Source organism: Bos taurus, chromosome 14 (assembly GCF_002263795.3).
Source record: "Bos taurus isolate L1 Dominette 01449 registration number 42190680 breed Hereford chromosome 14, ARS-UCD2.0, whole genome shotgun sequence".
Lineage (NCBI taxonomy): Eukaryota > Metazoa > Chordata > Mammalia > Artiodactyla > Bovidae > Bos > Bos taurus.
This window is the reverse complement of record NC_037341.1, coordinates 3,863,769-3,935,857: the sequence shown is the minus strand read 5'-3', so window position 1 is coordinate 3,935,857 and position 72,089 is coordinate 3,863,769. Positions and strand designations below refer to the sequence as shown.

At 46.4% G+C, this 72,089-nt stretch overlaps 2 long non-coding RNA genes across 2 annotated transcripts; both read right to left on the bottom strand.

Annotated features, from left to right (window-relative positions):
* Positions 1 to 21,251: 21,251 nt before the first annotated feature.
* LOC132342174 (uncharacterized) lies at positions 21,252 to 22,298 on the bottom strand. Its single transcript, XR_009490434.1, has 2 exons — positions 21,993 to 22,298; positions 21,252 to 21,746 (listed from the first exon to the last, which is right to left on the bottom strand). It is a non-coding gene; the product is annotated as an uncharacterized lncRNA (long non-coding RNA).
* Positions 22,299 to 28,055: 5,757 nt separating this feature from the next.
* On the bottom strand, positions 28,056 to 37,987 carry LOC112449598 (uncharacterized). Its single transcript, XR_003038193.2, has 3 exons — positions 30,289 to 37,987; positions 30,013 to 30,143; positions 28,056 to 29,218 (listed from the first exon to the last, which is right to left on the bottom strand). It is a non-coding gene; the product is annotated as an uncharacterized lncRNA (long non-coding RNA).
* Positions 37,988 to 72,089: the final 34,102 nt, after the last annotated feature.

Below are 72,089 nucleotides of genomic sequence, written 5' to 3'. Positions count from 1 at the left end.
ACATTTCACGTAACTTTAAAACCCTGACAGAATGTTGCCAATATCTTTTCCTGGCCTTCATGCTCTAGTTCTTATTATATATTGCTATATTTGGTTTAAATTTCACAATTGAAATTACATTTGCTTTAAACATTCAATGATCTTTGCAAGGTACTGAAAATAAGACGTATCTTCACTGAAATATTTACCATTTATGGTCCTTTCATAGGGACCTTTGGGTCAAGTATGTAATATGTCTTTTTTTCTTTGGGAGCCTTAGGATTTTTATCACTGATTTTCAACAATATAAGATGTCTTGATACTTTAAAATTTTTCTTGCTTGCTGTATGTGAACTTCCTTCTTTGGATTTATGGTTTTTACCACTTGGAAAACTTCCATTGTTTCACGCACTTATTTTTGGCCCATCTCTTTAAGGACTCCAATTGTATGTACGTTAAATAAATTGATATTATGAAAATGGCCCTTGATTCTCTATTCTCATCACTTTCCTCCCTTTTTCTTCCCTGTGCTTCATTTTGAACAGTTCCTATGTGTTCGGCTTACTGATAATTTCTTCAAGTTTATTCTGTTGTTAATTCCATCCAATATAGTCTTTTCTGATACAATATTTTTATCTCTACAAGTATTTTTAAGATATCTCAATATTTTCTATTTGTCTCTTTATTGTATTTGTTATTATCTATCTTCTAAATATATGGCACATATTTATGGGGTTGGCCAAAAGGATCATTTGGGCTTTTCTGTAACATCTTTTGAAACTTTTGGCCAAGCCAGTATAATATATCTGATGGCCTTATCTGATCCTTCCATCTCTATTATCCCCATTAAGTTTCTGTTGATTCTTTTTTCTTCTGAATCTCGGTTGTATTTTCCTTCTTCTGTGCCTGATTGGTTGAATTCTAGAAATTGCACCGGTGCTGGATTTCATAGTATTCCTTCAAATGGTATTGGCTTTGTCCTGGGATACAGTTACGTTTTTGAGATGAGTGATCCATTTGAGGCTTGCTTTTCAGCTTTATAAGGGAAGGTCCAAAGCAGCCCTTAGCCTAGAGCTAAGTTAGCTGCCCTACTAAAGAGGTGCCATCCTGAATCCTCTACCAAATGCCTGAGCTTTACAAAGTCAGATCAGTCACCAGACGAAGAACAATGAGGCGCCCTCTGTGGGTCTCAAGTGTTCTCTCTCTGAAGCTGTCTTTGATATTTTGCTCCACAAATTCTGTCCCCTTGACCCACCTCCCAGGTCTTATTCCTGTCTTCTCAACTCAGTGTGACTGCTGGGCTCCGCTTGGCTCACGCCTCCCTTTACTACAGCCTGGAAGTTGCCGTTGAGTTGAAAACTCAGAATCTCAGGGCTCACTCTGCTTTCCTTTATTCACATTCTCAGGGAACTCAGTTCATGTTTCCAAAGTCTTAAATTCGTTACATGTATATATAGCGTGTGTATATTACTGGGGCTTCTCAAGTGTCACAATGGTAGAGAATCCATCTGCTGATACAGGAGACACAGGTCCAATTCCTGGGTCAAGAAGATCTCCTGGAGTCTTGCCTGGAGAGTCCCATGGACAGAGGAGCCTGGTGGGCTACAGTCCATGGGGTTGCAAAGAGTTGGACATGACTGAGAGACTGAGATGCAACATTTTTCTTTGGGGGTACATTACATTGTATACAATATATGCTTATATCTTAATGAAATATATACCCAGTTTTCTGCTTATTTAAAGTGGAAAATAAATTTGGCCCCTTTTATTTTCTCCTGGTCATAAATGGAAATTCCCTGGTAGCTCAGATGGTAAAGAATCCTCCTGCAATTCAGGAGATGTGGGTTTGATCCCTGGGTCAGGAAGATCCCCTGGAGAAGAAAATGGCAACCCACTCCATCATTCTTGCCTGGAGAATTCTATGGACAGAGGAGCCTGGTGGGTTACAGTCCATGGAGTCTGCACAGAGTCAAGCACGACTGAACCACTAACATTTTTTACTTTCACCCGCATTTCTTCCAAATCCATGTCAAAATCTGTATGCTGTTGAGCTGAATGAAATCCCTGCCTTGGCAGAGCTGGTCCCTAATAGAATAAAAGTATTTTGAGTGTGTTTGCCCAACTGTTAGACTGAGAGATCTTTCTTGGGAGCTTTTCTTCTTGACACCGAGGCCTGTCCTTTTGTCCTGGGGGCAAGAGCATCTCCAGGCTTTCAGGATAATTGTGGCCCAGGGCCAGGCCAGACTCTGTCTCCGGGGGCTTTAATCCTACAGCAAATCTGTTTTAGGGCTGTGGAAAGTTTTTTGAGTTCAGGAGGCCTCACCTAAGAGCCCTTTATAGCTTTTAGAAATTATCTACTAAAGGCCCAGGAGTGGGCTAAATTGTGCGTATGTGAGAATGAAGCGTGATGTGGCAGGAACGTTTCTAAAAGAAGCCGTCCGGTGTCCTGGCTTCTGGCCCCTGTGACTTTGGACAGCTTGTCACCTCCCTCTGGGACTCCACTTCCTCCCTTATGTGAAAAGAAGTTCGATTAAGACCATTTCGATAGTCCTTAAAACTGTGTAAGGGTGCACTTGTGCTTCCAAATGTGAAGGTTGGGTTCTCTCAGTTTGCTTGTAAAACTAGGTGCAGAACTTCGTCTTACACACGTGTTCAAGGAGTTATTACAGATGGAATTATGCTCCCCCCAGACTCATATGTTGAAAGCCTAATTCCCAGCTCAGAATACAACCTTGATTGAAAATGGAGTTATTGCAAATATAGTTAGTAAAGTTGAGGTCATACCACAGGGGGCCCTTAACCCTATGTCATTTAGAAGGGGAAATTTAGGCACAGACATGCATGCTCCTACAGCCCTGTGTGAAGGGAAAAGCAGAGATGGGGATGACATTTCTACAAGTTGGGGAACTCCAAAGCTTGCCACCAAACCAGGAGAAAGTGAGGGAGAGGCCTGGAACTGATTCTCAGTTACAGCAGCCCTCAGGTGTGAAGTGTTGAAATCACTAAGTGTTTTAATCAGAATTCCCTTAATAAATAATGATGCTTGGTATCTTTTCATGAGTCAGTAGATTCTTGCTACATTAAAGAACTGCCTCAAACTTTAGGAAATTAAGACAACTACCATTCATTTGTCCCCAGATTTGGGTTCCACTAGGTGTCCCTTCTGGCTTCAGTGCTGCTGAGACTTGACTCTATGCCCAGGTGTAGCTAACCTGGGGATGGCCAGGCTACCATGGACTCAGCTTGGGTAGCTGGTGTCCGCTCTGTGGTCCCTCTCTCTCCAGCACCATCGAGGGCTTGTTTGTAAGAGAATGAACAGAAGTGTACAAGTTCTCTCCCGGCCTGGGCTCAGGGGCACAGTGTCTCTATGTGCAAATCTAGCAGGCACTTGGTAAGTCATGGAGCCTCTCCCTGTCTTGGCCCCTGCACCTGTAAACCAGGGATAATAACAGATACCTCATAGGGTTGTCAGGGTGTCACGCGACAAGAACACAGCACCCCTAAGTGTTCAGTCTGTGCTATTTTTCTTATTTGTCAGTCCTCAGTCTCTTCACCAGTTAAGTGCGATCGGTGACCCCTACCTCGCAGGCTTGCAAGGATCACGTGGAAGACTGGAAGTGAGGATGTTTTATAAGGGGAAATCCAGTATATGATGCTTGCCGTTGTTGTATTTATAACAGAACATTGCGGAGGCAGACATCAGTCTGAGCTACCCCGTGGACGTGGGTGGAGGTACTAGGGATTTTGTTATCTTTTTCTTCACTCATTCGTTCATGTGCTAACTAAGGGCTGGGCATGGATTTGGGAGTTATCTACATAAAGGATGACAGTGGATGCCTAGAAGCAGTGAGGAAGAACAGAAGCCAGAAGAAACCTCTGGGTTATTGTTCCTGTACGGCAACCCAGGGGAAGCTCCTTTCTTCTCCGTCATTCATTTTCTTTCCCTGATTTTTCCACTGACATTTATGCCGGAAGGTACAGTACAGTGCACTTTGACCCACATAAAACACTGAGTAGATCAGACTGTGTGCAGATGCAGAATTACCTTCATAACTCTTGATCCTGGTCCTCATCACCCCAGGAGGTTTACACAGGCAACTTCATTTAAAATAGCCTTAGGAGGCATCCAGTAAGATGGTCAGCATCACCCCTTGCTTGTAGCTCAGGAGACTAATGCTCAGAGATGGCAAGTAATTTGTTCAAGGTCACAGAGCTATCCAGCAATGAAAAGGAGGTTTGAAACCCCCAAGAAGGGACTGAGGGAAGGGCTGCTGCTGCTGCTAAGTCGCTTCAGTCGTGTCCGACTCTGTGCAACCCCATAGACGGCGGCCCACCAGGCTCCTCTGTCCCCGGGATTCTCCAGGCAAGAACACTGGAGTGGGTTGCCATTTCCTTCTCTGGGGGGAAGGGCAGGGAGATGGAATCGGTGAACTCTACCCATCACTCTGTAATGAACTATGTGGAAAAGAATCTTAAAAGATTCACAAAGCCCCATGAGAGAGGCAGCATCTGAACATCTGAGCAAAATAAGGCCTCCAGGAGCGGACCACGACGTGGTTTCTGAAGAAGGAGGAAACTGTTGTTCTTCCTCCTCCACGCCTCCCTCCCTCCCTCTAGCCCTCTGAGAGGTCGGTGCCAACGAGGCGGGTGGGGGGCAGGGGAGGAGGTAGGAGGGAGTCAGACCAATGTTCGTCTCACCCCAGGCTCCTCGGGGCGGGTGATCAGGTCTAGGGCAGGATGCTGGAACACTGCAAAAGAAACTACAGGATCCTTACACGAGGAGCCGGTGGCAGTACTGGGCTGTCATAGATAAGGTGGGGACACTGACCAGAAAAACTAGCAGGTCAGAGTGGCAGCCAGCTCTGTGAACCCCAGAGAGATGCGGAGGTGGTTAATAGCACGTGGTAAAGACAGACGGGCACCAACAAAGTTATTGTTCAATCTATTAAATCAAGAGATATCAAGAACTGACAGCCAACTGTGATACCTGACCCTAGACTGGATCCTGGTGAGGAAAATTGCTATAAATGACACTTTGGGGTCAACTTACAGAACTGGAATGGAGGTGACGGAATAGATTAAAATATTGTACCCGCGTTAACTTGATTGAACTTGACAAAGCAGAGCTTCACAGGCGTGGCGAAGGCTGGTCCGTCTTCCTCAGGATTCCCAGGTAATTGCTGGTCCTTCCTCCTGTTTCGTGCCTCCTGTCCTGGCTTCTAGCTCCTCACTGATGCTATGTCCTAAAATGCTGGAGACCATTACACTGTCTACGCTTTTTAACCCAGTAACTCCCACCCCTCATCCAGAATTTACCCGAGGGAAAGAGTCCCCAGTGGGGAAGGCTGTATGCGTGTGATGTTCGTTGGATTCATTAAGTATGGATTATCCAACTGTTGGGATGGTACAAAGCAAATGGTGTTTATTCACCCTAAAAGCATAATTAATATTGTTTAAAAATAAAGTGGTGTAGAAGAACTGCATCGATGTTGTGAAGACAATTCTGTTAGAGCCACAGATGCCCGTGCCTAGGAATTGGAAAATAAAATTCGGACAACTACTGTGTGCACAGTGCTTTAAACAGTAGCTGCTCTGCTGTAATCACTGGGCCATCCGCAGAAATGAGAGTCACCAGAGTTTCTAAACAGGGCGAGCTGAGACGAGAGAGGCAAGCTGACTTTTCCAAGGCCCTTCGGTGACCTTATGATGCCACGTCATTTGAACCCAGGGCCGTCTGAGTTTTTAAAATAAAAAACCCTTATTTTACCTCCCACTCTATGCTTACTCCTTGGAAGGAAAGTTATGACCAACCTAGATGGCATATAAAAAAGCAGAGTCATTACTTTGCCAACAAAGGTCTGTCTAGTCAAAGCTATGGTTTTTCCAGTGGTCATGTATGGATGTGAGAGTTGGACTGTGAAGAAAGCTGAGCACCGAAGAACTGATGCTTTTGAACTGTGGTGTTGGAAAAGACTCTTGAGAGTCCCTTGGACTGCAAGGAGATCCAACCAGTCCATTCTGAAGGAGATCAGCCCTGGGTGTTCTTTGGAAGGAATGATACTAAAGCTGAAACTCCAGTGCTTTGGCCACCTCATGTGAAGAGTTGACTCATTGGAAAAGACTCTGATGCTAGGAGGTATTGGCAGCAGGAGGAGAAGAGGACAACAGAGGATGAGATGGCTGGATGGCATCACCGACTCGATGGATGTGAGTTTGAGTGAACTCCGGGAGTTGGTGATGGACAGGGAGGCCTGGTGTGCTGCAGTTCATGGGGTCACAAAGAGTCAGACACGACTGAGCCACTGATCTGAACTACTACCTAAAGCTCCCCAGATGGCTCGGTGGTAAAGAATCCACCTGCCAAGAGGAGACATGAGTTTGACCCCTGACCCTGAAAGAGCCCCTAGAGAAGGAATTGGCAACCCACTCCAGTATTCTTGCCTGGGAAACCCCATGGACAGAGGAGCCTGGCAGGCTACAGTCCATGGGGTCGCAAAGAGTCAGACACAGCTTAGCAACTAAACTGCCACCACCTCATCCACCACACTACCTAAAACATACCAAGAGGTATCTTAGGGTGGTGGGAGTATAGATAATTTTGTTTTAATATTATGAACTTATTTTCTGATATCGTTATCAGAAAGACAACCATAGTCAGACATAAACAGTATTCGTAATGAAGCCATTCATTTTCCCACTTCTGGTCGAGGTCTGTTTCATCCAGCTCTCTTCAGCTAATTTTCCACCCTCGTCACTATCGACTTTGGGGACTAGATCCTCTTTGCTGTGTGGGCTGCCCCATGAACCACAGAATGGTGAGCAGCCTCCTTGGCTCCACCCACTAGATAGCGATAAAACCTACTCTCCAACTGGGACCCCAGGAGTGTCTCCAGGCACTGCCAGGGGTCCCTGGGGCACACAGTCACCTTGGCTGTAAACCACTGAGATAATCCTGTTGCATCCAAGTTCCCTTCTCTTGCATTGGCCGGACTCAGCGTAAGACGTCAGCCCCCTCTCCTTCCTGGTTATCACTGAACGAGCCTCCTCAGCTTCCACTCACAGTGTAGGAATGAGCAAAAGGCCATAAAATCAGAAAACCCTAAACAATAATAATCATTAAACCAGTGTCTTTGGGGTTGGGGAAAGCAGCCTCAGATAAAACGTTTCTTCCGATTTAGCATCATTCCATCAGGAAGGATTGTGGAAGCCATTTGTGTTAGAGATTATGACTTCTGAGAGAGGAGTCACTTTGAAATCTAGATATCATGGCATGAACACTGCTCCAGAAATAGGTCCTGAGATGGGTGGTGGACCAGCTGCCAGCTGGAGCTCAGTCCTTCCCGGCTATGTGTTCACTTACTCGTCCATCCATTTACACACTGGTTCATCCTCTATTCTTTTGGGTCCTGGGCAAACCACGATGGAAGAGATGTCAGTTTGTCCTCCAGTTCCGGGGATTCATCACAAGCTAGGACACTGGAGGCACAGCCCACCTTCGCCTGATGTCTCAGGAGACCGGCTCCATGGTCATGGCTCTGCTGGTGATACATGATTCACAAGAGTAAACCCTCCCTGGGCTTCAGTGTGCTCTTCTGTGAGATGGGAGGACTGGACTTCGCAACAATGTGTTCCTGAAAAGTATAGCCAATTTCATCAGACCATCAATCCTGAGACATGGGGTGGTTTCTGCAAGAGGGAAATGAACCCCGCACCCCAACAGCTGTGCTTGCCAAAGGGGGATCAAAATCAATCTTGTTTCCACAGAAGTCCTTCCTGACCGGTGGACATGGGGCTCATATCCACCTGTCCTGCTCAGACCTATGGACCCGTTCTTCCCTGTCTGGAATCCAGACCCCACACCTGATTAGCATAACCACCTTGAGCCCCCCAAGCCCGACTCCCCAAAGCCCTTGGAACTCCCTGCCTGACCCCCCTCCTGGACGCACACTGTGATTTCCTTCCCTGACAAGAGGCTGATCTCAGCTTCTCAGTGTTTGGTTTTGGTTCCTTGGCTTTGTTTCAGTCTGCTCATTTTCATTTAATTCCTTTTATTCTTCTACCTCTAACAATCACCATGTTCCATCCTTTCCATCATGTTATGTCCTTATTCTCTTTGGTGAACTTTGAACTGGTCTTTTATTTGCACGCTTGGAATTTCTGTGGTTTTTGTTTTGTTTAAATACTAGCTTTTTCTGGGCAACAAGTCAGGCATCCCTCAAACCTGGCTCTGCCTCTGGCCACTCTACATGTTCATGGTGGGCACCTGGGAAAGACCGTCAATCTCTCAGAACCTTAATGAGTTCATCTGAGAAGCATGGGTCCCGATCTCTTCACCACGGGGCTGAATGGGGTGGAGCTGCAAGCCTGGCACGTGGTAATTGCACCATCAGTCTCGGCTGCTCACACCCTCCTTGCTTCAATCACAGCCAGAGGAAGAGGTGAGTGAGAAGCAGTTCTTTGGGAGTCAAAGTGCCTCTGCTGTGGGAGGAACTTGAAGGATGCCTGGCACAGCCTCCGAGGCTAGGGTTACTTGCTGTCTGAGAGCTGTCCAGGTTCTGTGCAGCCTCTGTTTGAACACGATTTAGGGGGGCCTCCCCACTTATGGGACTGTCCTTCAATCACTCACAGCTCCCCTCTTTAATTTCTTATCTTCTGAGCAAAAATGTGTTGCCAATAAAGCCCAGACATCGGCCTTGGTTCTCCTTGGTGCTCAGACCCCCACTGCAGAGCTGGCGCCCTCCTCCCTGGTTTCTGAGAGTGCCATCCCCTTCTTAGAGGATGTTCCTGGTTGATAGGAGCTACCAAGACAGGTAAGGAGAGGTGGAGAGAGAGAAGAATAAGACATCAGATCAGCATGTGTGTTCAGTCATTCAGTCATGTCTGACTCTATGCGATCCCATAGACCGTAGCCCACCAGGGCTGTCCATGGGATTTCCTAAGCAAGAATACACTTCCTCCTCCAGGGGATCTTCCTGACCCAGCTATTGACCTTGCACCTCCTGCACTGCAGGCAGATTCTTTACCCACTGAGCCATCAGGGAAGGCCAGGAGGGGTGGGCACTGTGGCTAATTAGAGAGCGCCCTCGAGGTCTCAACGAAAGCAGACCTGCTCTTCAGCTCCATCTGGCTACTTGCTGCCTCTGAGAAATTAAAGCAACACGATGCAAACTTGGTATTTCCCAAAAAGCCAGAAATTCTGTTTTCTATTTTTTTTAATGAGAAATCTTCTGAACTTCACATATTGGCAACTTACTCAAAAAATTCTCAAATGCTATGTAAAGTCACCAGACATTCTTGATTGTAGTCCAGTAGTTCTTATTTTGGGGTAGAAGAGCTTATCTTCTCTTTGATGACAGCTTCGAGCAATTGCCAGAGGGAAAATTGCTCTCAAAATTATGCCAAATCTTGAATACAGTTGAGAAGGGTCTAGGAAATTCAGAATAAGAGCAAACCCTGATAGACTGTAATCTTTCAATGAATAGGGTGGGTATAGGAGGGTTACTGATGACATTGATCGCTCTTGGTTTTTTTTTTTTTTAATGTTATTGAGGTGTATTTTTGTGGGCAGTTTGAAGAGTCTTGATATATAAATACAACAATGTAAATAAACATCAAGATATAGTTACAGGAGACTTCAATGATGCTCCAGTAGCTAAGGCTCCATGCTCCCAATGCAAGAGTCCCTGGTTCAATTCCTGGTCAGGGAACTAGATACCACATGCAGCTAAGACCTGACACAGCCAAATAAACAAATAAAATATTTTTTAAAGATATTAAAAAAAAGATATAGCTACAAAAACTTGTATAGTTTCCCCTCTACTTCTTCCAGCCCAGGCAACTACTGATGGCTTTTTGTCATTTCAGTACGATTTGGTTTTCCTAGAGTTTTCTATAATTGGAATCATATAGTATTCTTTGGTGTCTGGCTTCTTTCATGCCACGTAATGGTTTTGAAATTCATTCAGAGTATGTATGTCAGTAGCTGCATCTATTCTTATTGGCAGGTTGTATTCCATTCTATGAATTGTCACATTTTCTCCATCCACCAGATGATTATTCTTTAGCCACAAATTCTGGCCATAATACTTTCATAAATGGGTTGCTGAATGTGCAGCCATAGCTTTTATAAAAAACTGAAGAGTATGCATACAATTAGAACACTGACTGATTTTTTCAGTTTGATTTTGAGCTTATGATATTCACTATCAACATTAAATAATGGCATTTGCATCATAGATTCAGTTCCAAAATTTAAGAAACAATACTACCTCATAAAAAGGCCATTAGCTCAACTTTATGAGGGACTTTTTTCATTTGATACTTGAACAGAGTATACTTTCAAAGTTCAGATTGGCTATCTAGTGCCCTAAGCCCTAAATGATTCATAACTTTCTTTACTGTAGGCCTTATAGAATTTGCAGCCTCTTTGGAAGACTGTCTGAAAACTAAAACCACTTACCATTTAAATAATTTTTAGTTGTTAAGCTGATACTTTTAAAATGCTTGTTTGTTTTTTTTTTTTTTTCCTTTTTTCTCTCATTCTTTGCAAAAAGTAAACTTCCTAGTATTGAATGTATATCAGGTGACTTAAACAAGCAGGGTTAGTTTTTTTTTATATTAATTTTATTTATTATTTATTTGGCTTCCCGGGGTGGGTCTTAGTTTCAGCATGCAGGGTCTTATTTGCAGTGTGTGAACTCTTACTGGCAGCATGTGGGATCTAGCTCCCTGACCAGGGGTTGAACCCCAGCCCCTACATTGAGAGCTTGGAGTCTCAGCCACTGGACCACCAGGAAAGTCCCAGAGAAAGTTTTTCCTCTTTCTTAAATTAACAGACTTTTTCTTCGTAAGAGTTTTAGGTTCGAAGAGAAATAGAGAGACCCCACATCCCTCCTTCCCACAATACTGCCATCAACACTCCCCACTGGAGTGGTGCATGGGTCACAATTGATGACCCTACATGGACACATTATTATAACCTGAATCCACAGTTTATATGAGGGGTCACTCCCTGTACACTCTGCAGGTTTGGACAAATGTATAAAGATGTGTCCACAACTACACTGTTATCCAGAGCCGCTGCACTGCTCAAAAACCCTCTGTGGTCACCTGTCCATCCATTCACTCTCCACTCCCCAGACAGTCACTGATGTTCTTATTTTTTCCCTAGTTTTAATTCTCCAAAATCTCACATAGTTGGAATCAGAATGTGTAGATTTTCTGCTTGGTTTCTTTCACTTAGTAATATACCTTCAAGGTTCTTCCATGTCTTGATAGCTCACTTCATTTCACTACTGAATAATATTCCAGCATATGGATGGACCACAACTTTTATCCATTCACCTACCAAAGGATATATTAGTTTCTTCCAGGCTCTGACAATTATGAATGAAGCTTGAGTAACATCTGTGTGCAGATTTGTGTGTGGACATAAGTTTTCAACTCATTTGGGTAAATACCATAAAGCATAATTACTGGATTATATGGGAAGAGTATAATGAGTTTGTAAGAAACTGCCAAACTGTCTTTCATCGTGACTGTACCTTTTTTGCATTTCCACCAGCAGTGAATGAGCGTTCCTGCTGCTGCACATTCTTGCCAGCATTTGGTGTTCTCTGTGGTTTGGAATTTAGCCTTTCTAATAGGTGTATAGTAGTTTTAATTTTTTAAATTTGCAATTCCCTGATGATATATGATGTGGAACATCTTTTCACATAATTGTAGCTATATACATTCTTTGTTGAGGCAACCATCAGGTTTTTAAATCATAACTAAAATAATATCTGCTGTATGGCTTCTATGTGCCCTCTGTTGTAAACTTGTAAAACTCCCCTGCTCACTAGGTTATTACCTCCATTTCACAGATGGAGAAAGTGAGGTTCGCAGAGGCAGGGGTCCCAAGCTGGCAAATGACTGTGTTCCAGGGGGAAGCCAGCTTCACGCTCACTTGACCACGCCCCACTGCGCCGGATGCACCACTGAGAAACCTGTCAACCAAACGAAAGCCCTAAAGTTTAAAACTTTATCAAAATCACTCTTTCATGTAAACTAGAATGGACCAACTTTCCAAAGCAGGGGTACAGAAAGAAACAGCTTTGAAAGTTAATAATAACTAAGATCAGTTTAAATGAAAGAGTAAAGACAGATGAATACATTGTAAACAGTAGGTTGAGTAGCAAAAAACAAACCTCACCCTCTGTCCCATCACCTAAAGTAAATGAATATTTTGATTTTTAGTCTATTCTAGATCTGTTCTATAGATGAAACAAAAATTAAAATGACATAGATTTATCTCTCATGTTGAACACAGTCTTTCTCACAGGCTGTCATGAGATTTTTTCCATTAAAATTGCTTGAAAAGAGGCAGTCCTTTCTCTTTGGCGGGAGGAGAAGGGGACGACAGAGGATGAGATGGGTGGATGGCATCACCGACTCAATGGACATGAGTTGGAGTAAACTCCGGGAGTTGGTGATAGACAGGGAGGCCTGGCGTGCTGTGATTCATGGGGTCGCAAAGAGTCGGACACGACTGAGCGACTGAACTGAACCTTTTAAGCTATTCACAACTTGATTGGAAAGATACTCTATTATAAGATGAACCTAAGACACTTGATGGGTTTCAAAGGGAAGAAGACACAGGAAGGTAAAATCTTGAGGCTCAAGGAGTGGTTCCATGTATGGGCCCCGGCAGGGGCTCTGATTGAATCAGTAGTGTATTTATTTAATAGCCTATTACACCCTGCAGTGTGTGTGTGTGCGTGTGTGCACCAGTATCTTTAGAAACCACATAGAAGAGTGATTTACATCTCCCGACACATTTAACATCCTTGTTACAAACACAAGTGTTTCATAAGGCTTGGAACTGATTGCCTTTTGTTAACTTATAGAATATCTGGATGCACAAGCTTCTTAAATAGCAAACAAGATCATCCTCCCACCTGTTTAGCAGGTAGGTAAACCAAGGAATAATTTGCACAAGTCTCCCTGAAATAGTGAGAAAACTGAAAACCAGAATTTGCGAATGAACTGTAACCCTTACTGTCAAGACAAAGGGACTATATCCATGTGTGAATTTCACAACACAAAGCATCAGAGCATAGATTGCTATCGTGGCCACTCTTCCCATCCCTATGATTCACCGTAAGATGACACGAATAACTGTTCTGCTTGGTCTCATAATTCCAAAGATAAGACTACCGATCAGCAACTTATCTCATGTATGAATCCTTGTCAATCTGTGCCCCAAACACTCTAAGACTCACTCTTGCATCAATTCAACAGTCCAGAGGGAATGCTTATACTAAGCCAAAATTTGACTGGCCATCCGTTCCCCTGGTCATCTTTGTAAGGGGTCTTCCACAAAGGTAATTTCACTTTTAAACAATGGACAACATGTGGAGGATTTTTTAAGCCTTCAAAGACCCATTATTTCCGTACTTTGCTGGATAATGCTTTGTTATTTACAAAGCTTCGTTTTTGTTCCATTTTCTTTTCATTTCAAGAGTAGAGAAAATTGCACATAAAGATGAAATTTGGGGTTAGAAATCCATTTATTCCTTTCCATAAAATTACAGGCTTCTCTTTTAAAAAATGACATCTGTGTCTAGCAGAACATGGAGCAGGGTTTGTGCTCTCTGCTCCGGAAGCCCAGACTCTTTCAGGTGGACGTGGATGATCAGTTGCCTGGAGTCCTTGGTCTTGTGCGATGCCAGCCTTCACCTGTCCTGCACTTGCTGGTAACTGGGCCCTGGGTGGCACCACCCAGGGGGCAGCCATGGTGACACTGTCGCAGCCTGGCCCTGGAGGAAGTGAAGTGAAAGTCGCTCAGTCATGTCCGACTCTTTGTGACCCCATGGACTATACAGGCCACAGAAATCTCCAGGCCAGAATACTGACGTGGGTAGCCATTCTCCACTCTGGAGGAACCTCACTGGTACTTCACGGGATGGCACCCATAAGGGTGGATGCATCGGTCTTCGGTGATGTCTGAGCAAAAGTAGTTGTGACCGCAAATTGAAAAAATGATTTCCTCTGTGGAGCCGAGACCACAATCTTTTCTGCGTTCACCTTAATGGGATAAAAAGTGCCCAAATGCCTCAGTCTCCTCTGGAGGTGGAGAGGGTGTTTGGAATGCGTGAGGGTGTTTGGAATGCGTGATGTATTCAAGGAGAGTCTGGTCAGCCCCTCCCCAACTCGCCCATCACAGGCTCTGCTCCCAGCAGCCGCCTCCAGAGGGATCATTTAAAAATATAATTCAAATTGCATCACCCTTCCTGGAAACCCTTCAAAGGCCTCTCTTCACACAGAAAATCAAACCTCAAGTCCTTCCTCTGTACTTTGAGTTCCTCTTGATTTGTCCAGTGGCCCTTTTTGACCATTTTTCACTCAATGTTCTCCAGCCAGCTGTTCTTTCAAATCACCCCAAGCTCTCCCACTTTGGGGTGTCACAGGCTGAAACTTCTTCAGAAATCCTGCATCTTCACTTCCCTCAGGTCTCTGCTCAAAAGTCACCTCCTCCCACAGTCCTTCCCTCACCATCCTTTCTATATCAACAGCTGCATCACAAAACTTACCTCCTCTCCCTGGATGTCTTTTCTCACTAGCAATCATCACTGTTTATAATATGCTCTTGATTATCAAAATCTCCCACTTGAATTTGAAATCCCAAAAAGCTGGTGCCGTAAACCCACTGCCTAGCACGAAGTATGACACTTGGAGGGCACTCAACACACACTTGTTGAATGAATGAAATCTGCACAGTCTACATCTGACTCCTGCTGAGAGTCTCAAGGTGTAGTCTCAAGGTTTCCTGGAAACTGGTGAGAGTCATCACACCTACGTGTGAGGTGCTGGGTGTCTTGCCCAAACTGTGTCTGATGCTCACACATTCCTGGTCAGTGGAGACAGAAGGAGACACTGCAGCTGAGTTCTTCAGCAGTTTTGAATTTCAATTCAACCAAGTCAAAAGAGATGACACGACCTCCCTCCATGCCTCGGCCAGCCACTTGGGCAAACTCAGGGTTGGAAGACAGAAGCAGATTCTTCAAAGATGGACTTTCAAATCCCCTGAGCCCCCTGTCCACTTCTGTCCTTGAACAAGCTCCTGCTTCTAGAATTTCTGGGCATCCTAAGAAGGCGAGAAGTGATCATGTCCATGGATTGACCTGGTTCCTCTTGCCATCACGGCTGGTAGCCTCAGGCCACCACAGGCCCCCAGACCCAGTGTTCCTGGACGTGACCATGAGACCACTGTGGCCTCCAAATAAGGGCTGGTCTGGTTGTGCTGAGTCTTCTGCTGGCCAGGCTGCCCTGGCTTTGTCCCTAACTGAGTGGGAGAGTCAGTCTTTGCTGCCAGTGATGGAATTCCTGTGACCTCACAGGCCTGCATCTTTAGAATCAAGAAGGAGATTCTCTTTCTCTTGGAAAAGGTTCTCTGGAGAAGACAGGAGGAGCAACTTACCTGTGCTTGCTGACCTTGACCCCTTCCACGTCTCCCGCCCAGGACCTGACTGCAGTGTTTGACCTCTCACTCATCTGGCTTTGGACTCACCACTCTCTCAAGCATGACTTGCTCTATCACCTGGTTCTTCTGGTCCCATTGGCTTCAAGTAATAATCACAGCCTCTACTTATTGATCATGTAGTGTGAGCCGACAGTGAGCCCTTTAAGCTGTTCAATTTCCATTCACTAATCATGTCTTATTCTTGCAACAACCCCTCAGGATTGGAAACTCCAATCTTAAAATGATGAAACTGAGATTTACTGAGATACAGAGGTTTTTTGGTTCATGGTCTTGAAGCAGGTGAGTGGCTGAGCTATCTCATGGTTCCAAAATTAATCAAGAAATGGAATATTCAAGGTAAACATGAAAACAATTTTTTCCCCTGACACCTAGGAATATAGTCTCTATGGACAAAGATGTATGCACAAGAGTGATCAACTTGGCACTACTAATAATTGTGAAAAACTGGCAATAACCTAAATAGCAACACAAACAAATGATGAGAACTCCGTGTAATGAGATATTAGGCCGTTGTGAAGAATGGTAATGTAGGGCTGTGCTGATTTTCATGTAAATTTGCCTAATGGATATCGTTGAATAAAAACGCGTTACAGAACCAGTCTCCCATCTCATTCTCTAGAAGTTAATGCCAAAGTGTTTCTTCTACAGCTTTGCATATATTTTCTGGGCATTGAAAGGTATTTAGATGCAGAGAGAGAGAGAGAGAGAATGACTCTGTTTTATGAAATAGAAAGAAAATATTCTGTTCTTCAACTTGCTTTTTTCACTTAAAAATCTTGTTGCTGTTCAGTTGCTCAGTCGTGCCCGACTCTTTGTGACCCCATGGACTGCAGCATGCCAGCCTTGGGCATCAATTTCAGCTGACTGAGATCTAGCTTCTTTGTTGAAATGGTAGCAATGCATTTTATTTATTTATTCGGCATTTATTGAGAGCCTATCACATGCCAGGTGCCATGCTAAGCACTAGAAAGCTCTTCTCAGATGGTAGAACATACTGTTCTTTATTATTCCTCCATCAATGGGTGTCTTTCTCTTACTTTTCCTATTACAGAGCACACTGCAACAAATCTGCGTGTGTGTATACTCTATATTGCTCTGTTGCGTGTCTCTATGCTACATTTCTAGAAGTGACATCACTTTGGTCAGAGAGTAGGCACAGCCTCAATTCTGAGAGATTATTTTTCCTGAGCATCTTAACTGTGAGAGTCTAATCAGCCAAGGGATGTGGGCCTTTTCCAGTATAGAGGAAGGATTCCTCTGATGGGGATTTTGGAACAGAGAAGTTGGTTTGTGAAATAGATCTCAGCAAAGAAGAAAAGGAAGAAAGCCACAGTGTACGGAGCACATTGAAAAAGGAAATGGCAACCCACTCCAGTGTTCTTGCCTGGAGAATCCCAGGGATGGGGGAGCCTGGTGGGCTGCCATCTATGGGGTCGCACAGAGTCAGACACGACTGAAGCGAATCAGCAGCAGCAGCAGCAGCAGCATGGAGCACGTACTCTGTACTTGGCATGCCCCATAGATAACAAGCATTTTCCTCACGACACTTCACTAATCATGAGGTTAGTTCCCAAGAAGCAACACAATAGGTGCCAAGAAATGTTTACATGAATACATGTGGGGTGGACATTATGATCTCCATTCTGTGGGTGAAGCCAAGGAGATTCAAACCTTGTTCAATCCCACCCAGTCTGCCAGGGGTAGGACTGCCGCCCAGAGGTCCCTGTGTCCCCCTGCAGGATGGGTCAGAGGTCAGGAGCCTGAGGCCAGGGGATGAGCAAGGACTGACTTGCAGAGCTGCCCTCCTGTGATGAAAATCTTACAGCAAAAGCAAGAAAAGCAGGGGCAGAGCACTAATGTCCTGGCTATGGAGTGGCAATCCCCATCCCTCTTGTTTAAGAAAAAGTAAGCCCACTTTTGTAAAGAGCCTGCCCTCTCTGTATCACAGATATCACTCATCTTTCTCTGTCTGCTGTGCAAGCAGCCACTGCCCGGGCCCTCTGGCTGGGCAGTATCAATCATCTTGACAGATTGCAAAAGCTCACATCTCCTGCCTGGCTTCTCACTTGCCCACCTTTGCCAGGAGAGGGAAAGGCTCCCGACAAACATTTAGAGCATGAAGAGTAATAGGGCTGCGGCTGCAAAAACCAGTGGAAAGCAGGAGCCAGCTACAGTGATGTGTAAGCGCTGAATGTGAGCGCCTCCGTCCCTTTCTTCAGTGACAGCATCCCACTGGGAGCTTGACTGTTGCCGCGGTGGATGTGTTTCCTTCAGGAAAATCGGCAGATCAAGAGAGCGGCTTTCCCCACCCGCCCTTAAAGAGTCATTAAACATTTACTGCTGTACAAACCCTAGAGGAGACTTAGCTTGCAACTACTCAGTTCTGCCCAAGACCAGAAGTGGGCTGACGTATGATGTTACGTCTATGTGAAATCTACAATACGACACAAATGAACCCATCTATGAAACGGAATGGGTCTTCCCTAGTGGCTTGGTCAGTGAAGAGTCTGCCTGCAATGCAGGTGACCCAGGCTCAATCCCTGAGTCGGGAAGATCCCCTGGAGAAGGATATGGCTACCCACTCCAGTATTCTTGCCTGGAAAATCCCATGGACAGAGCCTGGTGGGCTACAGTCCATGGGGTCGCAAAGAGTCAGACACAACTGAGTGATGAACACACGAAACAGAGCCAGACTCATGGATGCAGAGGACAGATGGGTCGTTGCCAGGAGGGAGGGAGTTGGGGGAGGGATGGAGTGGGTGGTTGGGGTTAGGAGATATAAGATAAATAACAGGGTCCTTCTGTATAGCAGTACATCAAGGCTGTATATAGTCACCCTGCTTATTTAACTTATATGCAGAGTACATCATGAGAAATGCTGGGCTGGAAGAAGCACAAGCTGGAATCAAGATTGCCAGGAGAATATCAATAATCTCAGATATGCAGATGACACCACCCTTATGGCAGAAAGTGAAGAGGAACTAAAAAGCCTCTTGATGAAAGTGAAAGTGGAGAGTGAAAAAGTTGGCTTAAAGCTCAACATTCAGAAAACGAAGATCATGGCATCTGGTCCCATCACTTCATGGGACATAGATGGGGAAACAGTGTCAGACTTTATTTTGGGGGGCTCCAAAATCACTGCAGATGGTGACTGCAGCCATGAAATTAAAAGACGCTTACTCCTTGGAAGAAAAGTTATGACCAACCTAGATAGCATATTCAAAAGCAGAGACATTACTTTGCCAACAAAGGTCTATCTAGTCAAGGCTATGGTTTTTCCAGTGGTCATGTACGGATGTGAGAGTTGGACTGTGAAGAAAGCTGAGCACCGAAGAATTGATGCTTTTGAACTGTGGTGTTGGAGAAGACTCTTGAGAGTCCCTTGGACTTCAAGGAGATCCAACTAGTCCATTCTGAAGGAGATCCTGCTAAGTCGCTTCAGTCGTGTCCGACTGTGTGACCCCATAGACGCCAGCCCACCAGGCTCCCGTGTCCCTGGGATTCTCCAGGCAAGAACACTAGAGTGGGTTGCCATTTCCTTCTCCAATGCATGAAAGTGAAAAGTGAAAGTGAAGTCGCTCAGTCGAGTCCGACTCCTAGCGACCCTATGGACTGCAGCCTACCAGGCTCCTCCATCCATGGGATTTTCCAGAAGAGTACTGGAGTGAGGTGCTATAGCCCTGGGATTTCTTTGGAAGGAATGATGCTAAAGCTGAAACTCCAGTACTTTGGCCACCTCATGTGAAGAGTTGACTCATTGGAAAAGACTCTGATGCTGGGAGGGATTGGGGGCAGGAGGAGAAGGGGACATCTGGCTGGATGGCATCATTGACTCGATGGACGTGAGTCTGAGTGAACTCCGGAAGTTGGTGATGGACAGGGAGGCCTGGTGTGCTGCGATTCATGGGGTCACAAAGAGTCGGACACAACTGAGCGACTAAACTGACTGTATAGCACAGAGAACTATACTCAATATCCTATGATAAACCAGCAGTATAAATGCTATTAAAATATATATATTTTTTTTGATCTGTGGTTGAATGAATCTACAAATTTGGAACCAGTATATTTTCATTCCAGAAAGTTCCATAAAGCAAAACTTGAATTTGCTCTAACTCAGCAACTACTCATATAGCATTTACATTGTATTTACAGCTATTTACATAGTATTTATATCGTATTAGGTATTATAAGTAATTAGAGATTATTTAAAGTATACAGAGGATGTGCATAGATGGTAAATACTACTCGATTAAAAACTTTTTCATTTTACTGTATTATTCTTCTCTTCTCTTTCGTTTTTAATTTTTTTTTAGTTTTTATTTATATTTTCTTAGCCAAGCTGCCACAGCATATGGGATCTTAGTTCTCTGTCCAGCTATTAAACCTGAGCCCCCCACACCGTAAGTGTAGCATCTCGACCACTAGACCACCAGGGAAGTCCCAGTTCCATGCCATTTTATATAAGGGGCTGGAGCATTCATGAATTTTGGTTATCCGTAGAGATCCTGGAACTAGGAGATGACTGTATGGCCTTTCACACTGTTCTCCTGAAGTAAGAATTTCTTGCCCTGGAGGCTCCAGAGCTACAAGTCCTTGACAACGAGAGAGATGGGGCTGTATCACTGATCTGGTCATCGCCTCTCCCCATCCCTGCAAGAACTTAAACCCTCATACCAACCTTTCTGGGTCCCTTCCTACCCTCTTCCTGTTTCTCCAAGGACAACCTCTCCATCCTTCCCCACAAGTCTCCTTCTGGCCAATGTCAACAGTCCAGGCCCTGGGACTCAGGGGAAGGCATACCCTCCTCCACCCCATTTCTGCTGCTGGATGGCCAGAGTGACACCTGGTCTCAGGAATGGGGCGAAAGAGCTGGTGAGGATCTCACTTGAGGCCACTTCGGGCCTCACTTGATTTTTTTTTTCTTAATATTTTTTAAAAAATATGCCTTGCACCATGAGGATTAGTTTCTTGCCAAAATATCTCATAAAACTTACATAAGAGATCCCTACTGTTTGCAAATATAGCCTTGACTTTAGAATGATAAAAGAGTATTTGCCCTTTTCCAACCTCATGTTATGATAGGAATTTATATAACCACGAAGGATACTGCTCCCCACCCCTCATCTCTAATTAGAGGGCCTGTGTACTGGCTGGGGAGGGGAAGGGGGCTCATGGGTATCAAGAAAGAATGAATAAATGAATGAATGAAATCTCCTGTCCTTGAGAAGTCTATAGTCTAGTAAAGCACTTCAGAGAGATTCACTGAATTACAATTCCATGCAGTGAACATTATGACTAAATCCTGCCCTAGATGTGGGAGGTTTGTGTAGGAAGTAGTCTCCTCCTGGAACAAGGTTCAGGAGGTGTCCACAAGGAAGGAGGGGCCTCGAGCCCCTCAAGCTGGGCCCTCGAGGACGAATAGGAATTTTCACATTGCCAAGACAGTGATGGATATTCGCAAGAGAGCAGGCAGCCTGTCTTGGTGAGTAACTAACTTAGAATTTGAATCCAGTCTTTCAGGCCCTCACTTTTAAGAGTTGTGTATCTACCTTCTAGACTCTTCTCTGCCCTCATATAGTCATATTATCTATAATCAATATCTTGAGATGTACATCTTTTCTTTTATATATTTGCAGCTACTTTCTAGCAGGGGAAAGAATTGCAGCATAATAAGTATACCATAATTGCATTTTACCAGATTTTTTCCCTTGCCACAAAAAATTCTGCAAAGATATCATCGTACATTCTTACATGCCAGTAATTTTATTTTCATAGTAGATATTCCCCAAAGTAGATTATTGGGTCAAAAGTTAGATGGATTTTTAATTTTAATAGAACAGATTACCTTCAGAACTGAACCTGGTAATTTATAATCCCATCAGCAATATATGAAAAGTCCTTTTTCTCTAATTCTTTGCCAGTCATGAATTTTATAAATCCTATTACTTTCTGTCAGTTGGACAGTCAAAAGTCCCAAACTCATCGTTAATTATGTGCCCGTTTCCATGAGTCTGCATGAGGTTGAGGGTAGAGCTGGCTCTTGTTATTGAGCTGGCAGCTTCTGGGGTTTCCTGCTCAATGAAGGAGGAGACACGCCTATAGGTCAGGAGCTTCACACCCCACGTGTGTGCGGTTCCTCTTATTACATCTGTGGCAGATGGCACCAGTCAGCCATGGCTTCCTCTTCTTTCAAAATAACATACCAGAGAAACAGTAACCCTTGTGCACTGCTGGTGGGAACCTGAAACAGTGAAAACTATGAAAAACAATATGGAGTTTCCCCCAAAATCAAAATAGAACCACCATATGATCCAGCAATCCCACTTCTGGGTATACAAGCCCAAAGAATTCAAATCAGGAACTCCAAAAAATAAAAAAATCTGCACCCCCATTTTCACAGCAGCGCTGTTCAAATAACCCTGGGGTGGAAGCAACCCAAATGTCCTCTGATGCATGGATGGAGAAATACAATATGGTACTTACATACCGTGGAATGTTATTCAGTCTTTAAAAGGAAGGAACTTCTGACTCCTGGAGAACACGGATGAACCTTGAGTTCATTCTGCTCAGTGAAAGAAACCGGGAGCAGCAGGATAAACGATCCCACTTGCAGGAGTTGTCTAGTCAACTTCATAGGGACAAAAAGTAGGCGGTGGTAGGGAGGAAAGAATGGGACGCTATTGTTTAACGGGCAGAGATTTCCAGTTTGGGAAGATGAAGAGAGTTCTGGGGATGGATGATGCTGACGGTGGAGCAAAAATGTGAACGTACTTCATGCCATTGAACGACACACCTAAAAATGATTAAAACGGTAGATTTTATGTTCTGCATATTTTACCAAAATTGTAAAACATTAAACAATAGGCAACAGTGCGCTGTGTGCTGAGTCGCTTCAGGCATGTTGGACTCTTTGCGACCCCGTGAACTGCAGCCCGCCAGGCTCCTCCGTCCATGGGATTCTCCAGGCAAGAACACTGGAGTGGGTTGCCACGCCCTCCAGGGGATCTTCCTGACCCAGGGATCAAACCTGAGTCTCTTTCTTGAATTGGCAGGCAGACTTTTTACAACTAGTGCCACCTGGGAAGCCCCATGAAACACAGGAGAGGTTTTATATGTGTGTATATATATTCAATGTATACAGTATAATAATATAAGGACAGTAAAAACCTACCTCCCCCCAGAAAGAGCTAGACCATGGCTAATACAGTTGTATTTCTCTGTGAATATAACCCCTACATAAATTAGGGGGCATTACATTTGCTGTATCTGAGCCAGAGAGAAGCACGAAGACATTGTCATTGGGAGAATCTCACAGTTGAATTCCAGAGTGGGTTGAGAAGTGATGGGTAGGCTCTGGGAACACCTGCTGAATCTTGAGAGATGTTTTTCCTCTAATTTTACTTGTTTGTTTATTTTATTCCCCAATTTGGATCTTGTTTACAGTTTTTATTTCCAACCTTTTAGAGTTTGTCCTTGACATTTTACTATTAAAATTACTCTACACATTCTAAGATTAATCAAAAACCACATCTTTCTTTCCCAAGTAAATTGTATCAGTTTGGTTCTTATAAACCCTTACTCACTTCCATGTAGTTATGTTGGTATTTTATTATGTATTTTCAGTCATATATATTTAAGTTTTTATTATTAAACACCAAGAATGTTTGTTGGGAGTTATTTACATGTGTATCCATCTATTAATTCACTCTTCTTTCTTGTTTTGAAGGCTTTTTTCCTTCTTTATGAAGTATATCCTCAAGTAATTTCTTTAGCAAATTTAACCTCAAAATTAGTGTTGAGGCAGTGCACTTATGTAGTTAGAGATGTACGTGTTCATCTAAAGAAACATGAGGAGACTTCCTCATAGTTCAGTCAGTAAAGAATCTGCCTGCAATGAAGGAGACCTGGGTTTGATTCCTGGGTGGGAAAGAGCCCCAGAGAAGGAAATGGCAACCCGCCCCCATGTTCTTGCCTGGAGAATCCAATGGACAGAGGAGCCTGGAGGGGGTATAGTCCATGGGGTCACAAGAGTCAGAACTGACCTGGAGACTAAACTACCACCAAAGAGACATTTAGAGATATGCAAAAATGTATATGTCCATTCTGCAAACATTTATTTGTATACATCCCTTTGATATATCCTTGCATCTCTGTTTCATATATATGTTTATTTCCTTCCCTCTATCCCTAGCCCACTATGATGTTATTAAAAGATAATTCTCAAAATAACAAAGATCATGACTTTCATACAACTATAAAGTGAACATATATCAAAAGATTTTATTAAATCCATTAGTTAACAGGAAAATCGGCAATACATTAAAACTTCTCAAGAGAAAAATCTGAAGAAGAGACACATATAATCAAGAATCAGAGATGTTGTAAAGAATTTGCTAACAGATACATAACTGGTTGCTATCCAACCAAAAGTAATGTTTGAAGGAAGCTCTTCCATTGGATCAGGGTGGGGAAGTCAATTATATCACCACCAGATAAAATTTGAAATTCCTTTACATCTCTATGGAAAAAAAAAGTCTTAAAAAAATATATATATATAACTTAGAGTTGTAAACTAGTCCAGTTATAGACTCTGAGGGACTCAGAACCTTATATGATCAGATAAACCCAGATAATGCCTAGGGTTCTGTTGGAAAACTATCCAATCCCCTTTTGCCCATTCCAAGTCTTTCATGATGTTCAGTGTCTCTAAAAGCACACTGGTTGAGACATCTCTAACAGTCCAGTGGTTACAACCCTATGCTTCCACTGCAGGGGGTGCCGGTTCGATCCCTGTTCTCCTGGTCAGGGAACTAAGATCCCTCATGCTGGGGTAGTACAGCCAAAAAAAAAGGCACACTGGTTATGGGGGGAGAGGGTATGAATGCCAACTTGGATATCCCATTTCAGCCATGTGAACTTTGGATAAGTGACTTCCAGCTTTTCAGGAGGTCATGGAGAGCTTCACAGGAGGAAAGGCCTGAAGTCGTGACCTTCAAGAAGGAGCAGGAACTGATCAAACATGACCTGGGGATACATGGACTGGCGTAATGCAGGTGGGTTAAGAAGCCCAGTACTCTAGTATTCCTGACTTCAGAAAAATGGAAAATAACTTTATATTTGTCCCTCTGCCTTCTCACCTATGAAAACTTCTGACCTACATGTATGAAGAGAATCTGTGACTGTCACAGGAGCTCATGTTTATGAAAGCATTTTTAGATCTTCAAAGGATTGAATTTTTAAGTTCTATTGTGCTTTATGTATATTAAGTCACTGAATCCTCATGACGATCCTATGAAATTGAAGCAGTTAGAATCCTGTCGTCTGAATCCTAGAGGAACCCAAGCCTCTTGCCCAAGGTCACACAACTAGAATCTCGGAGCAAATCCTGGCAGTCTCCTGCTATTGCAGCTGAATTTAAACGTAGAATGTTGATATATACCAAGACCTAGAAGAAGGTGTCGGGGTGTGGCTCAGGTTTAGCCATAGTCCTTTTCCCTTCAAGATTTTTCATTTGTTGATTCGTTCACTCCCTCATGAACTTATTAATTCAATTGTCCTCTATTCTTCCTGCATTATACAACAGATCTCCTGCATAGCATACATTAGATAGATGAAACCTCAACAACTCAATGTTGATTCTACTTAGCTTCACTAATCAGCGAGGAAATGGAGGTATGAAGAGTTCAGGTAACTTTCTCAAGGTCGGAGAGCCAAGCAATTTGAGCTGTGACTAGGATCCGGGACTCCCGTTTGTCCTTGAGACCGTGGCTTGCCCACAGTCAAGCCCAAGGCTGGATGACTCTGAACGCACACAGCATGGCTGACCTCTTGCATCTTTGTTTCACTGCTCCCTGAGGACTTCACACCCCTGACTTCTCCCTGGGTCACTGCAGCAGGTGTTACCTGGGCTCCAGACTCCATTCCCATCACTGCACATGCTTGGTTCCACGTTGTTCAGTTGGTCAGTCATGTCCGACTCTTTGTGACCCCATGGACTGCAGCATGACAGGCTTCCCCTGTCCTCCAATTTCTCCCAGTTTGCTCAGATTCATGTCCTTTGAGTCAACGATGCCATCCAACCACCTCATCCTCCTCTGTCCGTTGTTGGTTCCTTGAGTAAAAGCCAAATGGAGCCTCTCACACAAGTCCCTCCCAGTTCCCTGGCCCTTAGCTATCTCCCTAGACCCACGTGATCCCACTTGTCTTCTTTCTCTCTAACCTCATGGAAGGACTTCTCCAAATATCCCCCCTGCTCTTGTTTGCAGACAGAGATTCTTAGCATCAAGTTCTGCTTTTAACTAGCTTGAGTTGCTTTCTCTGGTTTTTGTGTGTAAGGTCCCTGAGCTCAGTTTACTCCTCTATGGAGAGGAGATCGTGCAAGCAGCAACCCACAAGCTGGCTTAAGTGAGGAGCCTAGTATGTTGAATGGCCCACTGTAAGCACCCAACTTGCCTTCGGTTTGGTGGATGTTCCTGATGTCTTTCGCCCTGCCAGGCACTGCCCTTTCTGCCTGGTGCGCCCTCCCGTTCTTCTCCTCCCCCCAGCCCACATCATTGGCAAGCCGTCTTCATCTTAAATGCCCAGCTCACTTTTTTTAGGGAGCATTCTCCAGTGGGTGGCGGGGAGCTCAACCTGGGTGGGTGGCCCCATCTGGGTTCATGAAGGATCGAATGCTTCCTTCAGCAAAGCACAGATCACCCTGCACTATGGCTGTCACTCATTGTCACTGTCCATCCTTGACCGGTGATCTCCATGTAGGCATATCTCTGCATCCATGTGCCCTGGGTATACAGCTCTGTGCTTGGTGCACAACAGGAGCTACAGATGTGTTTGTTGAATGAATGAACCAGGGGGTGAACACAAGGTTCACGTCTCTCATGCTTTCAAGGGATGGAAGACACGTGGAATTACTGATACCCGCCCCCCCCCGGATCCTTCTTCCAAATTAATTAAAACGTGATTATCTTGGGGACTGGAAATAGATCACATCTCCATTTGGAATGAATAAGACAATCAGATCATTAGAATAATGACTAAGGAAATACAATCTCTGACATTTAAAGGGCATTGTCAGAATCCAGGCCCCAAGTCAGTGAGTCCTGCAAGTGACATTTCAGGTTTGGAGGGTCAGAGCATCATGAAACTAAATGAGGCCTTGGAGGTGATCTCATCTGACCAGCTCATTCTGTACGTAGGAGACTGAGGGTGAGGGGAAGGGAGACTTGACTGAAGAGATCTGAAAAGGAGTCTTGCCCAAGGCTGGTTTGTTCACTCTCATGTAAATGACAGCATTCTAGGATGTTCATAGCAACCTGTGCACCAACCACACAAAGCTTCTATACACAATACACATGTGACATCATCTGAGCCATGAACCTTCTGACACTTGGGTCTGAGTTACTCTCCTGCCAGAGAAGGGTTCTTCCCCTTTATCAGGGCACAGAAAATTGCATGATGTCACACAGGGCTGTTCAGAGAACTAAAGGTGGGCCACACAACCCCACAGGGAGTGAACAACAGGAAGTGAGTCTTGTTTCATTTGGTGATTTTAATGTGTATCCTTGTTTTGTAATAAATTGTAACCATGAGTAGAACAGCTTTCCTGAGTTCTATGAATGCTTCTAGTGAACCACTGAACATGAGCATGGTTTGGGGGGACCCAGATACAGCCCCCTACTCTGTTTATCAACATATCACATACCTGTGGGAGGAGCCCCATCAAGATGGAAAATGCATGGTCTTCCCCAGGAGCACTGATTGTGTCATGAGCTTTAACTGTATAAGAAAACCACACTTCGTAGCATCACACAAGAGTCATGATTTTGTAGGTTTCCATTTGGACTGGGCTCAGCCAGCCCGCCGGAGAAGGCAATGGCACCCCATTCCAGTACTCTTGCCTGGAAAATCCCATGGACGGAGGAGCCTGGTAGGCTGCAGTCCATGGGGTTGCACAGAGTCGGACGCGACTGAAGCGACTTAGCAGCAGCAGCAGCAGCCAGCCCGCTCTTCTTCTCTTAGCTGGGCTCATGCAGTCAAGTACCAACCAGCTAATGACTCTGCTTCAGGGGTCGGCTGGATGCCAGATAAAAGCGGTGGGGGAGCCTGGGTGGGGTGGCTCTCTTCGGCTGCCAGGTGCGCCATGCATTCGGATCCCAGATGCTCCATGGCAGAGCCCCGGTGGACAAGTACTCTTGAGTCCCTGCTTGCTTCATGTTTGCTAACCTCCCACTGACCAAAGCTAGTGCCACGGCCGACTCAGACTCAAGAGGCAGAGAAACAGACTCTGTGCATCAAAACATGGCAGGCATGGGTACAGACAAGGGGAGAATTTGCAGCCCGTTTTATAACCTCCCACACCGGGACACCAGTGTGCTCCCAGGAGCCTGGCATCACCGACAAAACAGTGACAGACCACAGGCTCTGAGCTGGGTGACTGAAAGCCAGCAGACTCCAGTATAGTCTTTTTGGCAGTCCCTGTCTGGCGCAAAACTCTCTCCAGCAGCTGAGTCAATAAAAGCGATAAAACAAATACCCTACCACTCACCACACATCAGCAAACCACAGTTTATTGTTTGGTCTAAAAAACAAACAGGGACAGTCATTCCAATGCCATCAAACCCTAGTGGAAGTGCCGCACGCTCGTCGTTGTACGAAATCCCTTCCAAATCCTCATGTATTGTGTCCTCGGGGTAATTTTATAAGTTCAGAGCTGTTCTCCTCTATTTTTAGATGAGGACACTGAGGCGTGGGGAAGCGATGGAAGTGCCCACCCGGATTCATATTCTAGGTCTGATTCCAACACCACTCTCTCAGCACACTGCTGGGCTGCCTTTAATTCAGCATCATAGGCAACACTCTGTTTTTACAGATGAGGAGGTAGGGGCTTCCAGCAGTTGGTAACTAAAGGGCCATGACAGCCCTGAGTCATCACCTCTGTGTGTTACAGCCTTCATCACACACTGATTACCTTCTGTGGGTGCTCGTCCACAGCAAAGGCATGGAGTTGGCAGGCAGCAGCAACATGCCCAGGGCTTTCTCTCAAGGAGTGCCAAGTCATTAAAAATACATCTTGGCAGGTTTGTGCTCTTTTGTTCATTTGCGTTTAGGTAGCTTACAAGGATGCATAGATCTGGGCAAGAAAAATTTCCTTTAAGTAGGTGATTCAGAATATGTGCAAACAAGGCGAATGATACCATAGTCAGGAGGGGAAAAAAAAAGAAAGAGAGAAGTACAACCAGCTGGTTTGTGTGCATAAGAGCAATGCTCAGGACCGTGACCTCTCCCCGGGACAGGCCAGGAAGAGGAATATTCCAGTCTCTGCCTGGAGGGATGTAACAAAGGGGCTGGTGTCGGAGAGCTGATGGTGGACCTCTTCACGTGGGTATATTCTTCTCTCATCTTAGCTTGTTGGGGAAGCTCCTCTTGCTCCTGAATTTCACCCCCGACCCCAGACAGTGATGCATCCTGCTCTTGATCATATGACTTGCCAAGACTTCCCACTGGCCAGGGAAGAGTCTTGCCCTGATCCGGACTTTGGGACACAGAGGATTTTGGATGTCAACCTACTTCAACCTCAAACACTCAAAGTTGCCTGTTTTCTTTGTTTCCTTCGCTCCGCTGCTGCTCCTGCCACAGGGAGCAGATGCAGCCGTGGGCGACGACTGGTCCCAGGAAAACGGAGATGCTGGAGCAAAGCTGAACTTGACCCTAACCCTGTGAATGAGAAATACAAATGTCTGATGCTCAAAGCCACTGAAGTTTTGAGGTGTTTATTGTGTGTGTGTGTGTTTGTGCTCAGTCGTGTTTGACCCCCTGTGACCCCACGGACTGTAGCCCGCCAGGTCCCTCTGTCCATGGGATTCTCCAGACAAGAATACTGGAGTGGGTAGCCATTTCCTTCTCCAGGGGATCTTCCCCATCCAGGGATTGAACCCCCATCTCCTGCATCGGCAGGCAGATTCTTTACCACTGAACCACCAGGGAAGACTCGATATTGAGGTGGGGTCCCCTAAAATGTACCTATTGTGGCACTCACTGTATGGGACACTTCACACAGTCCGTGTCATCCGCCCTCCTACCCTCTGGAAGAGTGGATGTTAGTAAGTCGTGTAATCAGAGGAGCCTGGTGCAGGGCGTTCCCCCTCCCCCACTGCCTGCTCTGAACCAAATGCAGAACCAAGGGGAATGAGCAGGGCTGAAGGCGCGGTCAGGAGCTCAAGTGGCCAGAGCCCCCCGAGGAGGGCGGAACGTGGCCAGGCTGGCTGGTGGGTCAGCTGGCTTGGTCTGCAGGTACACTCCAATGATGGACTCCCCTGTAAGTGGGAACTAATCATACCATGTCACTCTGGGGGTGGCTGTGAAGATTGATCCCAATAACATTGTCAAGTACTGACACACACAGGCAGTCAGCCAGGGAAGATGCTGGTAGGATTTCTGTTTGTGTTATTAGCTCCATCACCAGAGCAAGGCGGAGTTGGTGCCTGCACCCACCTCCCCCAAGCCCTTACCTCTGAGCTGCTCCCTGTTAACTAACGCACTCCTTCCTGGGCACAGTCCTACATCACACAGAGTCCGCGGTAATACACTGAACTGGAGTGGTGCCATTAAAATCTGTCAGCTCTCAGTACACAGGCGCCCCCTGATACACAAAAGCAGAGCATACGTATGAAATCTTTCCTAAGTCGAAATGGTGTAAAGCAAAGAAGCAATTGCCTTAGGACATGTCTTGCTAATGGATACACAAAATAAATCAAGATTAAGCACAAAATCGGTTCAAAGCTTACCGCAGGTGGATGCTGAGATGTGAGGCAGTTCCAGGGAAGAAAGGAGATTTGCCGGGGCCGTTCTCATCGCGCTGAGTGCTCAGCGCCTCCATAACAGCTCAGCTCCCCGCAAAGCAAACACTGGGCGTGATTTTCACTTTACGCTATTTTTGTAAAAGTGAAAATCCTCTTCTGTTTTCAAAAAAGGGTACTACTGTAGGCTTTTTGTAAAAGTAAAGTGGTAAAGAAAAGCTTTCAAAAACAAGAGATAAACAGGGAGATTGAAATTAATACATATACACTGCGTGCATGCTTAGTCACTCAGCTGCGTCTGACTCTTGGCGACCCCACGGACTGTAGCCTGCCAGGATTCTCCAGGCCAGAATACTAGAGCGGATTGCCATTTTCTACTCCAGGGTTCTTCCCAACCCAGGGATCGAACCTATGTCTCCTGCATTGGCAGGTAGATTCTTTACTATTTGAGCCACCAGGGAAGCCCTAATATATATACTCTACTATGTACAAAATAAATAACTGATGAGAACCTACTGTATAGCACAGGGAACTCTACTCAGTACTCTATGGTAACCTCAATGGGAAGGAAATCCAAAAGAGAGGGGTTATATGTATATATGTAACTGATTCACTTTGCCGTACAGCAGAAAATAATACAACACTGTAAAGCAACTCTATTCCAATAAAATTTTTTTAAAAGGCAGAGGGTACCTGTGCGAAGCCCTCCTAAGGACCCTCCTGTGTCGGCACCCCCCAGATGCTCTCTGGAGTAACCAAAAGATTAATTAAGCAGCTCTTTGGGGACCACTTGCAGCACTTTCCACAAGCACAGGAAGAACCAACGTCACTTTAGCTTGAGTCTATGCCCCGACCTTGAGGGAGGCGGCAGACAGCTACACACGCACATGCACCCCTGCTCACAGCAGCCTGGAGGAGCAAAGAAGAAAGCAGACAAGCCTCTCCCCACGGGCAAACTGGATGAGCGGGGGTCGTCAAGGCATCTGCTGGCCCCAGAGTGGACTCATCTGAGTTCCGGCTGCGGTGAAAGAATGCCACAGGCTGGGTGGCTTTAACAGCAGACATAGACTTCTCATAGTTCTGGAGGCTTGGGGGCCCATCAGCAGTGTGCCAGCACCATTTGGTTCTGGGGTGGTGGAGGGCCCCCCATTTATAGATGGCCACTTTCTCACTGTGTCCCCACATGACGGAGAGAGAGGGCTAGTTCTCTTCCTCCTCAAAGGGGGGCACTAATTCCATCATGGGGGCCCCACTCACATCTCACATGCCCTAGTCACCCCCCTCCAGAGGTCCTACCTCCAGTACCATCACTGGAGGGGGGGGCGTTAGTCTCAGCATATAAATTTGGGGGGAGAAAGCATGTGGTGCTTCTCACCACCTTAGCAGAACCTCATTTCTCATCCTCTAGGACAGAAGTTGAAAGCTGGAAGCCTAAAGGTCAAATTAGCCTCCCGATTGCATCTCATTTGTCCTGGGCATGTAAAGATGAACTGATTTAGTGACTGATACTTAATGGTGGTAATATCTCTCAGAAGCCAGATGCCAAGCTCGTCTTCAGAAACAAGACTCTCTGGGAACATGGGGCCAGCACGGGCTGGAACCACAACCCTCTAGAAGGGACACGTGACCCCCTATTTCCACAGCCCCTCCCTCCCAACCCAAGTGTCATTTGATATCTGACACCCACATCCAGGCCTGCTCCTCTCAGAACTGTAGCCCTATTAACCTCTTTATCATTTGAATGTTTTGCTCAGTCATGGCCAACTCTTTGAGATCCCATAGAGTGCAGTACGTCAGGCTTCCCTGTCCTTCACCATCTCCTGGAGCTTGCTCAAACTCATGTCCATTGAGTTGACAATGCCCTTGAAAACAACACTGCCTTGTAGCCCAGCAGGACCCTATGAGGCCTTCCCAGAATAGACCCCAACCCATGTTCTCCACCTGCTTTTTTCTGTAGAAAAATTTAGTCAAAGAATGATTTTAATCAGAGAAGTGAGAAAATGCAGAAAGAAAGAAAAACAGTCAAGCAAGACAAAATATTGGAAGGACTGATGCTGAAGGTGAAGCTCCAATACTTTGGCCACCTGATGCGAAGAACTGACTTATTGGAAAAGACCCTGATGCTGGGAAAGATTGAAGGCAGGAGGAGAAGGGGATGACAGAGGATGAGACTGTTGGATGGCATCACCGACTTGATGGACATGAGTTTGAGCAAGCTCTGGGAGTTGGTGATGGACAGGGAAGCCTGGCGTGCTGCAGTCCATGGGGTCGGAAAGAGTTGGACACGACTGAGTGACTGAACTGAACTGAAGACAAAATAAGAATGCTTTCACCATTAAAGAAAATCAAGAACATTTAGCTCTTCCTCAAGGACTGTAGACAATATTCTGAGCCATGTCCTTTGAGCTGTTTTGCAGATACTGAAACTCACACCCGGTGGAAGAGGTTAACCGCATGCTGCCCATAAGCACATACGATCCTAGACCAGTTGGAACCAGAAGGCTGATGATGCTGACTCCCACTCCTTACCACAAACCCCTCAGAAGGATGTCCATGAGCTGACCACGCCCTGCTCCTTGAACCTTTACTGTAAAACTCCTCATTATCCCTTCCAAGGTTTTGAGAGCATTAACACAGTTAACCTGCTGTGGTCCCCTTTGCCTGACAAAGCAATAAAGCTATTGATCCCTGGATTGGGAAGATGCTCTGGAGAAGGGAGTGGCAACACACTCCCGTATTCTTTCCTGAAAAATCCCATGGACAGAGGAGACTGGTGGGCTACAGTCCATGGGGTCTCAAAGAGTTGGACACGGCTGAGCAACTGAGCATATCTAATTCAGGGCATAACTGATTTGAATGCCATTTCCCAAGTAAGTCCAAGTCCTTGTTTCTCCTCTTTTGTGGACAGGGATTCCTCTGAAATAAACCTGATTCCCGAGGGAGATCCAGAGCAATAAATGTGGTCCTTAGACAGGAGTGTCTGCTCAGCCAAAATTCAGAGCAGGTTTGGGACTCCTTTTCATTTCAGAAGGTTAAAAAATGGTTCTTCTTTATTCCTCCTTTGGGCCACTGGGGGAGAATTTGGAAAATTTATACACACAGACAATAAGCCTGCTATCAAAAGGGGACTGGTGCTCCCAGCTGGGAAGAACAATTGGCCAATTCTCCATTCCTGGGCTGTGTTTACCCTTTCATTGTGATGCATAATCACTGTTTCCTTAAGAAGGTCTGTGATTCTTAATCAGAGTCAACTTTGCAAATCTTGCATTTTCCCGGAGAGAACAAGCAAGTGGTTGCCTTTACCTGGAAAAAGATTAACCCCAATCTCCCTTCTTGCAAAAAGCACAGAAGTTCAAATGAAGGTGTTGAAACATAACCAGAGAATCTCAGAGAGTGGGATGAACAGGGACTTCTATCCCTTCTCTCTGGAGCCTCATCCTCAGCAACCCAGCCCGTTAGGTTGCTTCCACCTGTTGCACGCATGTCTCTGATGCCAAAATTCAGCCTCTGTACACTGGTACAGAGGAGTCCATGAGGTTCCTCTGTCCATGGGGTTCTCCAGGCAAGAATACTGAAGTGGGTTGCCATTCCTACTCCAGGGGATCTTCCCGACCCAGGAATCGAACCCAAGTCTCTTGTGTCTCCTGCATTGGCAGGTGGATTCTTTACCACTGTGCCACCTGGGAATTATATTTTATCCTGCAGACATACTGAGGACTTAAGACCAGATGGCAGACAGCTTGGAGGGTCTGTTCTGAAGGGATATGGGAGGAGCCAGATACATAGGGGGATTTGCGACAAAAACCAGGTTGTAGGAATATCAAAAGAATACTGATAGGGAAAAAACAAATATCTCAAGTTAATGAATTTTAGCCCTTTTCTATGTATGGGAAGGTGCAAGAGTCTGGGCTCACGGAAATCATTCCTTTGATATGCACTTTTATCTGGAGCCAGTATCCTGTTCTTTTCCATCCTGAATCCGCTCAGGGTGCACCGCTGGGGACACTGAAGTGGCTGATGGACTGATAGCTGCAACACGCTCTGTTTGCTGGCATGGCAAACAGAGTTATCATCAACACCGTTATCATTCCTTGTAGATGGTAATAAACAAGCCTGGATCCCTCTACATTTTCTCCTACCATTTGGCAGGAAAAGTGAAAGTCACTCAGTCATATCTGGCTCTTTGCAACTCCATGGAATTCTCCAGGCCAGAATACTGGAGTGGGTACCCTTTCCCTTCTCCAGGGGATCTTCCCAACCCAGGGATCAAACCAAGGTCTCCTGCATTGCAGGCAGATTCTTTACCAGCTGAGCCACCTAGGAAACTCAAGAATACTGGAGTGGGTAGCCTATCCCTTCTCCAGGGGATCTTCCCAACCCAGGAATCGAACTGGAGTCTCCTGCATTGCAGGCAGATTCTCTACCAACTGAGCTATCAGGGAAGCCCTACCATTTGGCATATGAACGCTTAATTACTCCAGTTGCCTTACAATGAAAATGTTCCTAAGCCCAGTCACTCAGCACCCTTGCTTGCCCCAGCTTTAAGTGGGGAAACGAACATGTAAAAGCACCCTGCATGTCTGCTGACCCAGAGCAGAGGCTGTGATGGCTTCAGTCTCCCTGCTGATCCACACGCTCCTCTGGGGCATTACTCATTTGGTCTTTGCCTCCCTCAAGGAGTTCAGGTCACTGCCCTGAACACCAAGAGGGACCAGCAATTGCTTTTGGGATGGAGTTTGCTATATTTTTATTCCCTCTCTGCATAATAGCCTGATGATGTCAAGGTCAACTCTGATGGCTCCCAGTGAACAAGTAAGAAGCAGGAGGCCACAAGGTGGCCTGGGTTATCGCAAGCATGCATGTGTATTAAGTCGCTTGAGGCATGTCCGACTCTGCAACTCTATGGACTGTATGTACCCCACCAGGCTCCTCTATCCATGGAGTTTCCCAGGCAAGAACACTTGTGCAGGTTGCTTGCCTTCCCCAGGGATCTTCCTGACCCAGGGATGGAACCCGCATCTCTTCTGTCTCCTGCTTTGGCAGGCGGATTCTTTATCACTGAGCCACCTGGGAAGCCAGATTATCTCAAGGCCTCCCTTTAAAGCAAAGCTCCACCTGCCCTTCTCAGCCAGGATAACAGGATCTAGTGTGACATCCTTTGCTGCCCTCACTCTTCCAGCTCATTGCTTAGAATCCAAAGCTGCTAGATTATAGACAACATCTTTTGGCCTCAGTTTCCTTGTTTTGTTGAAAGGAGGTCATAGCAGCACCCATGTCATTGAGTCGTGAGTGTTGGATGAGAGAAACCCTCCAAAATGTTAGCACAGCCAATTTCAGTAGTATCGTTGAGTTGCTCAGTCCTGTCTGACTCTTTGCAACCCTGTGGACTATAGCACAACAGGCTTTGCTATGTCCTTTACTATCTCCCAGAATTTGCTCAAATTCACTTCCATTGAGTCGGTGATGCTATCTAGCCATCTCGTCCTCTGCTGCCTCCTTCTACTTTGCCTTCAATCTTTCCCAGCATCAAGGTCTTTTCCAATGTCAGCTCTTTGCTTCAGGTGGCCAAAGTATTGGAGATTCAGCGTCAGTCCTTCCAATGAATATTCAGGGTTGATTTCCTTTAGGATTGACTAGCTTGATCTCCTTGCTCTCCAAGGGACTCTCAAGAGTCTCCTGTTAAAATGGGGTTAACAAGACTTACAACATGGTTCTCATAGGGAGAGTTTTACAAGTGTGCTTCAGAGCCTGGCATGGGCCAAGGACTGCTGTTGCATCATGTCAGCTTTACTAGCATTTTGCTCCAAAGCTCCAGCGCTGTGCCCGCCACATCTGAGCCACCTGCGGGTCATTGCACATATCCAGTTTGGTGGGCAGAGTTGGCAGCATCCCTGACTCCGACATGCTTCCAAAAAAAGTTTTCAGGCTGGATTCCAGACAGCAGCTCCGGACTGGCCACTCGGGGACCCAGAGCCACACACAGGCTGTGCACACCGGCCCCAGGGCCCTCTCCCTGCCAGCCTGGCATGATGCTCAAGGCCTGGGGGCTGAAGAGTGCTCAGGTGGTGGATAATTATCCTGCTTGCTGCTGCCTGCATGTAGATGAGGCATTACTCACACCCGCTGTCTCCAAGGAGCCTTGTCATTGTCCTGGACCTCAGGACTTGTGGCTGCAGAGCCCCCACCCCTGGTGGCTTGGGAGCAGGCTGTCAGGGAACAAAAACCATAGTCAGTGAGGCTGTTTTCTGCAACATTTTGGCCTCACTGGGGCCCTTGCTCTGGCCTACTCTTCTTCCTATGGCTTCTAACCTGATGTTGGTTCCTTTCAAGGAAGGGAGGAAGGAAGGAAGGAAGGAAGGAAGGAGGGAATTTTCTGCCTGCCCTGATGCCCTCAGACTTTCCTCTCTTCTGTGAATGAAAAGTGTTTCCTCTGCTATCAGTAAACAAAGGATGTTGCGGCCATTAAGCCATCACTTTGCAGTCTCCCCTAATGGTGCCACCAAGCCCTCAGCCACTGCAGGCCCACCCAACTGGGTACCCCAAGGGACTCAGTATGAGAAAGCGCAGGACTCTGGCCCCAGATGGCTGAGGTGCACATCAAAGGGGTGATTTCAATGAGCCCAGACTCTTGCATCTTCCTGTACATAGAAAATATGAAGCTCCTTCCCTTGAGACGTCTGGTTTTCTTTGTGCTGTGCTTAGTCACTTCAGTTGTGCCCGACGCTTTGTGAGCCAATGGACTGTGGCCACTGGGCTCCTCTGTCCCTGTGGATTCTCCAGGCAAGAATACTGGAGTGGGTTGCCATGCCCTCCTCCAGGGGATCTTCCTGACCCAGGGATTGAACCCAGGTCTCCAGCATTGCAGGCAGGTTTGTTAGCATCTGAGCCACCAGGGAAGCTTGAGATGTCTGGTTTTCTTCAATTAACAATAATCTTTTGGTATTCCAGCTACCTGGTTTTGTTACAAAACTCCAATATATCCTGGCTCCTCCCTTACTTCTTCAGAGCAGCTCCTTAGAGTGCTCTGAGAGTTCTGTTTCCTGGGCTTGAAGTCCTCAGAAAGTCTGATGAGTAAAACATAGTTCTCAACTTTTAGGTTCTGCAACATTTTTTTCTCAGTCAGCACATCCATATTGATGATCAGGAGTGCAGAAAGGGCCCCAGAGTCTGTATCATGTCTTCTTCTCGCCCTTCTTAAAAACACGATGTCACCTCCAATCTCCACCCAAGACAGCATCAGTAAGACTCAAGCCTGTAAGTGTCATCCATCTCCCAGGCCAGGCATGCCTTGTATTCTAGACTCCAGGTACCACAGTGATAAACATCACCATGGAAACTGGAAACTCCATCACCAATCCGTTCAGGGGTGGACTTACTGCCCAGCACTCAGCACCAGGCAGCAGGGTCAGCAGGCAGCTTCCAGCTCTCAGCTCCTCTGAGGTTTAACTCAACTGCAAGGAGCCTCCATGTCTGAGGCCAGGCCCCTCTGGGGACAGTCCACCCTGGTGACTGAGCAAATGGGGCTTAAGGGCTCAGGAAAGGAATATGTGCTAGAAGGGATGTGTTGACTGTGGATGGAAGACTCACCAGTGTGAAGTGCTGTGTGATACCACGCCCTCACCCACTGTGGGTTGTTGCTGTTTTTGTCTTTGGCACTGCTTTGTGGCAGGTTTGGTTCTGACACCAAATGAACATAGCTTCAGCCCAGCTCTCTTCTACTCTTCCACCAATCCTCAAACCAGGACCAGATTTTGTAATCTGGCCAGCCCATTTCCGGTTCCATTTAAGGAAAGCAACACAATTATAAATCAGCAATAAAGTCATGCTGTGCTGTGCTTAGACACTCAGTCATGTCCGACTCTTTGTAACACCTTGGACTGTAGCCCACCAGGCTCCTCTGTCCATGGGGATTCTCCAGGCAAGAATACTGGAGTGGGTTACCATGCTCTCCTTCAGGGGATCTTCCCAACCCAGGAATTGAACCCAGGTCTCCCCGTATTGCAGGTGGATTCTTTACCAACTTAGCCACCAGGGAAGCCCAGCAATAAAGTTACACTTCTTTTTCCAGCATCCAAGCTTCTCCTAAATCTGGGTGCCACCTCCCTGGTACATTTGTTGTTCACTCTGCTTATAAAGCTTGACTCTGGACAGGCCGGGTTCTCACTGTCTTGACTGCACACCATTGGGACTATCTGGATTGTGCTCTTCAACCCTCCAGGAATGGTTGCCCCATCCACTGGGGACTTTCCAGCTTCTCTCCAACTTGCAGTTCACTGTCTCAGTCCTCCCAGAAGCTTCTCTGCAGAGTCTCACCCACTCAGAGCCCTCCCTGCTCTGAACTTGAATCCCATCTGCACTGGTCCCTTAGAAGTTAAACATGCTTCATGAAAGTTCTTCAGCTGTAACATGGAAACAAAAATGTGTTATTTGATTTTGAGTGTTTATGTGTTGTCTCCCAAACAGGACTGAAAGCTCATTCAGGGACCAAGATTCAAGAAAGCCGTTCAATTCCTCAATACTCTTCACAAGCTTTTTAAGCCACGAGAAAAGTTTACAAAACAAGTTTCAGTTCAGTTCAGTTCAGTCACTCAGTCATGTCCAGCTCTTTGTGAGCTCACGGACTGCAGCACGCCAGGCTTCCCTGTCCATCACCAACTCCCAGAGCTTGCTCAAACTCATGTCCATTGAGTCAGTGATGCCATCCAACCATCTCATCCTCTGTCACTCCTTTTCCTGCTGCCTTCAATCTTTCCCAGCATCAGGGTCTTTTACAAGGAGTCAGTTCTTCCCATCAGATGGCCAAAGTAATGGAGTTTCAGCTTCAGCATCAGTCCTTCCAATGATTATTCAGGAATGATTTTCTTTAGGATGAACTGGTTGGATCTCCTTGCAGTCCAGGGGACTCTCAGAAGTCTTCTCCAACACCACAGTTCAAAACCATCAATTGTTTGGTACTCAGCTTTCTTTATAGTCCAACTCTCACATTCATACATGACTACTGGAAAAACCATAGCTTTGACTAGTCAGACCTTTGTTGGCAAAGTAATGTCTCTGCTTTTTAATATGCTGTCTAGGTTGGTCATAGCTTTTCTTCCAAGGAGCAAGCGTCTTTTAATTTCATGACTGCAGTTGCCATCTGCAGTGATTTTGGAGCCCCCCCAAATAAAGTCTGTTACTGTTTCCATTGTTTCCCCATCTATTTGCCATGAAGTGATGGGACAAGATGTCATGATCTTAGTTTTTTGAATGTTGAGTTTTAAGCCAGCTTTTTCACTCTCCTCTTTCAGTTTCATCCAGAGGCTCTTTAGTTCTTCTTCACTTTCTGCCATAAGGGTGATGTCATCTGGGTATCTGACGTTACTGATATTTCTCCAAGCAATCTTGATTCCAGCTTGTGCTTCATCCAACCCAACATTTTGCATGATGTATTCAGCATATCAGTCAAATAAGCAGGGTGACAATATAGAGCCTTGATGTACTCCTTTTCCAATTTGGATCCAGTCTGTTGTTTCATGTCCAATTCTAACTGTTGCTTCTTGACCTGCATATGTATTTCTCAGGAGGCAGGTAAAGTGGTCAGTATTCCCATCTCTTTAAGAATTTTCCAGTTTGTTGTGATGTACACAGTAAAAGGCTTTGGCATAATCAATAAAGCAGAAGTAGATGTTTTTCTGGAACTCTCTTCCTTTTTCGATGATCCAATAAATGTTGGCAATTTGATCTCTGGTTCCTCTGCCTTTTCTAAATCCAGCTTGAACATCTAGAAGTCCATGGTTCATGTACTGTTGTAGCCTGGCTTGGAGAATTTTGAGCATTACTTTGCTAGCCTATGAGATAAGCGCAATTGTGTAGTAGTTTGAACATTCTTTGCATTGCCCTTCTTTGGGATTGGAATGAAAACTGACCTTTTCCAGTCCTGTGGCCACTGTTGAGTTTTCCAAATTTGCTGGCATATTGAGTGTAGCACTTTCACAGCATCATCTTTCAGGATTTGAAATAGCTCAGCTGGAATTCCATCACCTCCACTAGCTTTGTTCATAGTGATGAACAAGGCCTGCTTGACTTCACATTCCAGGATGTCTGGTTCTAGGTGAGTGATCACACCATCATAGTTATCTGGGTCATGAAGATCTTTTTTGATTAGTTCTGTATATTCTTGCCACCTCTTCTTAATATCATCTGCTTCTGTCAGGTCCCTACCATTTCTGTTCTTTATTGTGTCCATTGTTGCATGAAATGTTCCCTTGGTATCTCTAATTTTCTTGAAGAGATGTCTAGTCTTTCCCATTCTGTTGTTTTCCTCTATTTCTTTGCACTGATGACTGCTTTCTTATCTCTCCTTGCTATTCTTTGGAACTGCATTCAAATGGGTATATCTTTTCTTCTTTCCCTTTCTCTTCTCCTCTTTTCACAGCTATTTGTAAGCCCTCCTCAGACAGCCGTTTTGCCTTCTTGCATTTCTTTTTTCTTGGGGGTGGTGTTGATCACGGCCTCCTGTACAATGTCACGAACCTCCGTCCATAGTTCTTCAGGCACTCTGTCTATCAGATCTAATCCCTTGAATCTATTTATCGCTTCCACTGTATAATCGTAAGGGATTTTATTTAGGTCATATCTGAATGGTCTAGTGGTTTTCCCTACTTTCTTCAATTTAAGTCTGAATTTGGCAACAAGGAGTTCATGATCTGAGCCACAGTCAGCTCCTGGTCTTGTTTTTGCTGACTGTATAGCGCATCTCCATCTTTGGCTCCAAAGAATATAATCAATCTGATTTCGGTGTTGACCATCTGGTGATGTCTATGTGTAGAATCTTCTCTTGTGTTGTTGGAAGAGGGTGTTTGCTATGACCAGTGTGTTCTCTTGGCAAAACTCTGTTAGCCCTTGCCCTGCTTCATTTTGTACCCCAAGGCCAAATTTGCCTCTTACTCCAGGTATCTCTTGAATTCCTACTTTTGCATTCCAGTCCTCTATGATGAAAAGGACACCTTTTTTGGGTGTTAGTTCTAGAAGGTCTTATAGGTCTTCATAGAACCATTCAACTTCAGCTTCTTCAGCATTACCCATTGGGGAATAGGCTTGGATTACTGTGATACTGAATGGTTTGCTTGGAAATGAACAGAGATCATTCTGTCATTTTTGAGATTGCACCCAAGTACTACATTTCAGGCCCTTTTGTTGACTATGAGGGCTACTCCATTTCTTCTAAGGGATTCTTGCCCATAGTAGTAGATATACTGGTCATCTGAATTAAATTTGCCCATTCCAGTCCATTTTAGTTCACTAATTCCTAAAATGTCAGTGTTCTCTCTTGCCATCTCCTGTTTGACCACTTCTAATTTACCTTGATTCATGGACCTAACATTCCAGGAACATAGGAACATTCCAATATTCCTATGCAATATTGTCCTTTACAGCATCAGACTTTACTTCCATCACCAGTCACATCCACATCTGGGCGTTGTTTTCGCTTTGGCTCTGTCTCTTCATTCTTTCTGGGATTATTTCTCCACTCTTCTCCAGTAGCATACTGGGCATCTACTGACCTGGGGAGTTCATCTTTCAGTGTCATATCTTTGCTTTTTCATACTGTTCATGGAGTTCTCAAGGCAAGAATACTGAAGTGGTTTGCCATTCCCTTCTCCAGTGGACCACATTTTGTCAGAACTCTCCACCATGACCTGTCCATCTTGGGTGGCCCTACATGGCATGTTTTACAGTTTCCTTGAGTTAGACAAGGCTGTGGTTCATGTGATCAGTTTGGTTCATTTTCTGTGATTGTGGTTTTCATTCTGCCTGGATAAGAGGCTTATGGAAGCTTCCTGTTGGGAAAGACTGACTGTGGGGGAAACTGGGTCTTGTTCTGATGGGTGGGGCCATGCTCAATAAAATTTTAATTTCCTCCCTGTGTTTCCTCCCTGTTGTTTGACCTGAGACCAAGCTATGGTGGAGGTGATGAAGATAATGGGACCTCCTTCAGAAGGTCCCGGGCACACACTGGCACACTCAGTGCCCCCGACCCTGCAGCAGGCCACAGCCCACCCATGCCTCTGCTGGAGACTCCTGGACACTCAGGGGCAAGTCTGAGCCAGTCTCTTGTGGGGTCACTGCTCTTTTCTCCTGGATCCTGGTGCACACAGGGTTTTATTTGTGCCCTCCATGCATCTGTTTCCCCAGGCCTGTGTAAGTTCTGTAATCAAATCCCACTGGCCTCCAAAGTCAAATTCCCTGGGGGTTCTCAGTTCCTTTTCCAGATCCCCAGGCTGGGAAATTTGTTGTGGGCCCTAGAACTTTTTTAACAGTGCAAGAATTTCTTTGGTATAATTGTTCTGCAGTTAGTGGGTCGTCTGCTCGGCAGCTCTACAGTGGGGTTAATGGCAACCTCCTCTAAGAGGGCTCATGCCACAGGTCTCCTGTGTGACCAGGTCTCCTGTACCCTGAGCCCCTGCCCCTATGGCAGGCCACTGCTGACCCGTACCTCCATGGGAAACACTCAAACACAATGAAGTCTTTTCCTTCAAGCAACTGACATGTGACTCCAGGAAAAGCCCTGGGCTGGAACATGGACGATGAGACTTAAAGCTTAAAGTCTGCCACCACCAAACCATGGGATCTTAGATGAATTACTTAACCTCAAGGAACTCTTTGTCCAAATGTAGCAATTCTTCCATACGATTTGTTTCCTGAGATGGGGTAAGGGAATTCCAACTAGAGGGAGCACAGTATGGAAGGCCTGAGATGGAGGGAAAAAAGAGTTGATATGTTCAAGGTAATGAAAGCAAACTAGGCTAATTATATTGTTTGCTATGGACAGACATTTTCTCAGTTGTGGCTCAGCTGGTAAAGAATCTGCCTACAATGCAGGAGACCTGGGTTCAATCCCTGGATTAGGAAGATCCCCTAGAGGGAAAGGCTACCCACTCCAGTATTCTGGCCTAGAGAATTCCATGGACTATTCCTATGGGGTCGCAAAGAGTTGGACACAACTGAGCAACTTTCACTTTTAACTTTATATGCATCATTTTGCTTTAGCATCATAATAATTCTACAGAGTTAGTCTCAAAATTGACTGGATAGAGATACAGGAAAGAATTAAGTCACTCAGCTGCCCAGGTACTGTGCGGAGAATTGAAATTTCAACTCAGGAAGTGTATCCCGGAGCCTGATCAATTCTTCTCTCTTCATTATTATGTCTTCTGTAGAGACAGGCTGGATCACATCCTAAAAGCCAGGGAGACCTGGCCAATGGGTTCAGATCTTCTTTGGGGTGCAATAAAAAATCACCGAAAGGTTTTGAGCAGAGGAGTGCATGGCAACTTTATGCATAGGGTCACTTTTTCATTGCAGATTTCATCAGAGTATAACACACACAAAGCAGTGAACAAAATCCAGCTCAATGACATTTTTCAAACCAAATACACACATGTTACTAACAACCCAATAAAGAAACAGATCATGAACAGAAAAAAAAATACCTCCTGCCCCCTTCCAATCACTGACTATCCACCAAAAGTAATCATGCAGCTAATTTCAAACACCATACATGAGTTTTGTTTATTTTTTAAACTTCACCCAAATAGAATCATATAGTAAGTTCTCTCTCATGTTTGGCTTTCCCTCTGGCCCCCCTCAAAATAGCTTGTGAATCCACCCACAATGTTTTCTTTCGTTGTGGTTATTCATTCCCATTGTTAGTATGTAATCTTTTCCCTGAACATACCACTTCATTTATCCATTCTACTGTGGATGATCATTGGGTTGTTTCCAGTTTAGGGCTGTTATAAAGTAGCCTGCTCTAAACATGCTTGTTTGTATCGTTTGATAAATATGTGAACACAATTCTTTCAGAAATATACATAGGAATGAAATTGCTGCATCTTCAAGAATGCCAGTGTCTAAAACGGTCGAATCGGTTCGTACTACCAGAGTAACACATAAGTTTCATGGCTCCCCTTCTTTGCCAGCGCTTGGTATTGCCGAACATTCATCAGTCTCGCCCTTCCTGGGCTGCTGTGCGGTTTTATGTCATTGTGTCTTTAACTTTTATTGCCTTGAGGACATGAAACTGATCACCTTCTTTGTTTATCAGCCATTGGTGAAATCTCTGTTTAAGTCTTCTGCTCTCTTTTCTGTTGGATTCCAAGTCTGTTTTCATTGATTTTTCCTTTTCTTTTTACATGCCAGATATGAGTCCTGTTCTAGATACATACTTCGCAAAGCCCTCCTCCTGAAGTCTGTGTTTTCACTGCCTCAGTCGTGTTTTAGGTGCCTGGTACCCAGCCATTGATTCTGTGAAGACATTCTTTTCCAGTCCCATCAGGAAGGACGACTGAAACCCTTCTTTTTTATTTCAGAATAACACCTGTACATGACTAGTGTTTCCCAGCATGCTAACTCTCTGCCACCTTAAATATGAGAATGTGACTGTCTGGACATTCCATTGATTTAACCCATCAGTGGCATCTTGCTAATTGGACAGGACGCACAAGATAATACCAAGGATGTTGAAGAGACCTCTGTAAGAAACATGAGCTCTGAAGTGTGAGAAATAAACTATGCTAATATTTAAAGGTCTAGTGGCCTGGAACCCTCTGGGACTAATGGCATTTTTAGGGCTCTAGTGGCCTTGGGCACATTCTGGGGCTTTCCTACCAAAGAAAATGCCAAATTACCACATCCACCCTTCCTCTACCACTAAGAAGGAAGCGTGGTGTCTCGCAGCCCTGGCTGAGTTCCAGAGGAAATGCATATCCTGCTTTTGGAATGCTGCTCCAACCCATACACCCTGCAGCGCAGAAGGCCGCTGGCTCTGAGCAGGACCAGGACAGGGCTCTGAGGCAGGTCCCCCTGTAGCGTCATGCAGGGTCACTCTGGCCCTATGGCCTTGCAGACCCTAAGGTACTACAGGCACCTGTGGTGGGAAGATGCTGGGTGAGGTTTACGTGTGTGTGTTCAGCTGCTCTGTCTCATCTGACTCTCTGGCAGCTCCATGGACTGCAGCCCGCCAGGCTCCTCTGTCCATGGGATTCTCCAGGCAAGAACACTAGACTGGGTTACCATTTCCTCCTCCGGGGGATCTTCCTGACCCAGGGATCGAACCTGCATCTGATTGTGTCTCCTGCATTAGCAGGCAGATTCTTTACCGCCATGCCCTAATAAGGAGACTCACAATGTGGACCTTATATGTCTGGAGTAAGGTCTTTCCACACACAGCGGCCAGTGTGACCCTTGGTCCTGGGAGAGAAGGAACACCTGATCCCAGGTGGCCAGACTTTCCCATAAATATATCCATGGTAAGTGGCAGGAAGGGAGGCTATGCTTGGGTTCACCGAGGGTGCCCTAGCCTCTGCAGCCACAATGTCCGTTGTGTCAACAGCCAAGGTCGGCACTGAGCCTCTGAGACAGCACCATTCCTCAAAGAGGTCAGTTACCCACTCGATATCAAGTTTAGTTTCACTGGAGCCCATCCTCCCTGGAAAGGGTGTAAATCATCTTGATTGAAATTGACACGTATTCTGATAGAGAAGACCTCGGCCAGAACCACCATCTCAGGGCTCACGGCACATGTGCTCTTCCTGGAGACAGCGGCCTTCCCCCAACACTCCCCCTCCCCAGCTGCAGCCCACATCCAGAGAGGGACAGTGTGGGGGTTCCAAGACCTGGCCCCCATGCCTCTAAACCGAGGGCCAGTCCTGGGTGAGAAGGTGGATTGGGGGAGGTTGAAGAAGGCCAGACTGTACAGAAGAAAATTAGCTTCTTTGGTGAGCAAGAGAAAGAAAGCACTGGAGGTGTGAGTAGAGTTACTGGTATCAGACTTACATTTTATGAAAATAACTCCAGCTGCCAGGTTGAAGTCAGTTGTTGGGGCAAGAGTCCAGCAGGGGCCATTAGGGATTCAGGATAGAGGCAGAGTGAAAGCCATGGTCCCCTACCATCTGTGGAGTCACTTGTAATATCAATACTTTCCCTAAAAGAAATCAACCCTGAATATTCATTGGAAGAACTGATGCTGAAGCTGAAGCTCCAGTACTTTGGCCACCTGATGTGAAGAGCCAACTTATTGGAAAAAGCCTTGATGCTGGGAAAGACTGAAGGCAGGAGGAGAAGGGGACAACTGAGGATGAGATGGTATCCTCTCATTGGAGATGGCATCACTGATTCAATAGACATGAATTTGAACACATTCCAGTAGATAGTGGAAGATAGGGAAGCCTGGCATGCTGCAGTCCATGGGGTTGCAAAGAGCCAGACATGCCTTAGTGACTGAACAACAACAGAATATACACAGAGCTGGGCAGCAAGTAAGTATTGAATTCTGGCAGGTAAGAATTCCGCTGACCTCATCATCCGCCTCTTGACCGTGTCTCAGTGCCAATCAGGGCAGCTACTGACCCCTGTAATGGTCACCCCTGTGCCTGCAGACACCAGCATCTCAGCATCTTTCCAAGCCTGCTTTGCCCATGGTGCGCTCATCTTGGGGTGGAACTTCATCGCATTTTTCCTCACACCCTCTTCTTTGGGGAAAGGAAGACCAGAGGAATGAATGGACAAATCAATAAATCATCTCATTTCATTCCCACAAGCACTCTCTATGGTAGATTTTCTGATGTTCCCATCTTACACAGGAGATTGACACTCAGGGAGGCCAAGTATCTTGCAGAACTAGGTCAAGACATGACATGAATCCAGATCCAACTGCAAATCCCAAACCTGGTTTTGAATCATAGCTAGACAGGTAATGGGCATAAAAATATTTGGGGGAAAGTGTTGTTAAAAATACTGTTCTAAACTGAATATATACGTATACATACCCACTCATATGGCTTCCCAAGTGACTCAGTGGTAAAGAATCCACCTGCTAATGCAGGAGCCATGGAAGACATGGGTTCGATCCCTGGGTGGGGAAGATCCCCTGGAGGAGGAAATGGCAACCCACTCCAGTATTCTTATCTGGGAAATACCATGGACAGAGGAGCCTGGTGGACTACAGTCCATGAGGTTGCAAAGAGTCAGACACGACCAAGTGACTGAGCACACAGGAAGAGGAAAAGAAGGAGATCTTTCCAGGAGCACACACTGAGGAAAGGCCATGTGAGCACACAGTGGTGAGAAAGCAGGGGTCTGCAAGCGAGGCCTCACCAGACGCCCCCTCTGCCATCACCTGGGCTCAGATTCCCCAGCCTCCAAGGCTGTGAGAAGTAAATGTTTGTCGCTTAAGCTGCCTGGGCTACAGCCCCAGCTAAGATACGGAAAAGGAAATGGCAACACACTCCAGTATTCTTGTCTGGGAAATCCCATGGACAGAAGAGACTGGTGGACTCAAGTCCATAGGGTTGCAAAGAGTCAGACATGACTTAGCAATGAAACAACAACAGCTAAAATAGAGATCTATATGTTATATACACATGCACACAGGGAGATGACTTTTGCTGGTGTTTAAGCGTCGAATTACTTTTGTAGTCTTTTAATGTTCCTTTGCATGGCTTACCTGGCATGACATTAATTGCGGCAAGCTTAAAATGACATTGCATTCAATTTTCTTTCCTCTTGAATGCCAGCCACACAGCCTGTTTACAGGAAGCGCCAAACAAAAGTGGAAGAAGAAGAGAAAAAAAAAAGGTTCAATCAATTTTTCTTCCTGCTAATTGGGAATTTATTGCTGGTTGGTTTGCTCACAATGGCAGGGAGGAAGAATCATCCTTCGGTTTCTGGGTCTTGGCTGCTAATTGGAATCTAGTTTATTCTTGATGGCTGCTGCAGAAAGAAACAGAGCTGAAGAAGAAATGATGCTTTTATCTTTTTACTGTTTTTTCTGTAGGATGAGAGGGGCTTTCTAGGATGTGGTGGGCTTACCCCTCAGTCTGCTGCACTCCAGCAGGAGGGGCAGGGGGTAGCTACTGTCAATGCGTCGTTTAGGAGAAACGTCCCATAGGCTTGCGCTCAGTTACTTATTCCTTGACTCACATATTCATATTCTGATAAGCTTCGCTGACTGCCTGCTAAGCAGGAGCCCGGTGCTGGGCCTCGCTGGGGACAGGACACCCCAACCTTCAGGGAGCTGACCATGCGGGAGAGAAGCAGGCCCCGCAGTCATATGTGTGTTCTACTGCACGTGGCAAGGACTAGGAGGACTGGGGGGGGGGGGGGGGGCGGAAGAGACCCATCATCCCGGGGATTCAGAAAGATCAATTCACTGAGCTTTCCAGGGCAAATAGAGGCCCAGGGGGTCAAGAAGAGGGGAGCCCAGGAGCCAGGAGGTGCCATGTGAGGGGAGTGAATGGCTGGTGAGGGCAGAGTGTGATGAAGCGTCTTTAACTGTGTCTGCATCCAGGGCAGACAGAGCCCTAGAGGGTCCTGAGGAGGGGAGCAGGGAAGTTTTAAAGCCACTGCCCAGCTAGGGGGTAGGCTGAGGGGAGAGTGAGGCTGGGGGTCAAAGGAGGGGCAGGGGCCAGAAGACAGAGCCAGGTCCAGAGGGAGGGGGAGACAGCTTCCTTTCTGGATGGCAGGGGTCCTGGCCCCAGGGCTTCAGGGCTGGTGAGCATCAGCAGCAGTGCACTTACTGCCATGCAGGAGATGAGTGAGGCTGGCTCACCAACCAGGGAAACGAGAGGGCCATGCCCACTGCCCTTTACAAAGGCAAGACGCATTCCCACTCAGACCCACTGGAAGCTCGCAGCGCGTGGACACACCTGGTATCTGCACAGAGCAGACAAGGACCCCCAGGTCCTGATTTGCCCTTCTGGACCTTCCTCAGCTCTGCACTCGCCTCCCCCAGCTAGTCTACTCCCAGCTTAGCGGAGTGCTTTGCTGGATGCTTTCAGTCGGCCTTGACTCTGTGTTCCTGGCCTCACCCCTCTCCGGCGGCCCTACCTCTCCCCACCTCTTCCCGTCTCTTCCCCAGTGACTTGCCTCATCACCACTGGAGTCCAAACACTCCAGCCTGGGTCCCAATCCCCCCTTCTTCCCAGGGTCCTTCTGTCTACTATGCCCACTGCCTGGACCAGTAACTCAGCTGCTCCTAACCCCTTACAGCTCAGGTCTTTTGTAGCCAAAATGTCCCTCTACCTAAAGCCCATCCCTATCCGCATTCATCATCTTCATAATTGAAATAAATTTCAGAAATTTCATGTCAATCTGTGTGATTTTTGTTTAGGGCCCCCATGTGTGTGCGTGCGTGCTCGCTGAGTTGCTTCAGTCATGTCTGACCCTTTGCAACCCCCATTAGGCTCCTCTGTCCGTGGAATTCTCCAGGCAGAAATACTGGAGTGGGTTGCCATGCCCTCCTCTGGGGGAGCTTTCTGACCCAGGGATCGAACCCAAGTCTCCCACATTGCAGGTGGATTCTTTACCCACTGAACCACCTAGGAAGCCCAGGGGCCCCATACCTACCTTCATAGCCTTCAGTTCAGTTCAGTCGCTCAATCGTGTCCAACTCATTGCAACCCCATGGACTGTAGCACGCCAGGCCTCTCTGTCCATCACCAACTCCCGGAGTTTACCCAAACTCATGTCCATTGAGTCAGTGATGCCATCCAACAATCTCATCCTCTATCGTCCCCTTCTCCTCCCACCTTCAATTTTTCCCAGCCTCGGATCTTTTCATAGGCTTGGGCGTGTAGAGTTATTCTGAGGAAACTCTCAGAATATGCCAAAAATTGGCCCGCAGTAACTGGTCAGGAGTACTTTAAAGGAAAGATGAGAGAGTTGGGGTAGAGGCAAAATTCCAGGAAAAGTTCCTGGATCTGGTCTTGTGCTCTTGTGGTGACTTCCTGTTACCTTCCCGTGGCCTTGAGCAAGTCCATCCTTGCTCTCGGGTCTAACCCGGCCCGCCTGTAGCTGGAAGGGTTTACAGTAGATGGACCACCTGGTCTTTTCTACCTGGCATCCAACAGCCTGTGGAAGGCTGCCCCCTGGTGTACCCGATTGTCAGCGGCAAGCACACAGTTCAGCTGCCGCTGGCCACCCAGGAAAGGTGTCCCAGGTATCACGGGTTTGTTTGAGTAAGTCGTCGGCCTGTTGGCCAGGGTGATAAACTCCAGCATTTTCTTTAGGTTGCTCTTATCAGGGAAGCTCACTTCTGTCCATAAATGGACAGAGTGATTCAGAAGTCTGAATCACTAGGAGTCTGAGCGGGAAGGGACGTCAGGGATTGAGCGTCTCGTCCAGGGATGGCCAATCACGGCGCTCATGTCAGAGTGCTGCACACTGACAGGCATCGCTGGTAGATGTCAGTGCCCTTCCCTGCTGGGCTAAGACGAAACACTCATGTCTCTCAAAACACAGCGCTGCAGGCAGCCATTAACAATCAATTCGCATCAACCTGTCAGATGAAACCTGAAGAAGTGAGGGTGCCTGGCTCAAAGCAGATGTCCTGCAGCTGGACGTGTTGGATGAAGGGACTCTGTGCAGAAGGGGCCCTAAAAAAGGATGTGGAGTCGGGGAGCAGCAGTGGGCGGGGGGAGACATTGCCACCCCTAATGAGGAAGGCAAAGAGGGACTCTGTGTTAAGAGCTGGGTTCAAAGTCTCTGACTCACAGAGATGGATGCAGGCACAGGAGCCCAATCAGGGCAGGCGCAGAGGAGCAAACACCCTGATTCTCTCTCCCCAGCCCCCTCATTGTCCAGCCTCCATTGGCCAAACCACCCAGATGCTAGGAGGCGGTCAGTCCTAAAGACAGTTTCGCTGTGAGCATCGCAGGGCACAGAGCAGGACAGAGAGAGACTGTGAGTGGGTGGAGAGCTCTGGAAGTGGCCTGGGAAACAGATCTGGGTTTGGGAGTCTGTCCAAGGTCAGGTGCCCTAGCAGCAGAGCCTGAGACGGAGGTTTGGAATCACGTGACTTGTTAAGGGCGGGACTCCAGGAGAAACCTGAAAGGGAGTAAAGGGGCACAGAACAGAGGGGGGGACAAAGCTCGGCCTGGATCCACAGGGTAGGTTGGGGATGGTCCCCTTAGGCAGGGAGGCTGGTCATTTGTGTCCCGTATCAGCCAGCCATTGGCTGCAGGCTGTGTTCCCTGGGGCTAGAACATGCTGTTTCCATCAAGGACAAAGGTCAGGAGAAGGGGACACACTGGGGGCCCTCGGCAGACAAAACTCAGAAACCATCAGAGGTCAGTGGTGAGAAGGGGGTGAGGCTGGGAAGGGAGTCAGGGTCCCGAGTGGAGGGGACCTGGCTTGGAAGAGCAGTTTAAGGAAGAAGCCTGGGGAAAAAATTCACAGGTCAGACTACATTTTGGGAGCATTTCTTTGTGGCGCTGAGTTGGAGGCAAGTAAAAGAAGACGCTGTCTGGCAGGTGGAGCCAGCCCCGGCCTTGTGAAAACAAGATCAGCTTCCTGGTCTGCTCACCTCACTGTCTCCACACCTCAGGGTACAGCTAAACCCCCACCTCCCAAATACCCCTTCTTCCTGCCCTCTCGTTCTTCAACAGAACAGGGGAAGTTGATCTGTTTCTTCAAAATCAGCAAGCAAAGAGGAGGCAGAATTTAAGGCAAAATCCCAAACCTTCGCTGTCTGCTGTTAAGGGAGAATGGGTGGGCTTCAGTGTAGGGGCAGTGTTTGCTGCAAATGAGTTGCTTCCATGATGGCCCATTGAGTTCTGGAAGAAAGCAATTAATCTGTAGACTTTTCTGCCTTGTGTCAAGAGGCTCTTGATTCTAAAGCATCTTTAAGCCTATTCCCCATCAATACCTCTATCCCATTAAATGGCACCAACTCCAGTTAAAAAGTTAGGAGACATGCCTGCCTTGAAATATAAGCTGGTCACTCCACTGCTCACTGTCTCCCACCCATCCCCCACCCTGTTGTCCCTATAACACACACACAGACATGCATGTTGTCCCAATAGTTGATTGACTTCAGCTCTTTACATAAACTACACCTTTTCATTTAGTTACTTTTCAATTGCTGTTCCTCCCATCCAAAAAGCCTTTCCTTCCATCAAGCCCACCCAATGAACTCCTACAAATCCTCTGAACCATACTCAGGGGGAATTTCTTCTGACCTTTCCTGACCACCCACCCTGCCCCCCCTTGAGTTATTGTATGTGATGTACATTATATTTATGTGTCTGTGTTTACCAATCTAATTAGACTTTTTGGTCCTTGAGATCAGAGGTGGGTTTGGGCTTCTCCATATACCCCACAACCCAGAACCTAGCAGGTGATAATCAAATGTCTGTTGAATTGAGAGAAAGTTGTTAGGGCCCACCACAGTCCAAAGGCTCTCATGGAGAAGTGATTCAACTTCTAGGAAAGGAAAGATGCGTGGAACAGGGACCTTCAGAAATGCCCTCTGCAGGGCTTCCCTGGTTGTCCAATGGTTGGGAGTCTGCCTGCTCATGCGAGGAACTTGTGTTTGAGCCCTGGTCTGGGAGGATTCCACATGCCACTAAGCCCATCCACCACAACTACTGAAGCCTGCTCACCTAGAGCCCATGCTGTGCAACGAGCTTTGCCACTGCACTGAGAAGCCTGAGCTTCACAGCTAGAGAGTAGCCTCTGCTCACCACAACTAGAGAAAGCCTGCACCAGCAGTGAAGACCCAGTGCAACCAAAAATAAGTAATTTAAATAAACAAATAGATACACTTTTTAAAAAGAAAGAAATAAATGCCCTCTGTAAATTAACCCATAAGTGGCCTTCCAGTCTAGGGCCTGTTTCCAGAAGCCATGCTTCCAAGAAACCTGGGGGGTGTTGGACAGGCCTTAAGACCAACAGAACTCATTGGATACAGGAAAGTGCATGTAAGCAATGGAAAATCACTCATGACTCAAGTGACTGTTTGGGTTTGGCTGGTCTGAGGAATAAGAGCACATGCCCAGGAAGACGTGGAGAAAGTCTGGTGCTGTCAGGCACAGGGAACCTGCCATTTCTTCTCTGTCTGAACTTCTTTACCTTACCTGGTGGAAAGAGACCGTTAAAGACGCTAAGTGGTGTCTGCGTCCTTGAGTCACTTTGTCGCCAATCCTTGGAGATCTGGTGTGTTTGGGACGTGAGTCCTTCTGCGCCCATCTGGAGACTGGTCTCCGCTCTTCCTGCTTCCCTCAAATCCCTGTTTGGTTAATTAAAAGCAACAGCATCATCTCTGCTGTGACAAGCAGGATCACCTCTCTACAATCCATCATCCTAATTAGCAAGGAGAGAAGGGATTTGTCTGCTTTCAATATGTATGTTTTAAACCTGCTGCAAATTCATGGGAGACGGGCCTGACTCAATCCAGCACAAAATTCTCTTTGGAAAATTGTTCGTGAATTTTGAAACATGATCTCAGGGATGTTCAGGTTCAGGCTTCCTGTATGATTTCATTAGTAAATAAGTAATAAAACAACAGTAATCTGAAAATAATACTACGAGCTAAAGCTACTTTTAGTGCCTACTGAAGGATGTCTCAGTATTCCCAAACTGTGTTCCAAGAACACTCATTGTTCAAAACATACCTTGACAAAATGACTGGGTACATTTGACTTGCGAGGCTCACGACAGACTCCTCATGGAGATGGTAACATCCAGAGGGTATGAGAAGCTCTGAGAAGTTCTGCAGTTTAAAAAAAAGTGTCATTGAAGTTGTCTTCTTTGAAGATGGAATTCATTTGTGGAATACTTCTTATACAGTTCTATTCAACACAGCCTTTAACTATAAAACCACCCAGCTAGCCAGCCACCATGTTGCAGGTGAGGAAAATGAAGCCTGGAGTGACCCTGGAAACTGAACCCAGGTCTGTTTGGCTGCCTGTCCCCACAACGCTAAGCCAGCAGCAAGGACTTAGGTGTGTGCCCACTCAGGCAGTTCAAGCTCACACCTCGTCCTCATTGTGAGGAGGCTGCTCATCAAGCCAGCGTAAGCATCAGGAGGGGAAGAGGGGCAGAAAAGAAATCAGCATTTCCTGAGCATCTTTGGGTACCAGATACTGTACTCAGTGCAGAGAACACAGAGATGCACCGATGTGGGCTCCTAGTCTGCCAGTGCTCACCCTCTGGAAGGAGAAAAAAGTGAATAACCAGCTTGTTATAAAGGCAATTCTTTGAAGCCAGAGAGCCCTGAAGTCCATTAATTGCCTACTGTGTGTCTGGTTATGTGCTGAGCCCAGCCATCTTGAGTGTCCAGAGGATTCCCAAGCCCAGACCTTCTAGACTGAGTACCTGTGAGTCCTCTGAATGCCAGCTCCAGCCCACAGTGCAGAATTCCTTCCTGCTCGGTGTCTCAGGTCAGCCTGGGGCCTCACCAGAGCTGCCTAGCCACCTCTCTCCTGTTCAAGGAGAAGGAATCATTCTTTCTTGACTCACAGCCAGCAACAGGACAAGCCACCTGCTTGCTTTCAGGAGTGTGCAGAGGGGATGCTCTGGGGAGGACTCAGGTGACAGCCGGGCCCGGGCAGGGAGCCCGTGTCCCATCCTCAGGGGCCTGGGGCTCATTGTTCAAGCTCCAGTGGGCCCTGTGAGCAGGGGTAAGCCCAGATGCCACCATATTAATCAAGGCTGTCACTTTAATGGAAGCAGTGAGGTTATTACTTTATTCATTGATTAACTCATTCACACTTTCCTCCCTTGTATCTTTCTGTCCATTTCACTTCTCACTTTCCATACAAAATGGAGGTGATGACACCTATCTCGATGGGTCATTGTCATGGTAAACGCAGCATTAGTGAGAGTCTGCCTCAGGTTCTACCACCAGAAAGTGCTCAGTAGATTTGATGTTGATGGAGGTTTACACCTGTCAGGCCTCTAATGGAATCTGAGACTTGTCCCCAGCTGTCAGTAGCCAAACTGACCTTTCCCCTGGGCTCCATGCTCTTTGCGGGAAAATAAGGAATCCCAGGTTGTTGCCATCTGGGGTGACAGGTGGTCTTGATTTGCCCAGGACTGAGGGGTTCCTAGGAAGTGAGACTTGTAATTCAGAAAAAAGAGCAGGCATTCTAGTTAAGACTCCATGCTCCCAACGCAGGGGGCATGCGTTTGATCCCTGGTTGGGGAAGATCCTGCAGGCTGTGTTGTTGCTGTTCAGTCACTCAGTTGTGTCCTACTCTTTGCAACCCCATGGACTGCAGCACTCCAGGCTTCCCTGTCCTTCATCATTTCCAGGAGTTTGCTCAAACTCATGCCCATTGGGTCAATGATGCCATCCAACCATCTCATCCTCTGTCGCCCCCTACTCCTCCTACCCTCAATATTTCCCAGCATCAGGGTCTTTTCCAATGAGTCAGCTCTTTGCATCATGTGACCAAAGTATTGGAGCTTCAGTTTCAGCTTCATGCCAAGTAGCCTGGCCAAAAAGAAAATAAAAAAAAATAGAAGCAGTCTCAGGAAAGCTGGGAAGAGTTGGTTACCCCACTCCTGATCAACAAATACGCTGGAAGAGAACCAGTAAGGAAAGCTATGAAGGTGCTCAAAGTCCTGCCTAGCTATGGAGAACACCTTCATTGTTCTTGATCTGCAAAAGTCTAGGTCTCTTGACAGCAGGGGTCAAGGAGATCAAACTGGTCAATCCTAAAGGCAATCAATGCTGAATATTCATTGAAAGGACTCATGCTGAACCTGAAGCTCCAATACTTTGGCCACCTGATGCAAAGAGCCAACTCATTGAAAAAGACCCTGATGCTGGGAAAGATTGAAGGTAGGAAGAGAAGGGGACAAGAGAGGATGAGATGGGTTGGATGGCATCATCGACCCAATGGACAAGAGTTTGAGCAAATTCCGGGCGATAGTGAAGGACAGGGAAGACTGGTGTGCTGCAGTGCATAGGGTCACAAAGAGTCAGACACGACTGAGCGACTGGACAACAACAAGCCTCTTGACACCATTCTGATAATAACAGTCAACAGAGCCCTCTCTCTAGAGACAGAGGTCACGGTAAGAAGACCTGGATCAGCCACCTACAGTCCGTGAACTTGGGACAGAGCGTGTAACTTTGCCTCACTTCCTCATCTAGACTTAGTTTGTTAATATCTTGTTCAAGATTTTAGATCTATTTTCAAGAGGAACTTGGGTGCTGTCTTTTTCTGTTTGGGTCTGAGGTTATATACATTCACCTCAAAATGAGTTTGGGCTGAGTTTTATTCTTTGGAGGCATTTGTATCAATTTGGAATTTTATATACATTTCCCTCATGCTTGGGAGGGCTCTACTCTAAAGACATGTGAGTCTTATTTTTCAAGAAAATTTCCATGTTGTCTGTTTTCATTTACTGACATATTGCATTCATCAGAGACCATTATATCTTTAATGTCTTAGCACTGGCAAGTTATGTCCTATTTAATTCCTAACGTTTATGTTTACACTCTGTCATTTTTTTTTCTTGACGAGTATTATCAGATGCTGTGTAAAATATTGGGCTTCCCTGGTTGCTCAGTGGTAAAGAATCCATCTCCCAATGCAAGAGACACGGGTTGGATCCCTGGGTGGAGAAGAACCCTGGAAATGGCAACCCACTCCAGTATTCTTGCCTGGGAAGTCCCCTGGACAGAGGAGCCTGGCAGCTACATCCATGGGATCACAAAGAATCGGTCATGACTTAGCGATTAAGTACAAGAGCACAAGCACTTGTAAGACATTAGCTCTTCAAAGGAGCAAATATTGCTCTGCTTTATATTTGTTTTCCAAGTCACTATCTTCTAATTTTATATTTAGATGTCTCTTACATATTAGAAATAGGTAGAGGAGAACTGTCTTGTCCTTTTTCCAAACTTCTTGATGCTTATCTAATGTCGTAAGCTTTTCTTTTTTCCCAACATAAAATACATGGTTTGGTGTGTAATACTTTCATCATTAGCAATGACAAGATATTGACAATTACAGATTACAATTTCCTCTTTGAACCATGAGCTGTTTAACACTTGATGTAATTTCAAATTCTTTTGAGGTTGTGAGAAATAAAAGCTGTTTGCCTCTCCAGGTCTATTCTGCCCTCTCCCCCCACTATTTTCTGCCCAGAAAGCTGACAGCTGTGGATCATAGCAATGGCTCCGGGGGCCCCCTGGCTTCTTCTTGGGAGGAGCTATGAGGGATGAAGAGGGGTGGTATCAGATACATACACTCTGGGCTCCTTTTTCATTCTTTTGTTTCATTCAGGGCACACATCACATCCTCAAAGGATGCCTATCTACTTCTTTGTTTTCTGTCTCCCTACTGATAAGGTAAGTTCCATGACAGCAAAGAGGCTTCCCAGGTGGCATTCATGGTAAAGAACCCTCCTGCCAATGCAGGAGACATAAGAGACACAGCTTTATCCCTGAGTTGGGAAGATCCCCCAGAGCAGGAAATAGCAACCCACTCCAGTAATCTTGCCTGGAGAATCCCATAGACAGAGGAGCCTGGTGGGCTACAGTCCATGGGGTGGTAAAGAGTTGGACATGACTGAAGCAACTTAGCACACACGTGACATCAGAATCTCCACTCATCGAGCCCCGGGCCTGGCATGGGTTAAGACCACCAAGGGGTTAAGAGATGAAGAAGAATTTTTGGATCACAGAGTCTAGTTCCTTCCTGGTGCATCTGAGGGTGCTGAGCCTGGAGAGGTGAGAAGACTTGTTAGTGGGCAAGTGTCTCATTAGAGGCAGAGCCTGGGCCCACCCCCAGATCCCTGGGCTTTTTCTGATGCAGCACGAGGCCCCTGGAAAGCAGGCGAGAAGAGGGACTGGGGGAGCCCACACCAGGACATAGCACAGGGGAACGGGTATAGCCGTTCTCCCAGCAAAGGAGTAGGACACGCCTGCAAACCTGAGTCACTCATTCCTTTTCTTCTCCTAAGTTCCACAAATAGCCTCTCATTTCCATGCCTCGCGTATCCAGCCTGCACAGACGGTCAGTTAATTAAATGAGGCCTCAACAGCCAAATGGCCTGGAAGCTGCCCGTTCCTGCTGCCAAACCTCTTCTTCCTGGCTGGGAATTTGAAAATAGAATAAACAAAGTTTCCCAAGAAACTGAGAGAAAGCTATTTTCCTGAGGTCAAATTAAATATGTAAGTGACTGCCAAGCGCAGACGCAGGGCTCACGGTCTCAGAGCAGCCGGAGCCACAGACAATGGTCTTTGAGGCCAAGATGCCCGAGTGCCTTTTACCGTCCCCCTTCACCAACCCTCCGGGGGCCACCACTGCAGCATAAAGGGGAAACATACCAACATTTTGAAACAAATCCCTGTAGGAGGGAGGGAGGAGCAGCAGACACTGAAAAGTTTGATTCATTGTGCTTTGTCAAATACACAAAATATTTAGGACTTACATGGTGCTTGTCATTTGTTAGCTGAGTGTGTGTCTGTCTCTCCCAGGCATCCGTAGGTTTCTTGAGATAGTGTCCCATTCTCTCTGCTACTGGCTGTTTCTGTCTCTGTGGACTACACATAGGTGCCTCATGGTGGTATGTTTGAGATATCTGCATACTTGTTTGAATGAATGTCCTGAAATTTACCTGGGTGGAAAATGAGGTGAAAAATGGTGACGTTACTGTGGCTCTGCTGTGTGACTTTGGACAACTCACTGCCCCTTTCTGGTCCTTGGTTTTTCCACCTGCTGTGTAAGGTCTTTAAATCCGCTGGTCTCTCGTTTCCCACCAAAGGTGTGCCTCCCTCCCACTGGAGGTCCCACCCCTACACACCCAAAGAAAGGCGAGAGACAGCAGGTCTAGCAGAGAGGACAGTGGCTGCGCAACCTCACAGTGGACGCCACAAGAGGCACCTGCAGAGCCGGAGCCAAAGCTGGTGAGCAGGGCGGGGGCTGGAGATGGAGCTAAGTGGAAAGTGGTAAGCCCCGTAAGGGCAGACGGGGCTCCCTCCAGCACAGCTGCGGGGAAGAAGTGCAGTGACCCGGGATAGGGCCCGGGGATCCCAGCCTCTAGAGGAAGAAAGTAAAAGTGTTAGTTGCTCAGTTGTGTGCGACGCCATGGACTATAACCCGCCAGGCTCCTCTGTCCATGGGATTCTCCAGGCAAGAACACTGGAGTGGGTTGCCATTTCCTTCTCCAGGGGATCTTCCTAAGCCAGGGACTAAACTCAGGTCTCCTGCATTGTAGGCAGATTCTCTACCATCTGAGCCACCAGGGAAGCCCTGTAGAGGAAGAAAGTGAATGGCAAAGGCCATCCAAGAAACAGAAAAATGACCAAAAAGTGTGAGTTAAACAGAAGAACATGGGAGGAAGAAAGCCAGGGAAGGAGAGAATTTCAAAATCCTGAGTGAACAGCAGCAGCAGCACAGCAGAGGGGTGCTGTAAGATGAAGGCTGAAAGCTTTTGTAAAATGTGAGCCACGATGTTTGCAGTTAGCATGACGTCAAGCACCGAAATGAGGATTGGTTTGGGACTGAAATCCCTCCCCACACCCACTTCCACTCTGCCACCAACCCTGGCTGTGACCGACTGTCCCCAGCTTCACTGTTGATGGAAAAAGGGTACCGACATGTGACTTGAAAAGTGTCTGTGCTGCTCAAGGGAGTAAAGGAAAGGAGCAAGTGCTTTTGAAACTATTCATTGGTTCTTCTAACACATGGGTTATAGTCAAGGCTATGGTTTTTCCAGTAGTCACGCATGAATGTGAGAGCTGGACTATAAAGAAAGCTGAGCACCGAAGAACTGATGCTTTTGAACTGTGGTGTTGGAGAAGACTATTGAGAGTCCATTAGGACTGCAAGGAGATCCATCCAGTCCATTGAATATTGAAGGAAATCAGTTCTCAATATTCATTGGAAGTACTGATGCTGAAGCTGAAACTCCAATAATTGGCCGTCCTATGCAAAGAACTGATTCATTGGAAAAGACCCTGATGCTGGGAGAGATTGAGGGCAGGAGGAAAAGGGGAAGACAGAGGATGAGATGGTTGGATGGCATCACCGACTCAATGGACATGAGTTTGGGTAGACTCTGGGAGTTGGTGTTGGACAGGGAGGCCTGGCGTGCTGCAGTCCATGGTGTCACAAAAAGTCAGACAGGACTGAGCAGCTGAACTGAACACGAGGGTTAGAGCTCATGTGAGAGATTTGGATAATAAACCATGGAACAGCTTCTGGTATAGACTGTGACACTTCAGTGAAGGCTGGATTTCCTCATCTCCAATGAGGACATCTTGAAGCTTATCATGTGACATTGTCCGAGTCAGTAAAAGGGGGCTCTGAAACGCTTCAACACCCAGAATGAGATGGAGATTTGAGGCTTTGTGAGTCAGTGTTCTCGATCTGACTCTCCTTGGGGCAGCAGGTGCCCTGAATTTACTTCTGCTTTGTGGTCTGTGCCCTTCCAGGAACAAAGTCAGGGTCTCATAGTCATCACACCCTTTCCAGTGACTGACACAGAAGAGACCCAAGACATGTGGTGAATGGCTGGATACCAGGAGAGAGAAGAAAACACATGCTGGAAGAACATGAAATCAAAAATAAACCAAGGAGAGGAGTTTTCGGGCTGGAGGAGCTGGAATGGTTTCCCAACCAGAACTTTGAATGAAGGAAAGATGGGACAGGCAGGGAGTGGAAAGATAAAGGACTTCCCTGGTGGCTCAGACAGTACAGAATCTGCCTGCAGTGCAGGATACCCAGGTTTGATCCCTGGGTCAGGAAGATCCTCTGGAGGAGGGCATGACAACCCACTCCAGTATTCTGACCTGGGGAATCCCATGGACTGAGGAGCCTGGCAGGCTCCAGTCCATGTGGTCACACAGAGACAGACACGACTAACACACACACACATGCATACGTGCAGAGCAAAGTGTGAATGCAAGCACAGCATACAGCAAACACAGGCACATTGGCAGGCCCCCCGTGCTCTTTCTAGCTGATCATGAAAGATGCACACACAGAGTGCTTGCTACATGCTAGACACATGGTGGATAATTTGCCTTCTCGTTAAAATGATAAATACCTGAGTTCCAGGCACATCCCAGGATGGTAGGTAAGTGAGTGGGCTCTGGGTTCAAACCAATGTATGTTTTAACCCCAGTCCCACCATCTATGAGAGTGTGACTCTGGGTGATTTAAGGAATTTCCTGTAGCCTCTGGTTCCTTGTCTACCCAGTGGAGGGAACAGTACGTCTTCAGGGGTGTGTGTAATGATTAAACAGTGTGATGATCAGGACGTGCCCAGCACTGAACTTAAGAGACGCCCAGGCAATGTGACTCCTGCCCCCTTTCACTGCAGCCAGTGACCCTGGGCAGCCCGAGGGCACACTGGGGTCCTCACGAGTTCATGTTCATTCTCAAATAGTATGCGCTGTGGGAAAGCAAGGTGCCTTTCCCACACCATGATGGACAGAGCTTTCTTTTCCTCCCAACTCAGGTCTTTTTATTTATTCATTTGGCCGCACCGAGTCACAGCTGCAGCATGCGGGATCTCTGATCTTTGCTGTAGCATTCAGGATCTTTAGCTGTGTCAAGCAGAATCTTTTCTTTTCTTTTTTTTAGTTGCAGCACATAGGATCTAGTTTCCCGGCCAGGGATGGAACCTCAGCCCCCTACATTGGGAGTGAGGAGTCTCAGCCAGTGAACCACCAGGGAAGTCCCCCAAACCAGGTATTTATGGGAACCTTCAAATAGTACAATGTTTCAGCCCCTCGGCTCCCTTCCCTACCTCTATTTTTATCTCTTCTCATGTTCCTAGGATGCAGCTTCTTGCTGTGGCGACAGACACGAGGCTGGGTTGGGAGCAATCAGAGACAGATGGGAAGGACCTCCTGGAAGAATCCTGGCAGGAGGAGCTGGGAGGATGGTGTGTTCTCTGGCTCCACTGCTCCCCGTGGCCCGACTCCAAAGCCCTTGTCCATACGGGAGAGCAGAGCCTCTCCCTGCATCTGGGTCAGCTGCACTGAGATACCCACCCAATGGAGAAAAATACTTTCAAGCAAATATGCTCTTCTATTTGAAAAAATGCTTACACACTTTATACTCCACTCCAAACAGATCAAACCCCATTATTCACATCAAGGTAATATTTGTAAATCACCTATTTTTTTTTTTTCACAAAAATCTATACGTAAGATGGATGCTCCAAGCATAAAACCACACAAAATGTTTCTTTTCCTGAACTTCAAGCACTGCTTGGAAGACGTCCGTCTCTTCCAGGTGAAATGTAGACTTAGGTGGGAAACATGAGTAGATCCAAACTTCAAACTATGAGACTAAAACTCAGAGTTTGGAAATTGATTCTTTTTGGACTTCATTCTCCACTTATCTTCATCAGTGTTGCTTATTTAATCCTCACAAGCCAATAAGAGAAGAAGGAAGAACAGGATTGCTGTTACTTCCACTCCAGAGATGAAGGGACTGTAATGCAGGAAATTGGCATGCTTTGGTTGCAGCCTCCCAGGTTACCACGGTGGATTTCAGTCTTGGAAAGAAGATTCTCCTACCAGCCGAATGTGAGAGCAGCATGGCAGGTGCTATAGCAGAGGGGGTTGCAAGGCCTGATGGGAGCACCAGGAGGGGAGTCAGTGCAGCCTGGAGATTCAGGGAGGATCTGGGCTTTGCTTAGACAAGACAGTAGCGACCTGTGAAAAGAGAACTTACTGCAAATTCAAGTCCTAAATGGACCAGCCGAACACAGGATGCTGTAGACTGAATGTTTGTTCCCCCCAAAACCCCTGTGTTGCGACTTTATTCCCAAAATGATGGTGTTTGGAGGTGAGGGCTTCAGGGGGTGATTAGATAATGGAGATGAAACCATCATGGGATTAGTGCCTTTATAAGAGAGACCCTGGAGAGCTCCCTTCCTTTCCACGATGTGAGGAGACAGGGAGAAGACAGTTGTCTGTGAACCAGGAAGCTGGTTCCCACCAGACACTGCATCAGCTGGTGCTTTGATCTTGGCCTGCCTGGATCCCTGAACTGTGAGAGATCCATTTCTGTTGTTTATAAGCCAAACAGTCCGTGGTATCCTGCTACAGAGGCCGAACGGACTGAGACACTGGGCCAGCCATTGAATGGAATGACAACTAGACAAACCCGAAGATGATCTTGTTGGTGATAAAGGCTCGGAAGCAAACAAAAAGGACCCCAGCATATTATGAAGAAGCTCTGTCCACCTTTCTCAGAAAGAAAAGAAAATCAACCAGACAGCTGCTCCCTTCACCTGATGCAAACACCGCTTAAATGAGTCTTAGTGAAGTGTGAAGTGAGTGTTAGTCACCAGTTGTGTCTGACTCTTTGCGACCTCATGTTCTGTAACCTCTCTCCATGGGCTTTCCCAGGCAAGAATACTGGAGTGGGCTGCCATTCCCTTCTCCAGGGATCTTCCTGACCCAGGGGTCAAACCTGGGTCTCCTGCCTCACAGGTGGATTCTTGACCATTTGAGCCACCAAAGAGCAGTGCTAATGAGCAGAAATTCTCCAAGGTCCAGGAATCCCAGTCTTGACCCCCAGCCTCTTCCAACTCCTAGTAGGAAATTCCCCAGACCCCGTCATCTGGCCATCAAGTAGGCACTGCAGCAAATGCCTCTTATTTGCTAAGCGGCTGTCTCCCCACATAACTCCTCGAAAGGACTGGGAGGAGATTTTTCTGGTCCAGGGACACCCCGGGGACAGGGACAGACACTGTCATGCCAGGGCGAACACCCACTTTTGAGCAGTCACCCCATCTCACCAGAGTATGTGTAGCTCTGCCTCGTGAGGATAATTTACCAAACTGGAAATTGATGAGCAGCCAAAAGCCCTGAAGGAACAAATTCTCATTTCCTATGGAGCAGATTGAATGCCTGGATTTCTCATCTGCAAATAAACGTGGCGTGGTATCCCACACAACCCCAGGAGTCAGTTCACCTTGCAGCATTAAGAAATGATGAGATGGCCCTGCTAAGTGGGCAGATGGCTCTACCTGGTGAACACCTGACTGTGTAGCCAAAATTCTGCCTCTGTACACCAGTAGCAAGTTGAATCTCAGAGACAGAGGTTTGGTTGAAGTAGAAAAACATATAGCTTTATTGCTTTGCCAGGTAAAGGAGACTAGAGCTGGGTAATGCCCTCAAAACTGTGTGTCCTGGCCTATAGCAGGTAGTGAGGAGTTTTACAGTAATGGTTCAGAGAGGGTGACCATGATCGTGGATCGTGATGGTTTCATGAGGAGATAAGTGAGAGTCAGCATCATCCAGTTTCTGGTTCCAACTGGTCTGGGTCTTCATTCTTCTGGGCTGCATACTGTTAACTTCATGTTAATATCACTTCATGGCAAATAGATGGGAAAACAATGGAAACAGTGACAGACTTAATTTTGGGGGCTCCAAAGTCACTGCAGATGGTGACTGCAGCTATGAAATTAAAAGATGCTTGCTCCTTGGAAGAAAAGCTATGACCAACCTAGCCAGCATATTAAAAAGCAGAGACATTACTCTGCAAACAAAGGTCTGTCTAGTCAAAGCTATGGTTTTTCCAGTAGTCGTGTATGGATGTGAGAATTGGACCATAAAGAAAGCTGAGTGCCAAAGAATTGATGCTTTGAACTGTGGTGTTGGAGAAGACCCTTAAGAGTCCCTTGGACTGCAAGGAGATCCAACCAGTCCATCCTAAAGGAAATCAGTCCTGAATATTCATTGGAAGGACTGATGCTGAAACTGAAACTTTGGCCACCTGATGCAAAGAACTGACTCATTGGAAAAGACCCTGATGCTGGGAAATATTGAGGGCAGGAGGAGAAGGGGACGACAGAGGATGAAATGGTTGGATGGCATCATTGATTCGACAGATATGAGTTTGAGCAAGCTCTGGGAGTTGGTGATGGACAGGAAAGGCTGGCGTGCTGCAGTCCATGGGGTCGCAAAGAGTTGGACGTGACTGAGCGACTGAACTAACTAACTCTTAACTTCTCCCACCTGGTGGGAGTTTCAGTATCTGCAAAACTGCTCAAAGATACTGTCCTGTGTATCCCTTGAGGGGGAGCCCAGACCCTACCCAAGGCTGCACTACTGTTTCTTGCCTGCTTCTCGCTTGTTTTTGCATCCTCTTCCTTCCCTGATTAGCAACTATTTGAACCTGCCCTTTGGATCTCAGGGAAGGTCATGGAAGCTGCATGAAACCTATTTCCTGCGAGCAAAAAAACAAAAACAAAAACAAAAAACCTGGAGCCACACAGAGTCCTGCTCAGTTTCACCTCCACTTTGCAGGGAGATGGTGCTGGTAGCCGAGGGGACCCTACCTCCAGGATAAGGTCTTATGATAGGAGTGTGTGGCTTGGCTTTTCAGGAGATGCCCCTGACTGAGGCTGCAGACCTGTAATTTGTCTACTCAGTATCTGTGTGCTGCCTACCACTGCACGTGAGTGCTAAGTCTCTTCAGTCGTGTCCAACTCTTTGTGACCCCATGAACTGTAGCCCACCATGCTTCTCTGTCCATGGGATTCTCCAGGCAAGAATACTGGGGTGGGTTGCCATGCCCTCCTCCAGAGGATCTTTCCGACCAGGGGTTGAACCCAAGTCCCTTATGTCTCCTGCGTTGGCAGGTGGATTTTTTACTGAAGGGGGTGGCGGAGGGTCAGTAGACATGTGATTTGGGTGAAGGGGGTGTACATGCAATCAAGCACTTATTTTCGCAGAAGGTTTCTGCTGGACACAAGGAAGAGACTTCACCATGAAGGATTTTGGTACTTTTCTAGCTCTGAGGAGATGCAAGAATTGGGCTCAGAAAATCTTCTCTGGAAAATATCTATGTGAAGGCCCGTTCTGCCATCTTCCCCAGAGCACAGAGTGCCTCATTCCTGCTCTCCACCCTGAGCTCCTTTCATGGGGTGTTGAAGGTCAGCAACTGTAGCAGCTCATGATTTAATCTGTGTAGAGGTCGATGACAATCTCCAGTTTGTATTGTAGTTGGCAGGCTTCCGTGGCTCAGACAGCAAATAATCTGCCTGCATTGCAGGAGACCTGGGTTCAATCCCTGGGCTGGGAAGATCCCCTGGAGAAGGAAATGGCAACCCACTCCAGTGTTCTTGCCTGGAGAATCCCATGGACAGAGGAGCGTGGTGGGCCAGTCCCTGGGGTCACAAGAAGTCAGACACAACTGAGCGACTAACCCTGAACACTGTAGTTGGCAGTTTGTAGTTGCTGGTCACCTTTCCATGTATGTCTGCTTCTGAATTCATCTCTGTATAAGGACATCCGCCTTCCTGGATTAGGGCACACCCCAGTGACCTCTTGTCACTTCCCTTGTGGCTCAACTGGTGAAGAATCCGCCTGCAATGTGGGAGACCTGGGCTCGATTCCTGGATTGGGAAGATCCCCTGGAGAAAGGAAAGGCTACCCACCCTAGTATTCCAGCCTGGAGAATTCCACAGACTGTATAGTCCATGGGGTCGCAAAGAGTTGAACATGACTGAGCGACTTTTACTTTCACCAGTGACTGCTATTTAATGACATCTCCTCTCTAATTGTTAATTGGGTCCTCTCTCCAAGCCCCGAGACACTGGGAAGTTAGGGTTTCAGTGAGCATTTTGAGACCCTCCAGTACCGCCCACTGTGAGCTTGTCTGTGATTGGCTGTATCTGCACAGCTCTTTGCCGCATCATAGAACCAGGGCATCGTGCTGTCAGGCGCTGCTTTGTCCAGGGCAGGCAGCCATCCTGGGAGACACAGGTGTGTGTACAGCTTGTAGGAGGAGAGGCCCAAGTGAGAAGGTGGACTTGCCGCCCAGCAAAGCACCTGTCTTACGAGCAGCTCTGCGTGGGGGCAGTGGGTGCTGGGGCCACACAGGTGGGTGACCACCTTCCAGGGCCAGCTCCCACTCACCAGTCTGCTGGTATAAGGTTTGTATCTGTCCACGTGGCCCTGATGCAGGTTACCAGGCCCAGAAATTTGGCACCAATGGAAACAAGTGCTATGAGCGTAACCATTAACCCTTCACTAGTTCAGAGAATCATGGCCAATGCTCTGATGGAGGCCGAGATGCCATGAGAAACGGTGGCTGCAGCAAAGTGAGGGATCAGGGCTCAGGCCCTTGAGCCACATTCAGGCTCTGCTGCTCGCTTGCTCTGTGACCTTGAGCAATTAATAACCTTCTCTGTGCCCGAGTCCTCACCTCTGAAAAGGATGACTTCGCCAGACTTGCCTTTTTGAGTTCCTGTAAAAAATAAGCAATTAACATTTACCAAGAGTGCCTGGCACTTTTCTCAAGGGTTTATTTTATTTTTATTCAAGTTCCAACATTTTATCCAATACCACAGGTTCCATGGGCCAATCGCTACCCTATTCTCAGCTTCTCACTGTAAATGTCGAGTCAGCAAATGCATTCAACATATATTTATTAAGTGCCTACTGTGTACCTAAGGTCTGTGCTAGGAGCGGAAGGCTGGTAACACCATTCCTGCATTCCTGTAAGGGTGGTGGTAAGGATTAAGTGGAACTGGGGCTGGTGCCAAGCACAGTTGGAGTGGTTTCTGTGTCCCTCCACTGTGTTGCCAGTATGTTTTCCAGCAGTCTGCGTGGACAACCCGGCAGAGGGTGACCCAGAGCAGTGAGGGGAAGGGAGGCAGAGAGAGACCAGATGTCAGGAGAGGTGGAAGGCCTGTGCCCACATGCAGAGAGCGTAGGCCTGGTTCAGGCAGATGCAGGTCTGAGTTTTCCTCTGCATCTCCATGCGAGGTTGGCAGCTTGCTTACGTTCTGGCTGTTTGTCCTGTTCTGAGAGATGGAGAAGATGAGGGCCGGTGTCTGCTCTGTGCCCACCCCCACCGTAAGGCTTGAAAGCTGGCATGGCCGGCATCAGTTCTGACTGGTCTGTGCAGTGTCATGCCAGGACAAAGCCTGACCATCTCTGGGGAACCCCACCACAGAACTTGGCGCTCACCCCTCAGCCAAATTCAGATCCTTCTTTTAAGACGAGGGATGAATTGTGGGCAACAGCTCACAACACTGGCCCTGGCAGAAATAAATGTACTTTGACAGATGACAGAAAGGCCTAGCTTTGGGAATTAAAGGTTCTTCCTTATTTATGGAATTAGAGGTGGTTGGTAGATGAGAAGAAATTCCCTTAAAGACAGTCTTACCTGAATAAAGGACTTTCCACTCTTGAAACTTCATGGATGATGATCCTCTTGCTGGAATTTGTGGACAGGAAGCTTTGAAGTCAGATGCTGTAGTGTGTGGTTCAATGACACCTTCCCTCTCTCTCGGTGAAAAGTAACCGTGTGCATGCAAGGACAGCAAGAGAAGCACTAGAGCAGGTTTGAAAAACCAGTTATCTGCTCAGTATGTTTCTTTGCACAAGTCAGACTTATTTACCATTCAAACACTTTCTAACTTGCTGTGTGATTGTGGGGCTGTCGTTCATTCCTGTCTGGTTTTTGTGTCTTGAGGATGATATGGCTTGAATAGATACCATCTAAGACTGAGAAGGAGTCTTAGGAAAACTCGAGTCCAGTTTCTGACCTTACAGATGAGTCTGATGGAGAGAAAAGGGTTTACCTTGTGATTCTAGAAGTCTTTGGGCTTTAAATTCTAGACATCTCACACAACCCAGCAGAAAGTGCCAATGTTAGACACACAGAGACAGCCTAACCCAGCAGATTGAGACTTTTCCTCGGCCATGCCTGCCAATGATGAAGATGGAGGCCGGATGAAGTGCTGCTTCAAAGTGTGTTCATTTCCATCCATCGTGTCTCTGTCAGCCCTTGCCGGGTGAGAGGAAAGATAATACAGCTGAATCGGATTCCCTACCCAACTGATAAAATGCTGGTGCCAGGCGCATGGGTGGGGAGTGTTTCCATCTTCCCCAGCCAGACAGCTCCATGACTCTTAGGTGGGAGATGTATTCTCTTCTGGGTTGATTAATAAACCCAACTTTGATTCTACCTCTTGAAATGGCTATTTGGGCACAAGAGTAGAAAATAATGGGGGTCAAGAGAGAGAACCCTGATATCAGAGTCTAGCATCTGTCAGACAAAGGGAATTGTGGAGCTGAGATGGGGCACACGTGTCCCCGAGCCCCCCAGCTCCTATGTATGTGGAAATATCTTAATACCTTTGGCGTCAAACTAATTGTTTTTTCCTGTATTGTTCATAAGTTCCTTTGCTCTGCCTGATCCTTCAATGTTGCTATTCTTCAGGCTTCCAAGCTTTTCCACTCTTGTCTCCCATTGGGAACGGAAGGGGTCATAGATCCTCCCTGGAAGCCTAACTCCCTGGCCAAGAAAGCCCTGTAAACAAGTATGTGACAATGCAGACCACAGTTGCAGGGATCTCAAAACCCCTAGTCTACACTGGCGGATTCAAGTTACTCCAATATCTTCTCTACCCTATGTACTTGCAAATCTACCTCTTTAATCTAGAACTTTGCTCACACATCATCCTTCTGTAAGCCAGAACACCCTCTTCCATCAATACAGTAGGGACATAATTATGCCACCTGTGCACGCCGTTAGCTTTTAGTCTGAAATGAAATGCCCAAGGGAAAGGGTGATGGTGTATGACCAAGGATCCTACAGGTATCTTGGAGAACCCTGATCAGGGTCTTCAGTGCTGAAGATCAGGCTCCTAGAAGAGGAACTGTGTTTGTCATTTTCACCTAAAAGAGCAGAAGAAGGGACGGAATTTTGTGTGGCAGCCTATCTTAGGTGAATGGGAAGGAAAAATTCCTCACAGTGAAAGCTGTCCCAAAAGAGAAGTTCAAAATGTGGTGAGATTCAAGGATCTGCTCTTGGCTTCTAGGGTTTATTCTGGAGGCAAGCTCTTGGTTGTCAATCGCGTATTTCCAAACTCGGAATCTAGTAGGTGTGTCTTGGGAAACAGAATTTCCACATCTATTGCAGTCCCTAGTGGAGCATTTCCTCGGGTTACAAGTGTGTGTGCTGTTTCAGAACAGTGTATGGCCTCCACTCCCCGATGGAGCTCAGGGGGATGGAATCTACCCCACAAAACATCTCATTAGAAAGCTTCTCCTGGAGTCTTACTTTTTGCTCTCTCTGTCTCTCTTTCTCTTTCTCTCTCTTTCTTTCTCTTTCCCTCTCTTTCTTTCCTTCTCTCTCTCTTTCTGTGTCTCTCTCTCAACAGAACAGAGGTCTGGGTAAAAGCCAAAGGCTTGGGGTCAAAGAGATCCCAAACCTTTACATATATGTTTAATTTGAAGTCATTTCCAAGAACTTGTCCTTTTCTGCCACTGCTTATTCTATAAACCCTTCATTCATGTATGTGAAACTGTCACCAAAGCCCTCTCCATGATTTAGAACTAAGATTCAGTCTCAGAATGTAGGCTCAAAGTTGATAGACACGAGAGCAATGGAGAAACAGACATACTAAGCAAGTCAGGCAAGGGAAAGAAAATGTTTTATCCTCATGGTGAAATTCACAAATCATCACCATTGACTTTCCTTCAGCCACAAGTGTGCTAATTACTACTGTTGATATCTATTTGCTTATTATAACTCTTTGCAAGCTCCTTGGAGGTGTTTAATTTGATTGACTCTTCCTTTGCCCCTGATGGCTGTGATGCTCTATTTACCTGAAACTAATAAAATCAAGTTCTTGTGAAAATAAGAACTAATGGGAAAAGTCAAGGGCTTTACAGGCATCCTTCAGAGGTGTTAACAACCATCGGATGTGAGGAGAGAGGGAACTGGGTTTAAAATTTTAAAGTTATTAAAACTACTTAACTCTCTATTTTTGCATCTATAAAATTATACTGAGTACCTATTGTTGGGCTTCCCAGGTGGCCCAGTGGTGAAGAATCCTCCTGCCAATGCAAGAGACTCATGTTCGATCCCTGGGTTAGGAAGATCCCCTGCAGAAAGAAATGACAATCCTCTCCAGTATTCTAGACTGGAGAATCCCATGGACAGAGGGGCCTGGCGGGCTACAGTTCATTTAGTCATAAAGAGTCAGACATGACTGAGCACGCATGCACCTATTGTTAGGATTTATTGATGATTAAATGTGATCGTGTATTTGAAGTGCTTGGCATATTGTCCAACATGTAGTAATTTGTCCCATGAATGCTAGTTATTTATCCATATTTGGTGCTACTGATTTTATTACTCAGATGAGACAAATTGTTTCTAAAATTGTATAGGAATGCCAAGGACCTAAAATAGCCAAAACAATCTTGAAGAAAAGTCTAAAACTCTAACACTATGTGATATCACAACTTAATAGAAATCTACAATATCCAAGAGAGAGTGGCATTGGTGTAAGACTAGACAAATAGATGAATAGGGTCAAAGGAATAGAGCAAATCATATATATCATCTGTTGTTTGACATTTCAATGGAGAAAAGAATAAATTTTCAACAAATGGGGCAGGAAGAACTGGATAAAAATAAGAAAAAAATAACACACAGCTAGAATATGGTGGGGCCAAGGTCTAAAGAAAAAGTTTTAACTTTCAAAATCTGAATTTAACACTAGCCTACACTGCCATTCCAGCATGGTGATCTGAAAAGGGCTCTAATTTAAAAGCTAGCCATCTTTGTCAAGCTGCTTTCTCAAGCTGTTTACAAGGAATGAGAGGATAAGGTGAGACAATTTCTAAGATTGCTATAGATTTGGGGAATCTGTTCCTAAACGGTAGACCAACAATTGGACCCCTGACCTTCCTGGGCACATCACTGTCCACTCCCCTGACTTTCTTCCCAAAGGAAATCTTGATCCTGTGGTCAGGGAATGAGGGCTCCCCTGGGACCCCAAGAAGCCCATTGTCACTGCAGAATACAGACAGATCCAAAAATATCTCAAGGGCTTAGCAATGCACTTTCTCGCTTTGCTCCCTGAAATTGATTAGACTAATTTTTTAAACTCCAGAAGCTTTTGCAGAATATAGCCTTTCTCCAAAGTCATCAGAACACCTCTCCATGCAGGTGAAAGTTAAAGTGTTAGTGCTCAGTTGTGTCTGACTCTTTGTGCCCCATGAGTTGTAGCCCACC